The sequence below is a fragment of the Zea mays genome, chromosome 2 (assembly GCF_902167145.1).
Source record: "Zea mays cultivar B73 chromosome 2, Zm-B73-REFERENCE-NAM-5.0, whole genome shotgun sequence".
Lineage (NCBI taxonomy): Eukaryota > Viridiplantae > Streptophyta > Magnoliopsida > Poales > Poaceae > Zea > Zea mays.
In genome coordinates, this window is record NC_050097.1 from 12,689,344 (window position 1) to 12,760,887 (window position 71,544).

Genomic DNA, 71,544 nt, shown 5'->3' on the forward strand with positions numbered 1-71,544 from the left:
TTGTTTGTGTGCCAAATTTATGTCGATGACATAATATTTGGTTCGACTAACCAAAAGTCTTGTGAAGAGTTTAGCAGGGTGATGACGCAGAAATTCGAAATGTCGATGATGGGCGAGTTGAACTATTTCCTTGGGTTCCAAGTGAAGCAACTCAAGGATGGCACCTTCATCTCCCAAACGAAGTACACGCAAGACTTGCTGAAGCGGTTTGGGATGAAGGACGCCAAGCCCGCAAAGACTCCAATGGGGACCGACGGACACACCGACCTCAACAAAGGAGGTAAGTCCGTTGATCAAAAAGCATACCGGTCCATGATAGGTTCTTTGCTTTACTTATGTGCTAGTAGACCGGATATTATGCTTAGTGTATGCATGTGTGCTAGATTTCAATCCGATCCTAAGGAGTGTCACTTAGTGGCGGTGAAGCGAATTCTGAGATATTTAGTTGCTACGCCTTGCTTCGGGCTCTGGTATCCAAAGGGGTCTACCTTTGACTTGGTTGGATACTCAGACTCCGACTATGCTGGATGTAAGGTTGATAGGAAGAGTACATCAGGGACGTGCCAATTCTTAGGAAGGTCCCTAGTGTCGTGGAACTCTAAGAAACAAACCTCTGTTGCCCTATCCACCGCTGAGGCCGAGTATGTTGCCGCAGGACAGTGTTGCGCGCAACTACTTTGGATGAGGCAAACCCTCCGGGACTTTGGCTACAATCTGAGCAAAGTCCCACTCCTATGTGATAATGAGAGTGCTATCCGCATGGCGGAGAATCCTGTTGAGCACAGCCGCACAAAGCACATAGACATCCGGCATCACTTTTTGAGAGACCACCAGCAAAAGGGAGATATCGAAGTGTTTCATGTTAGCACCGAGAACCAGCTAGCCGATATCTTTACCAAGCCTCTAGATGAGAAGACCTTTTGCAGGCTGCGGAGTGAGCTAAATGTCTTAGATTCGCGAAACTTGGATTGAATTATAGCATACATGTGTTTATGCCCTTGATCAGGTTCATTCTGCATTTTGTTGCTTATTGTGGTGCTCAAGTTGTACAAACACTCCCTGGACCTCACAAGTCCGTTGCAAAGTGCTGCACATGTTTAGGGGGAGATGTGTTACAACTTGACCCTTTCGAGACTAACCATGTGCTTGAGTTTGATGATTTAGTCTCGAAGGAGAATTGAAAGGGAAAAGGTGGACTTGGATCATGAAAGACTTCCACTGCACTCCGATGAGAGGGTAACTTATTCCAAGTTCATCTTTAGACTCTTATTGCCTTTGTATTCTTATTGAAGATTTTGGTGAGGCAATGGGGTTAATGAGCCAAGATTGATCCTGTTTTGGTGCTTGATGCCAAAGGGGGAGAAAATAAAGGCCAAAGCGATAAATGGATCAGCTACCGCTTGAGAAATTTTGAAAATAATAGAATAGAGTTTTTGTTTTGTTAAACTCGTTTGTTGTCTCTTATTGTCAAAGTTGGCTTCTTGTGGGGAGAAGTGTTAATTATGGGAAATAGGGGGAGTTTTTGAAATCTTTGATCAATCTCTTTTGGAATGACTCTCTTTATGCTTCAACATGTGTGTTTGACTTAGAGATAGAGATTTGAGTTTGATTTGCAAAAACAAACCAAGTGGTGGCAAAGGATGATCCATATATGCCAAAATTGAATCAAAATCAATTTAAGTTTTATTTGAAGTGATTTTGCACTTGTTCTATTTGCTTTATGTTGTGTTGGCATAAATCACCAAAAAGGGGGAGATTGAAAGGGAAATGTGCCTTTGGGCCATTTCTAAGTATTTTGGTGATTGAGTGTCAACACAAGTGCTTAAATGTGAATCTATGCCCATGGATGAACAAAGTGCAAATCACAAGCAAAGGTATGTTTCTATGTCTTAGTACATTGTTTTTGTGTACTAATATACTTGTCTAAGTATTGGAAACAGGAAGAAAAAGAAAAGGAATGAGGTGGCTGTGTACAGCCAAGGGGCTGTTTCGGTCTGGGGCACCGGACTGTCCGGTGGTGCACCGGACAGTGTCCGGTGCGCCAGGCTGCCTCGGCCGAAGAGGCCGCTCTCGGGAATTCGCCGACGGCGTACGGCTAAAATTCACCGGACTGTCCGGTGTGCACCGGACTGTCCGGTGAGCCAACGGTCGACTAGGGCCAACGGTCGGCCGCAGAATCTGCGCGCGACACGTGGTCTGGCCAACGGTCGGAAGGAGGCACCGGACTGTCCGGTGTGCACCGGACTGTCCGGTGCGCCAGATCTGCAACGGTCGGCAACGGTCGACTGCGCTGTTTATGGAAATAAATCGGGCACCGGACAGTGTCCGGTGTGCACCGGACTGTCCGGTGCGCCCGACGACAGAAGGCAAAGATGGCCTTCCAGATTTGTTCTCAACGGCTCCTAGCTGCCTTGGGGCTATAAAAGGGACCCCTAGGCGCATGGAGGAGTACACACAAAGCAACTCTTGAGCATTCTTGATCATCCACACTCAGTCTTTGCGCATCCGATTGTCATTCTAAGTGATTCGAGCTCCGTTCTTGTGAGACCCTTGAGATAGTCTTTTGAGCTCGACTCTTGGCCGTGTGTGTGAGCGTTTTGTTGTGGATTTGTGTGTGTTGCTTCCCTCCCTTACTCCGTATTTCTTTGTGAATCTCAAGTGTAAGGGCGAGAGACTCCAAGTTGTGGAGATTCCTCGCAAACGGGATATTGAAAGAAAAGCATAACACTGTGGTATTCAAGTTGATCATTGGATCACTTGAGAGGAGTTGAGTGCAACTCTCGTCCGTTGGGACGCCACAACGTGGAGTAGGCAAGTTTTGTGCTTGGCCGAACCACGGGATAAATCACTGTGTCTTCTCTGTGTTGAACTCCTTGTGATTATCATCTTCTCTCTAGCCACTTGGCATTAACTGTGCTAACCCTTAATCAAAGTTTTGTGGCTTAAGTTTTTGAAATTGACAGGATCACCTATTCACCCCCTCCCTCTAGGTGCTCTCACTCCCACCGGTCTTGTAGTTCACCTACATTCACAGACAATTCAAGCTTGAGTTTTGAGGGCCCTATATTGCATAGGACCAGTGACTCTCTCAATTAAGGACTTTGCCACCCAGATTTGTCTAGGTCTACTCTTGTTTGGTGGACCTAGGAATGTAACCTTAACCTTTCCATTTGCAACCTTTCTTAGAACATAGTGAGTATTGAAAGCAAATGGTCTTGAGTGCTTAGGCAAGGGAGTTGGTGGTTTGGCTTTGCAGTTGTGGGCAAAGTGACCCTCATTTCCACACTCAAAGCATTTGATAGGCTTGTGAGTCTGCTTTGGCTTGTATTGAGTGGTAGCTTTCTTTTGCACAAAAGCATTGTATCCAATACCACTCTTGTTATTTTTCATAACAGTGTTCATAAGCAGCTCATTTTGGAGGTATTGACCCTTGTTGAACTTTTGCACACTTGTTGCAAGATGTTCATTTTCACTTTTTAGTTTCTTGACCTCATTTTAAGCCTTTGATTATCCACTGCCAACTCATTGTTGAAATCATTGTTCTCAATAGCAACCTTTCCTCTAGTAGTTGCATCAGTCAAGTAATTCTTCAGTTTTTGGTTGTCTAAAGTCAGGACTTCAACTTTTTCAGTCAATTCAGCATGTAGACTAGTTTGCTCTTCTTGAATCAAATCATCACATGAGGTTGCTACATGAAACTTAACAACAGGGTTAATAGCCTCATGTGTTTTGCAAGATAAAAGTTCATTTTCAACAAGAAGATTGTCATGATCAAATTTAATTTGAGTATAATCTTCCTTGATCTTTACTAATCTCTTTTGCATCTCCCTATTAGCTTCATTTAATCTGTCATATTTTTCCTTAGCATCTTTTAGGGAGTTTGTGAGCTCATTTATAGTTGATGACATAGTTTTATTCTCTTCTTTTATTTCATCACTAGCCTTTATAACTATGTCATATTTGGCATTTAAAGATTCATTTTCATTTTTCAACCTATCACATTTAGCTTTTGACTTTCTAATGATTTGAGTATATTCTTTAAGTAAGTCAGCTAACTCATCATATGAAGGTGAAGTGAATTCCTCATCACTATCACTATCACTATCATCAGCAATATCATTTTGTACCTTCCGTTCACCCCTAGCCATGAGGCATAGGTGAGAAGTAGATGATGGCGATGGTGGTGGTGAAGAGAAGTCCCCGGCGATGGCGGCAATTTTTTCATCATCTTCTTCACTTGAGGAAGACCCACTTGATGATTCGATGTCGGTGAGCCAGTCGCCAACAATATATGCCTTTCCATTCTTCTTCTTGTGGAACCTCTTTTGCTTCCCATCCTTTCTTTTGAAGAATTTCTTTTCCTTCTTTTCATCATCACTGTCATTTTCTTTCTTGCCCTTGAACTTGTTCTTCTTGGGCTTGTTGCATTGATGAGCAAGATGACCAAGCTCACCACAGTTGTAGCAGTCCATCTCAGAAATGGGCTTTCTTTTGTTGGAAAAGAACTTCTTCTTCCTTGAATCAAATTTGATGCCTTCTCTATTTAGCTTCTTCAGCATCTTGGTGGTCTTCCTTACCATCAAGGCAATGTTTGCATCAAGGTCATCATCACTTGAGGATTCTTCCTCAACTTGTATTTTTGCTTTTCCTTTTCTTTCATGATTTGCTTTGAGAGCCAAATCCTTTCTTTTGGAAGATGATTCTTCTTTGTCGTTGATGTGCATGTACATTTCATGGGCATTGATCTTTCCCAAGATTTGTGTAGGTGTGGTAACTGAAAGATCCATTTGATGTAGCACAGTGACAATGTGTCCATATTTGTCTATTGGGAGGACACTGAGAATCTTCCTCACAACATCCGGTTGTGAGATTTGAGTAAGCCCCAATCCATTAACTTCCTCTACAAGAATATTAAGTCGTGAGTACATAGCATTTGCATTTTCATTAGCAAGCATTTCAAAAGAATTTAACTTTCGCATGGCTATGTGATATCTTTCCTCACGTTCACTTCTAATTGAAAGGGAATTAGGCTTACACCTAGTTCCTAAATAATTTTGGTGGTTGAATTGCCCAACACAAATCTTTGGACTAACTAGTTTGCTCTAGTGTATAAGTTATACAGGTGCAAAAGGTTCACACTTAGCCAATAAAATGACCAGGTGTTGGGTTCAACAAAAGGGCAAAGGAGCAACCAAAGGCTCCTCTGGTCTGGCGCACCGGACTGTCCGGTGTGCCACAGGACAGTGTCCGGTGCACCAGAGGACTTCAGCTCAAACTCGTCGCCCTCGGGAAATTTCCAGAGCCAGCGCGCTATAATTCACCGGACTGTCCGGTGTACACCGGACAGTGTCCGGTGCTCATTTGAGTCGCGGCTCAGGAACTCTCCAGTCTCGGGAATTCGCGAAGGCTGCTCCGCTATAATTCATCGGACATGTCCGGTGTGCACCGGACTGTCCGGTGCAACATCAGGGCAACAGCTACTTCGCGCCAACGGTCACCTGCGACGCATTTAATGCGCGCCAGAAGCGCGCAGTCGTCAGGCACGCGGGAGCAGGCGCACCGGACATTGAACAGTACATGTCCGGTGTGCACCGGACATCAAGGCGGGCCCAGAAGACTGAACCCCAACGGTCGATCCAACAGCTATTTGGTGACGTGGCTGTCGCACCGGACATGTCCGGTGTGCACCGGACTGTCCGGTGCACCATACGACAGACAACTCCACCAACGGTCAAGTTTGGTGGTTGGGGCTATAAATACCCCAACCACCCCACCATTCATTGCATCCAAGTTTTCCAGCTTCCAACCACTTTACAAGAGCTAGCATTCATTGCAAAGCACACCAAAAGAGATCAAATCCTCTCACAACTCCAATCAAAGCTCTAGTGACTAGAGAGAGTGATTTGTAGTGTTCATTTGAGCTCTTGCGCTTGGATCGCTTCTTTTTCTTTGGCATTCTTTCTTGTGATCAAACACTCACCTGTATTTGAGGCAAGAGACACCAATTGTGTGGTGGTCCTTGCGGGAAGTTTGATTCCCAAGTGATTTGAGAAAGAGAAGCTCACTCGGTCCGTGGGACCGTTTGAGAGAGGGAAGGGTTGAAAGAGACCCGGCCTTTGTGGCCTCCTCAACGGGGAGTAGGTTTGAGAGAACCGAACCTCGGTAAAACAAATCCGCATGTCTCACTTCATTATTCGCTTGCGTTTTGTTTTGCGCCCTCTCTCGCGGACTCTATTGTATTTTTAACGCTAACCCGGCTTGTAGCTGTGATTATTTTTGAGATTTTCAGTTTCGCCCTATTCACCCCCCCTCTGGGCGACTTTCACTAGTTCCTTCGTGTAGAGCACAAATGTCCATCCACAAATCATGAGCATTTTTATGACTTCTTACTCTATTGAACACATCTTTGCAAAGGCCTCTAAAAAGGGTGTTTTTGGCCTTAGCATTCCATTTCTCATAATTGAACTCATCACCTACAAGATTTGTGGGATCTCTAGGTTCGGGGAACCCTTGTGTGGCGGCTTTATAGACACCAATGTCTATAGCCTCTAAGTATGCTTTCATACGAATTTTCCAATAAGGAAAATCGTCACCATCAAAAACGGGAGGAGGTCCATCCCCACCGGACATCGTAACTCTAGCGGTTAAGCTAATCTATGAGCAACAAGGCTCTGATACCAATTGAAAGGATCACGATGCCCAAGAGGGGGGTGAATTGGGCTTTTCTAAAAATCAACACTAATTAAAACCTAAGCAAGAGCTAAGCAAGAGCCCAACATCACCCCAACAACTAGCACTAAGAATATAATACTAGAAATGCAACAAAGCTAAGATAATACTTCAAATACTTGCTAAACAAATACACAATGTAAAGTGCTTGAATTAAGTGCGGAATGTAAAGCAAAGTTTAGAAGACTCCTCCAATTTTTCCCGAGGTATCGAAGAGTCGGCACTCTCCACTAGTCCTCGTTGGAGCACCCGCGCAAGGGTATCGCTCCCCCTTGGTCCTCGCAAGAACCAAGTGCTCACTACGAGATGATCCTTTGCCACTCCGGCGCGGTGGATCCCTCGAGACCGCTTACAAACTTGAGTCGGGTCACCAACAAGATCTTCACGGTGATCACCGAGCTCCCAACGCCACCAAGCCGTCTAGGTGATGCCGATCACCAAGAGTAACAAGCCGTAGACTTTCGCTTGACCAAGAGAAGCCTAATGCAAGTGGTGTGTGCTCTAGGTGGCTCTCACTAGCGCTAATGAGGAACAAGCGCGGATTATGATTCTCTAATCTCCTCACTAGGCTCTTGGTGCTTGCAATGCTCTAGCAATGCTGGAATAAATGTGGAGTGCAAGACATTGAATATGGTGGGTGGAGGGGGTATAAATAGCCCTCACCCACCAACTAGCCGTTACAGGCATTTTACTGCGCGATGGCGCACCGGACAGTCCGGTGCGCCACCGGTGCGCCAACGGTGCGCCACCGGTGCGCCAACGGTCGTTTCCAACGGCTAGTTCTGACAGAGAGCCGTTGGACTCATGGCGCACCGGACAGTGAACAGTCCACTGTCCGGTGCACACCGGACAGTCCGGTGCGGTGTCCGGTGTGCCACTAAAATTCAACTCCGAACTGTGCGCTCTCGGGTTTCTGCGAAGGGAAAACACTCTGCCGTGGACCAGCTTGGCCCCACCTGCAGAGGGTACACCGGACAGTCCGGTGCACACCGGACAGTCCGGTGCCCCAAAGCCAGAAACACTAACTCTTGTTTTTCAGCTGATTTTCAAATCGGTTTTCGCTCTAACTTGTGTGTGAGTTCTAGAGTGACACCTAGCACTGTATGTGAGTGTGATTGTGCACCAACACTACACTAGAACTCTCTTGGTCAAACTACTCATCGACAACCCCTCTTTATAGTACGACTAAGAGAGAATAAAAGACCTAACTAAATTGCGAGTGTCCACATCTCCTTGACACTCGGACTCCGTAGACCTTCACCTTTTGTTCCGTCGTTTTAGCCGTCGCTTCGAGTTCTTATCTCCGGGATTGTTTTCACGTTGTAGTGCTTTTACCTGTCATGCGACCTAACTTACCATTTGTCTCTGCAAAACACACGTTAGTCACATATAATATTACGTTGTCATTAATCACTAAAACCAACCAGGGGCCTAGATGCTTTCACGCCAGGTCACGGACCGTCCGCGCCTGGCCAGAGAGCACCGCCGTCGGTTCTTGTTGAGTGTTCGGCGCTCCGAAAAGGCGTCAACAGTACCCGACATTGATATTGGAGCGTATGGAATTAAATTGTATTCAATACCAAAACCATCCATGGTACTAAAATGAGATGTAATTCTAATTTTATTGTTTGGTGTCACTGAATTGGAGTTTGGTATTGTGCGGTTTAATTCCACACGATGTAGAGGGGTGATGCATGGTATTAGGGAGATAGGGTTTTTAGTTATAATCCAGCTCTAAATCTTAATTTTATGTGTAACCAGACAATATAATTTTGTAAAGCTGATTGCAATTTTTAATTTTATGCTCCAATATCTAGGTACAAACGGGATATGACTGTATTCGTATTGCCCGGCGAGATTTTACTAACATCCTCTAGTACAAGACGATGTGAAAAAATAACCTACCGTGGTCCGTGGCAAACCTTTTTACTTCGATAAGACTGACCCCCAAGGGTGACACGCAAAAACAGCAAGAAAGTGTCCCGGTTGTCTCGTGCTACCACCGTGTTTGAATATGGGCACGTAAAACAACTAGGTGCCGTTTGGTTCACAAATTTGTAACGTAATGGGTAACGAATAACGTTAAATCATGTTTGTTTTAGTCCAACCGTAATCAGATACTACACTAAAAATTGATACCAGCCTATTCAAATTTGTTACCGCCAGTAATCGAACGTAAACCATTACCATTACCATTTGCGTTACATTTCTTGAACCAAACAGCACCTTAACGGAGACATGTATATGTATTTAGGCAATAAGACGTCATATTTAATGATTCTGACGTGCGACTTTGGCTCCCATAGACGGTCGTGCACGATGCATCAAAGAAAGATGTGTATTTTTTGTCGTCCGGGCCATGCGAAAACGTTTGCATTGCGCGGCTACAACGAGGTAAAACGACTGTGCATCTCCTTTTGCATATTCCGTTGGATTAGGGCATGTACAGTGATGTTTAATGTGAAAGCTCTTAAGGTGCTTAAGGGGTGTATTTGCAAAAAAATCTTATAGCCGTCTTTCCGTGAAGAAATATCCCTGTCTCATAAACCAAGTAGTAACAGATGACTCACTTCCTACTGTATGAATTTATTGTCTGTTCTATCGATCTGCTACTGTACAAATGCATTTAATTTTGTATTTATTAATAGACTACATTTATAGACACACCATTGTATAATAGAGTCTCTTAGTTGTCTTTTGTGCTTGAAGAATCGTTTTATTGTCTCTCCACTATACATGCCCTTAGTCTCAGGGTTTCTTTGGATTCCACCTAGTCACTTTAATCCCTAAATATTAAACAAGGCGACTAAAGTATGTTTTCTAAACTTTAATTCTTTAGTAACTAAGTGACTAAACTTGAGCTTTTAATAGATGTGGCTTTCACGGGAAGCGAACCAAAACTGGACCACCTGCATTAATTAAGTGTAGTCTTGTCTTTCTACATAATATTTAATATTCTTTAGCTATTTTTAGTCTCTACAACCAAATATGTTATTCAATTTAATAAGTTTAATTTCTACATATTAGGAGGGTGGCTAAATAAATCGACATGCTCTAGGCTTATCACAACAAGTTTTTTATCATATTCCTTATTTTAAATTTTACAATGTAAATAGTACAGTCTAGATTGTAAAACAATGTTTTGCATGACTATATATACGACCTACTAAGCAAGGTCTAAATGCACAACGGAAAAAAGTAATCCTTTTTATACCGAGTTTTATAGAATTACACTAAAAAATAGCTCTAAGCCATCTCGAGCACTTCACTTTGGAAATAGTGTAAAATAGTGTTGTCTACGGTTCTGCCTCCTCTATTTTACACGATATAGCGGAGAGGCATTTTTCATTTCATTATTTCATATACAAGATGTAGCAATTAATATATACGTAATGCTACGATCCTCTATGTTCCATGTAAACTATTTATCCGTTTAAAATATGTCTAAACTAAATATAATTCCTTCTGTAGTACAACATCTTAGCCAACAAATAATCACGCTCAAGTAAACTATATTAATTATTCCAATATTAAGTAATACAATGTATCAAATAATCCCCATCACACTGCATACAAAAGCGTCGATAGGTGGAGCGAGAAATAAGGGTCTGTTTGGTTGGGCTGTGGCTGTGAAAAAAGCTGTTGTGGGCTGTGAGCTGTGAAAAAAGCTGCTGTGGGCTGTGAACTGCTAAAAAGCTAAAAACCGTTTGGTGGAAACCACTAAAAGTCGCTAAAAATTCTTCCATATATATTTTCACAGTTCCACCTAAAAGCTGCTAAAAGCAGGTCCAGAGGTGCTTTTAGTTTTGCACTACAAGAAAGTCAGCTTTTAGAAAAAGCTGCTTTCCAAATTTAGCCCTTTGGTTTAACTTTTGGCTTTTAGGGGGCAAAAGCCAAAGCCAAAAGCCAAACCAAACACACCGTAAGACGGAGACTCAGGGAGGAAAACAAATACTTATCGTTAATAAACATGACATATGATCTGATGCATAAATTTGTATTTTTATTTTTAACATTGATTTTTTAAAGATTCCCAAAAGATAAACATCAAATTTATCATATAATTCCTCAAATGATACATATAAAATTTGAATACGAATATATTTTTACTTTGTTTATTACTGGGAGTAAATATTGTATAAAAAATATGCAAAATTTATTCTTATTTATAGTAATATGCAAATAATGTATAAATAGTCCATGCTCATAAATTTTTTAGTAGCCCGCAACCCAAGGCGACCGCGAACAGTGCCAAGCCGAGCGGGGGTGTGCATGTTGGAGATGGAGAGAGAGAGAGAGAGCCCGAAAAATATCGCTGATGACTCGACGAGATAGAGGAGGGAGGGAGGGAGGGAGGCGCAGTAGGACAGGGCTGCAGGCAGGTGCTTGTCCTTAGCTGGAACCCTCCCGTGTCGGCCTCATCCCACCGCCCCGCCCTGCCGTCCTGCCCTGCGCGGCTGCGGTCGCCTATAAGGCTAGCCCAGGCCATTTGCCCTTTGCCCCCGTCCGTCCGTCCCTCACCTCACCTCACCTCACCTCGGCCCGCCTCCCTCATCAGGTAGCCGTAGCGAGCAGTATAGCACGCACAGCCGCCGCCCTGCCCTGCCCTGCCCTGCTCGGCGTAGGCACAGGCACAGCCCAGAGCGAGCGAGACAGAGGGAAAGAGACAGAGCCAGCCAGGTAAAAGGCAAAAGCACAGCACATTAAAAGAGAGGCCGGAAGCAGCGGCAGAGCGGAGAGAGAGAGAGAACTAGAAGCATATATGGCGATGCCCTTTGCCTCCCTGTCTCCGGCAGCCGACCACCGCCCCTCCTCCCTCCTCCCCTACTGCCGCGCCGCCCCTCTCTCCGCGTAAGCCACCTCCCTTTCGCCCGTCCGGGAAAAAACCCTCTTCTTCGCTCGGTTTATGCCACCCGGAGCCGTGCTGCAGCCTGCAGGTATCTGATGCCGCGAGCTTTGCCTTGCAGGGTGGGAGAGGACGCCGCCGCGCAGGCGCAACAGCAGCAGCAGCACGCTATGAGCGGCAGGTGGGCAGCGAGGCCGCCGGCGCTCTTCACCGCGGCGCAGTACGAGGAGCTGGAGCACCAGGCGCTTATATACAAGTACCTCGTCGCCGGCGTGCCCGTCCCGCCGGACCTCCTCCTCCCCCTACGCCGAGGCTTCGTCTACCACCAACCCGCCCGTAAGCAAGCACGGCCCCCGCGCCGCCTCCGCACCCCTTCACACTCACACGCACGTTTAACCGCTTTTGCACTGCACAACCCCGGCCGCCCGGCGGCGGCGTCCGTGCCTTGATCTGGTTGTTTACTCGGATCGAGGGATTCAGATGTCCTCTCCGTCCGTTTGTTAATCGGCTCCGGTCATTTCTTAATCTCGTCCTGGATTCGGTCACGAAAAGCTAGAGGTCAAGATTTTGCTCTCGATTACTATATCCTTGCCTCATGTTCTAATGGAGTTTATTTTATTGGTCTGATGTGATTAGATAGGATGCTAGCCAGGCTTGTCTCCGGCCAAAAGCGGCGGTTTAGTTTATTGATGATTGCTTCTTTCCTTGGGGGATTTATTCCTGTCTGGTTGTTGGGAGCCTAACCACGCTCCTATTGCTGCTGCGGTTTACTAACCATCTGCGCCAGTACACCTACTCCATGGACCCCAAAATACAGTTCTTCCAACCATTCCCCCCCTCCATCTGCTTTCTCGCGGGCAAATAAAAACGTGTAGAACGACGGTGTAGTAGGCAGATCTACTCCTTGTGCCGCTACGCTAGCCCGCTACCGAAGATCGGGCCCGTTTCAACCGGTTCGTTGGTCTGAGCGGAGCTAAGATGGGGCGCATTTCATTTTTTGGTCCTTTCGTCTGATTGGAGAAGTGCCCATTCCGGTATCGCTCCCCGGCCTCCAAATACGCACCGACACAGAACGTGTTCGTACGCACGTACACATGGTATGCGCACCGTGCTGCTGGCCATAGCCGTTGACTCACCGGGATTCACTCCTCTCTCGCGTGTGTGTGTGTGGCTTCCTTGCAGTTGGGTACGGGCCCTACTTCGGCAAGAAGGTGGACCCGGAGCCCGGGCGGTGCCGGCGTACGGACGGCAAGAAGTGGCGGTGCTCCAAGGAGGCCGCCCCGGACTCCAAGTACTGCGAGCGCCACATGCACCGCGGCCGCAACCGTTCAAGAAAGCCTGTGGAAGCGCAGCTCGTGCCCCCGCCGCACGCCCAGCAGCAGCAGCAGCAGCAGGCCCCCGCGCCCACCGCTGGCTTCCAGAGCCACCCCATGTACCCATCCATCCTCGCCGGCAACGGCGGCGGCGGCGGCGGGGTAGGTGGTGGTGCTGGTGGCGGTGGCACGTTCGGCCTGGGGCCCACCTCTCAGCTGCACATGGACAGTGCCGCTGCTTACGCGACTGCTGCTGGTGGAGGGAGCAAAGATCTCAGGTGAGCTTCATTATGTTTTCTCTGCAACCTCTGTCACGTATCCCACTGTTTAGTCCTAGCACATGGCGTAGTTAGCTCCCTGATCGGTGTCAGATGGGTCATGGCACCCGCTCGATGGGGGGGTGAATGCATGCTAATCTGTTGTGTGATGCACTGTTCCATCATTGCGCTAGATTGCCTTTTACGCTTTGCATTCAGAGTACTGCAGACGCTAGACAGCAGTGTGGATCAGATCGACTAGCGAGTAGTGCAGCACCAGAAGCACCTTTTATTATCTGCCCCAGTCGTTATCTGAGATCTGTCATCAGGCAAAGTAGTGGTAGCGAAGAACTGAAACATCTCTCTGCCTCTGCACTCGGTACTCTGCCAAAGAAAGTAGAAACACTCACACCTCTGCTTAGCCCCTCTGTGCTCGCTTCGATCTGGTCAATTCTTTCTGGAACCTGTGATTTCTCATCCTGAGAAGATGACGCTTTCTGGTACGCCAGATCGTGATGATGGAACACATCTGGGCTCTACGTTCAGAACTAGTAGTGCCTGCATCTCTATGTTCCTGCTCTGTCGTGTACTAGACATACAACATTTATTATTATTCTTCGGACGGCTGCTGTTTTTTTCTCCTTGCGCAGAACTGCTCACAGAAAACTGGCGTGTGTTTTTTTTCTTTTTTGGCCAGAAACTTCTCATCCGTGTGCCTGGAAGGAACCTAATAAAAAATCTGAAAGTTCTAGTAGCATGATAAATTGATAGTATCCGTTGGCCGTCTCATTTTGCACGCGAAGCTTTTGTGCAGCCGTCGGCACTTTGCAAATTTACAGTGCTTTACCCAATCTCAGTCATTGTAGGGTTACCTGCAGGGCACATGGTCTACGTGTTTGCTTACATGATTGGTCTTCCCACTGTTGTTTGTTGTTTCTCTACCTTTTGTCATGAATGGCCGCATGCTTTTTCAGAGAATTCCTGCTACACAATAGCACAACCAACAATACTACTGTTTCGGCAAAACATGGTTTGCTTGCATGGTGTGGCCAAGAGTTTGTCCTCTTGTTTGCCTCGTTGGTGGGTCATGCATGTTCATCTCTAGACTGACGTGCTCACTTGCTGACATACCTAGGTACTCTGCCTACGGGGTGAAGTCTCTGTCGGACGAGCACAGCCAGCTCTTGTCCGGCGGCGGCGGCATGGACGCGTCAATGGACAACTCGTGGCGCCTGTTGCCGTCCCAAACCGCCGCCACGTTCCAGGCCACAAGCTACCCTCTGTTCGGCGCGCTGAGCGGTCTGGACGAGAGCACCATCGCCTCGCTGCCCAAGACGCAGAGGGAGCCCCTCTCCTTCTTCGGGAGCGACTTCGTGACCCCGAAGCAGGAGAACCAGACGCTGCGCCCCTTCTTCGACGAGTGGCCCAAGTCGAGGGACTCGTGGCCGGAGCTGAACGAGGACAACAGCCTCGGCTCCTCGGCCACCCAGCTCTCCATCTCCATCCCCATGGCGCCCTCCGACTTCAACACCAGCTCCAGATCGCCGAATGGAATACCGTCAAGGTAAAGCCGTCGATCCGTAGGCACACTTGTTTTTTTTTTCTTCTTTTCTTCAGGTTTGAGCCTTTCGTTCTGCGAACCTTCTTCTAAATTCCCGCACGGCCTTGCAGATGAACCTGAGTAACCATGCGGACCCCAACATCTCAGAGCTGACGACTCTTTGCTGCTGGCCTGGCCTCATCGTACCTTGAGGCGTCAAGGAATACTTCATTACCACTAGTATCATGCTCCTGGATTTTCGAACAATATATATATGCTTATGTACCGCTATTTCTCTCATCTTTTACACTTCTTTACCCGTTTGGAATTGTATGTTCTGCGTGGCACGGTTGTTCATTTGACCTTTTTGGATTTGATTGAAAGCTCCGTTTCTTGCTTACTCCAGCGCATCGTGAGCAATGTCCCTGTCTCCGCTGCATGTGAAAGATCTACCGCTGCATGCATCAGTAGTTCAAAGATGTTCAGTGCTGTACGTCTGTACAACACATTACCGTGAACAGCGTGAGTTTTGGAACGAGCCAACAAATAGCTCAGGAGACGTGAAACAAAACTCACCATTCCTCCCTCGCTAAGGGCAGCGCGTGGAGGTAGCTTAAGTTGCACGAGCAAACGTGACATGGCAACCAACTTTTGATCTGCTGCCAGCCAGCCAGCCTGCCTTTGCTTTGTTGCTTGTGGTTATGGGCAAACTCCACCGCCACGCTTCTTTTATTTTTTCTGATGATCGCTCTGACGTGTTGAGGCGGGAGGGAACATGATCCTGATGGGCACCCGTCAGGTCCAAGTCGTGGCCTCGTGGGTGTTTGGAGAAGATAAAGCGTGGCAACGCTGGATCTGCCGCAAAGCTTCCAGAGTTGGTGGAGGAACAGGCTCTAACCCTGGACGTGGGTCCTTGCACGCACTAGTTCGCTGGTCCAGTCCAGGGACAGGGAGCAGAGACGCAAGGCAGAGCCACTGTACTACGACGGCACTGCGGGTGAAGGCGCTTGCCTGGTGCGATTCGCATCACGTGTTGTATCGGGTTCCCTCCTTGTCGCTGACGCCTTTACCCTTTGGGCTTGCATGGACACATGGTTTTCCATGGATGCTTGGGTTCACGGTACCGACGCATGTGAGCGAGCCGGCCTTTGTGGTCTCGCGTCTCCCGGCACGACCGACGGCCAAAGCTGGGACGCGTAGGCTAGGGCGGGCGTGCCAGGTCAGGATCGCGCGAGGCCAGTGGCATGCCTGGTGTTGGCCGGAGTTAGGTCGTCGTCGGACGACTTTTGGTTGGTGCTGAGTGGTGACTACTGGCTAGAAAGCACGAACGGTCCCCCGGTTTGATGGAGCGTGCGATCTATCCATACCATGACATGAGCCATCCATCCATCCAGATTGCTTCGAGCCGCTGCCTTGTGTTGCCTGGGGTTGCTGACGGCACTGGCCGATCGCGCGCGGGGGTGGTCTGGATCTGGTGAAATGATGTCGTAGCGGCCCGTTGGCGACAAGGGAGAAAAGCCAAGCCTGGTTGCGTATCGCGCCATGGAGCAGTCAGCACTCGGCAGTGGTGGTGGTCTCTCCGGTGTACGGACGAACGGTCCCGGCGTTGGACCATATGCAAGTGTCCACGACAACGAGTCCACGTGAAGATCAACGGGCCCGGGCTCAGCTGGCCCACTGACCCTCGGTGAAGGAACACTGATCACGACCACGGGACGGCAGGACCACAAGACTCGTTAGTCATCATGCACGCTGGTTCCATCTTGTTTGGCCCGATCCACCAAATCTCCAACAGAATAGCCGAGCACGGCCCACGATACCCTGCTGAAGCCCGCCTAGGAAAACGCAGAGAAGGCGTACGCACGCAAAAGGCCTTGCAGTGCCACCGGCCGAGAGATGGCAATGGGTAAAAACCCGCCGAATATTACTTGCCCAAATCCATACCCGCGAAGAAAAAATACGCCCGTTACAAAACCCATACCTATGACGGGTATAAAATTTTGCCCAAACCCATACCCATGCGGGTTTTGGGTACCCAACGGGTTTCCCATACCCACTAACATTAACATAAAAAATAATTCATTATGTAAATGACAATCAATACATTAATAAGCTAGCATAAAAGGAACAAGTGATAACTAATTTTAGCCTAAAATTTGTTACATGAAGTTTATTTCAATTAGAACATATTCAATTAATAATATTATGAGACATATTTATAAGAAATGTTGATTTTAAGGCGGGTTTTAAAAACCCATGGGTTTGCGGGTATGGGTAGTGGAAGAACAAACACATGCCCACGTACCCGTTGGGTTTCCATTTAAACCCATTAACAAACCCATGGGTAGAGAAATTGACCCAAACCCATACCCTAATAGAGCAAAAACCCACCGGATTTCGGGTAGCGGGTACCCATTGCCATCTCTACTAGCCATCAGGCCTAAAATCTAGCCCGGCCCACAAACGGCGCATCACCGCCGCCGCGGGGGTGACAGACTTCCCGGTGGGGCCGTGGGGGAGACGCCACCGGCAGAGTCTCGCAGGCGCCTCCCGCAACTCCCACGAGATCCGAGTATCCGACTCGGACGAAACTCTCCTGGCTGGCCACCGTCGCGGCGTCGCGGCAACCGGCTGCGCACAGGGAGGCCGCACAGTGGTTTACGAGGGCGCGGTTGTCGGCTCGTCGCTGGTGGGGCTGGGCTGTGGTTCTGGTTCCTGAACCGGCGGCTGTACAAGGAGTACGAGGAGCGGCGGTTGCTGGTGCAGGTCCTCTTCGGCCTCGTCTTCGCCTTCTCCTGCAACCTCTTCGAGCTCGTTCTCTTCGAGATCCTCCCCTTCCTGTCCAAGCATGCACGCCTTCCTCACCTGGCACCTCGACTTCTTCTGCCTCCTACTACTCCTCGTCTTCGTACTCCTCTACTATTACTGCTATCTTCTGCTCCGTAACTCAGGTCACGATCGCCAATCAATCTCGCATTGCTTCATTTCTCTCTCCCTCTGTGCGGCTGTCATGCTCGGCTCATCGGTTGTTGACTGCAGGGGTGAGGAGGGAGCGGGCGTGGCTCGGCGATTCACTTCCCCATGCCTTCATCGGAGAAGGGTTTGTTGACGGTGCAAACGTACTAAGTAGGCTTAGGATATTGGTCTCAGTCTCTCAGACTTGTTCCTTTTTGCAGGCAAGCCAATTGTTTGTTGCTCAATCCATACCTAGTTGTGTCATAGTGTTTGACATCATGTGCGTCGTGCAGTTTTTTTTACGATGTCGCAGTTGTTGGTCAGTAGGATTGGGGTGATTGGAGTGAGTGTCATGGCTGTTCTTTCTGGTTTTGGTGCCGTCAATATGCCATACAGTTATCTGTCGCTCTTCATAAGGTTTGGAGCTTATCTCATCAATACTGCATTTTCACTTCTCACGACTAACTTTGATCTACATCTTTACGATGTTATACTGTCATTTTAACTATCATGATTTACAGGGAAACTCGATGCAACAGACATCAAAACCTTGGAACGGCAGTTATTGCAATCCATGGAGACATGTACTGCTAAGAAGAAGAAAATTATTTTGTCCCAGATGGAGATGGGAGAGTATTCAAGTATCAGAGGAGGTACTTGCTTTACTAGTCCCTGCCTTATGTTTCGTAGAAAACAATCCTATCTTCGCATTGGTTTAACATGGAAAAATACTAGGTGAAAAATATTAAAACTCAAAAGATTTAACTACATGATATTGCCATCTTTTGTTATGTGGTCATGTATTGGAATCGAAGGGGTACCTGATTGTTCCATCTAACAAGCAATGTAATACTACCTCCGTTCACAAATATATGACGCTGATTTTTTAAAAAAAACTTTGACCACAAATATAAAATTTTAAGTCACACACAAACTAGCTTAAGTGATAAAATAAATCACAACAAAATAAATGATAACTCATGTTTTAAATAAGATGATTAGTTAAAGTTTTTTTAAAAAATCAACGACGTCATATATTTATGAACAAACGAATTAAGTCACAACAGTGGGGTTGCAACTTGCAAGTGACATTTTTTTATGGTTTGATGCATACCATGCATGAGCGAATAAAGGACATTTACTTGCAGAAGCTAAAGGCCAGATCGTTTCTGAAACGTATAGTGGGAACAGTCGTTCGATCTGTGGCTCTGTGCAGGAAGATCAAACTGAGCAGGGTATACTTGTATCCTTGTTGTTGGAATGTGAACCCCAAACCCTAGAGTAGGGTTGGACAGTGTATTAATAGACCAGATAACTGGGCCAAGCCCATTACAAGAGACGGGTATTTCCCATTACAAGAGACGGGTATTTAACACCCCCCGCAGTCACAACTCTATCCTGTACAGATGTTGAGACTGGATCGAAAGTCTAAAAATACACTCGACGGTAACCCCTTTGTGAAAATGTCGGCGAACTGCAGCGTGGTGGGGACGCTGAGAACCCGAACGTCACCGGCAGCGACACGCTCGCGGACGAAATGCAGGTCGATCTCCACGTGCTTCGTGCGCTGATGCTGCACGGGGTTGGTGGAGAGGTAGACCGCGCTGACGTTGTCGCAGTAGACGAGGGTGGCGCGCTGGAGGGGACTGTGGAGCTCGTGGAGGAGCTGGCGCAGCCAAGAGGCCTCGGCCACGCCGTTGGCCACGGCACGGTACTCGGCCTCAGCGCTGGAGCGAGAGACGACGGGCTGCCTCTTGGCGGCCCAAGAGACGAGGTTGGCGCCCAGGAAGACGGCGTAGCCGGAGGTGGACCGGCGCGTGTCGGGACAGCCAGCCCAGTCAGCGTCGGTGTAGACCACGAGCTCCGACGTCGGGGATGGCCGGAGTAGGAGGCCGTAGTCGAGGGAGCCGCGGAGGTAGCGTAGAATCCGCTTGAGCGCAGTGAGATGGGGCTCCCGCGGAGTGTGCATATGCAGGCACACCTGCTGGACGGCGTAGGCGACGTCGGGCCTGGAGAACGTGAGGTACTGGAGCGCGCCGGTGAGGCTCCGGTATGACGTCGCGTCGGCGACCGGAGGCCCGTCGTCCTCAGAGAGCTTCGCCTGAGTGTCGACGGGCGTGGAGCAGGGCTTGCAGTCAGACATGCCAGCCCGCTCCAGGATGTCGATGGCGTACTGGCGCTGGTGGAGGAAGAGACCCTGAGGCCGACGTTCGGCGGTGATGCCGAGGAAGTGGTGGAGGGGCCCCAGGTCCTTCATCGCGAACTCCCGCTGAAGGGCGACGATCGTTCGGTGAAGGAGGTCGGCGGTGGATGCTGTGAGCACAATGTCGTCGACGTAGAGCAGGAGGTAGACGGTGTCATCGCCGCGCCGGTAGATGAACAGGGACGTGTCCGACTTGGCCTCGACGAAGCCGACGGAGGCCAGGTAGGAGGCGAAGCGGCTGTACCAAGCCCGTGGCGCCTGCTTGAGGCCGTACAGGGATCGGTTCAGCCGGCAAACCAGGTCCGGACGGTCAGCGTCGACGAAGCCGGTGGGCTGGCTGCAGTAGACAGTCTCCGTCAGAGTGCCATGGAGGAAGGCATTCTTGACATCGAGCTGATGGATCGCCCAGTCGCGGGAGAGGGCGAGGGAGAGGACGGCGCGAACAGTGGCGAACTTGACGACAGGGCTGAAGGTCTCGTCGTAGTCCACTCCGGGGCGCTGGGTGAAGCCCCGAAGGACCCAACGGGCCTTGTAAGCGGTCGAGGGAGCCGTCCGAGGTCAGCTTGTGGCGAAATAGCCACTTGCCGGTGATCACGTTGGTGCCTGGTGGACGCGGCACCAGGTCCCAAGTGTGGTTGGCCAGGAGGGCCGCGTACTCCTCCTCCATAGCGCGACGCCAGTGTGGGTCGGCGAGGGCAGTGCGAACGGAGGAGGGTACCGGGGAAGCGTCGGATGGAGTGCTGGTCGTAGTGGCTGCCAGGATGAGCCGGTCGACGGGGCGGAGAACGCCAGCAGCGCGTCGAGTCACCATCGGGTGGACGTGCCCGGGGTCGCGATGGATGGCGACCGGGTGGTATACGGATGACTCGGAGTTAGCCACCGGAACGTCGGGAGCGGCTGGAGGGGCCGGCTCACGGCGGTGATAGACGACGGCGGGGTCGGCGAATCGGGCCGCGCTCGTCGACGGGCCCGCGTCGGGGGGCGCCGAGGTAGTGGCGTGGCCGCGGCGATGGTAGACGAGGGCGGGGTTGGCGAATCGAGCCGGAGTCGACGGGGTCGCGCGTGGCGCAGGCAGGATCGTCGGGGCCGCGCGTGGCGCAGGCGGGGTCGACGGGGCCGCGCGTGGCGCAGGCAGGACCGACGGGGCCGCGCGTGGCGCAGGCATGATCGTCGTGGCCGCGCGTGGCGCAGGCGGGGTCGATGGGGCCACGCGTGGCGCGGAAACGGGCGCGAGCTGTGGCGTCGTGGCTGCACGAGGAGCAGGTAACGGCGCAAGACGGGGCACCGGGTGTGGGGGTGGAACCGGGTCAGACTCGAGGAGGGAGTCAAGATCGGTGGGTGGGGTGGAGCCAGCAAGGGGAAACACATCTTCGTCGAAGACGACGTGACGAGAGATGATGATGCGGTGGGAGGTGAGGTCCAGGCACCGATACCCCTTGTGGTCCGGGGAGTAGCCGAGGAAGAGGCAACGGGTGGAGCGAGGAGAAAGTTTGTTAGGGGCGGTAGCGGAAATGTTAGGGTAGCAGGCACAGCCGAACACGCGCAGGTGGTGGTAGGAAGGGGATGTGCCGTATAGGGCGAAGTGAGGTGTAGGGTGGCTCACCGCCTTCGAGGGAAGACGGTTGAGGAGATGCGTGGCGGTATGAAGGGCCTCTGCCCAGTAGGTGGCAGGGAGAGACGCCTGAAAGAGGAGGCAGCGGATCATGTTGGTGGTGGTGCGAATTGAAAGGGAATTAGGCTTACACCTAGTTCCTAAATAATTTTGGTGGTTGAATTGCCCAACACAAATAATTGGACTAACTAGTTTGCCCAAGTGTATAGATTACACAGGTGTAAAAGGTTCACACTCAGCCAATAAAAAGACCAAGTGTTGGATTCAATAAAGGAGCAAAGGGGCAACCGAGGGCACCCCTGGTCTGGCGCACCGGACTGTCCGGTGTGCCACCGGACAGTGAACAGTACCTGTCCGGTGTACCAGGGGACTCAGACTCAAACTCTTCACTCTCGGGATTTCTCGGAAGCCGGCGCGCTATAATTCACCGGACTGTCCGGTGTGCACCGGACATGTCCGGTGCTCCAAGGAAGCGCGGTCTCCGGAACTCGCCAGCCTCGGGTTCGCGTGGCAGCCGCTCCGCTAAAATTCACCGGACTGTCCGGTGTGCACCGGACTGTCCGGTGTACCAGCGGAGCAACGGCTCCCTGCGGCGCCAACGGCTCCCTGCGGTGCATTTAATGCGCGCGCAGCGCGCGCAGACGTCAGACTTGCCCATGCCGGTGCACCGGACATCAAACAGTACATGTCCGGTGTGCACCGGACACCCAGGCGGGCCCACAAGTCAGAAGCTCCAACGGTCAGAATCCAACGGCAGTGATGACGTGGCAGGGGCACCGGACTGTCCGGTGCGCCATCGAGCAGAAGCCTCCAGCCAACGGTCATGTTTGGTGGTTGGGGCTATAAATACCCCAACCACCCCACCATTCATTGCATCCAAGTTTTCCACTTCTCAACTACTACAAGAGCTCTAGCATTCAATTCTAGACACACTAAAGAGATCAAATCCTCTCCAATTCCACACAAAGCCCTAGTGACTAGTGAGAGTGATTTGCCGTGTTCATTTGAGCTTTTGCGCTTGGATTGCTTCTTTTCTTTCTCACTTGTTCTTGAGATCACAACTCCATTGTAATCAAGGCAAGAGGCACCAATTGTGTGGTGGCCCTTGCGGGGAAGTTTTGTTCCCGGCTTTGATTTGAGAAGAGAAGCTCACTCGGTCCGAGGGACCGTTTGAGAGAGGGAAGGGTTGAAAGAGACCCGGCCTTTGTGGCCTCCTCAACGGGGAGTAGGTTTGCAAGAACCGAACCTCGGTAAAACAAATCTCCGTGTCTCATTTGCTTATTCGCTTAGGATTTGTTTTGCGCCCTCTCTCGCGGACTCGTTTATATTTCTAACGCTAACCCGGCTTGTAGTTGTGTTTATATTTGTAAATTTCAGTTTCGCCCTATTCACCCCCCCTCTAGGCGACTATCAATTGGTATCAGAGCCCGGTGCTTCATTAGAGCCTAACCGCTCGAAGTGATGTCGGGAGATCACGCCAAGAAGGAGATGGAGACCGGCGAAAAGCCCACTACAAGCCACGGGAGCACTTCATCGGAAGAGTCCCGCACCAAAAGGAGGGAGAAGAAGAAGAGCTCCTCCAACAAAGGGAAGGAGAAGAAATCTTCTTCTCATCACAAAGAGAAGAAGGAAAAATCTTCTTCCCACAAGCCGCATCGGAAAGGCGACAAGCACAAGAGGATGAGGAAGGTGGTCTACTACGAGACCGACACTTCATCAACATCGACCTCCGACTCCGATGCGCCCTCCGTCACTTCTAAGCGCCAAGAGCGCAAGAAGTATAGTAAGATCCCCCTACGCTACCCTCGCATTTCCAAACATACACCTTTACTTTCCGTCCCACTAGGCAAACCACCAACTTTTGATGGTGAAGATTACGCTAGGTGGAGCGATTTAATGCGATTTCATCTAATCTCGCTCCACAAAAGCATATGGGATGTTGTTGAGTTTGGTGCGCAGGTACCATCCGTAGGGGATGAGAACTATGATGAGGATGAGTTAGCCCAAATCGAGCACTTCAACTCACAAGCCACAACAATTCTCCTCGCCTCACTAAGTAAAGAGGAATATAACAAAGTACAAGGGTTGAAGAACGCCAAGGAGGTTTGGGATGTACTCAAAACCGCGCACGAGGGAGATGAGCTCACCAAGATCACCAAGCGGGAAACGATCGAGGGGGAGCTCGGTCGGTTCCGGCTTAACAAAGGGGAGGAGCCACAACACATGTACAACCGGCTCAAGACTTTGGTAAACCAAGTGCGCAACCTCGGGAGCAAGAAGTGGGACGACCACGAAGTGGTAAATGTTATTTTAAGATCTCTCATTTTTCTAAATCTCACTCAAGTTCAATTGATTCGTGGTAATCCTAGATATACTAAAATGACCCCCGAGGAAGTTATCGGGCATTTTGTAAGTTTTGAGTGCATGATAGAAGGCTCGAGGAAAATCAACGAGCTTGGCGACCCATCCGAAGCTCAACCCGTTGCATTCAAGGCGACGGAAGAAAAGAAGGAGGAGTCTACACCAATTCGACAACCAATAGACGCCTCCAAGCTTGACAATGAGGAGATGGCGCTCGTCATCAAGAGCTTCCGCCAAATCCTCAAACAAAGGAGGGGGAAAGACTACAAGTCCCGCTCCAAGAAGGTTTGCTACAAATGTGGTAAGCCCGGTCATTTTATTGCTAAATGTCCTATGTCTAGTGACAGTGACCGAGGCGACGACAAGAAGGGGAGAAGAAAGGAGAAGAAGAGGTACTACAGGAAGAAGGGCGGCGATGCCCATGTTTGTCGCGAGTGGGACTCCAACGAGAGCTCAAGCGACTCCTCCGACGACGAGGACGCCGCCAACATCGCCGTCACCAAGGGACTTCTCTTCCCCAACGTCGGCCACAAGTGCCTCATGGCAAAGGACGGCAAAAAGAAGAAGGTTAAATCCAACTCCTCCACTAAATATGAATCGTCTAGTGATGATAATGCCAGTGATGAGGAGGATAATTTGCGTATTCTCTTTGCCAATCTTAACATGGAGCAAAAAGAAAAACTAAATGAATTGATTAGTGCTATTCATGAAAAGGATGACCTTTTGGACTCCCAAGAGGATTGTCTAATTAAAGAAAACAAGAAACATGTTAAGGTTAAAAAGGCTTATGCTCTAGAAGTAGAAAAATGTGAAAAATTGTCTAGTGAGCTAAGCACTTGCCGTGAGATGATTGACAACCTTAGAAATGAAAATGCTATTTTAAATGCTAAGGTTGATTCACATGTTTGTAATGTTTCAATTCCCAATCTTAGAGATGATAACATTGACTTGCTTGCTAAGATTGATGAATTGAATGCATCTCTTGCTAGGCTTAGATTAGAGAATGAAAATTTAATTGCTAAGGCTAAAGATTTTGATGTTTGCAATGCTACTATTTCCGACCTTAGAACTAAGAATGAAATGTTGCATGCTAAGGTTGTAGAACTTAAATCTTGCAAACCCTCTACATCTAATGTTGAGCATGTTTCTATTTGCACTAGATGTAGAGATATTGATGTTAATGCTATTCTTGATCATATGGCTTTAATTAAACAACAAAATGATCATATAGCAAAATTAGATGCTAAAATTGCCGAGCACAACCTAGAAAATGAGAAATTTAAATTTGCTCGTAGCATGCTTTATAATGGGAGACGCCCTGGCATTAAGGATGGCATTGGCTTCCAAAGGGGAGACAATGTCAAACTTAATGCTCCTCCAAAGAACTTATCTAACTTTGTTAAGGGCAAGGCTCCCATGCCTCAGGATAACGAGGGTTACATTTTGTACCCTGCCGGCTATCCTGAGAGCAAAATTAGAAAGATTCATTCTAGGAAGTCTCACTCTGGCCCTAATCATGCTTATATGTATAAGGGTGAGACATCTAGCTCTAGGCAACCAACCCATGCTAAGTTGCCTAAGAAGAAAATTCCTAATGCATCAAATGATCATGCCATTTCATTTAAAACTTTTGATGCATCTTATGTGCTTACTAGCAAATCCGGCAAGGTAGTTGCCAAATTTGTTGGGGGCAAACACAAGGGTTCCAAGACTTGTGTTTGGGTACCCAAAGTTCTTGTGTCTAATGCCAAAGGACCCAAAACCGTTTGGGTACCTAAAGTCAAGAACTAAAATTGTTTTGTAGGTTTATGCATCCGGGGGCTCAAGTTGGATACTCGACAGCGGGTGCACAAACCATATGACTGGGGAGAAAAGAATGTTCTCCTCATATGAGAAAAACCAAGATCCCCAACGAGCTATCACATTCGGGGATGGAAATCAAGGTTTGGTCAAAGGACTTGGTAAAATTGCTATATCTCCTGACCATTCTATTTCCAATGTTTTTCTTGTTGATTCCTTAGATTACAACTTGCTTTCTGTTTCCCAATTATGTCAAATGGGCTACAACTGTCTATTCACTGATGTAGGTGTCACTGTCTTTAGAAGAAGTGATGATTCAATAGCATTTAAGGGAGTGTTAGAGGGTCAGCTATACTTGGTAGATTTTGATAGAGCTGAACTCGACACTTGCTTAATTGCTAAGACTAACATGGGTTGGTTCTGGCATCGCCGACTAGCCCATGTTGGGATGAAGAATCTTCATAAGCTTCTAAAGGGAGAGCACATTTTAGGATTAACAAATGTTCATTTTGAGAAAGACAGGATTTGTAGCGCATGCCAGGCGGGGAAGCAAGTTGGAGTCCATCATCCACACAAGAACATCATGACGACCGACAGGCCGCTTGAGCTACTCCACATGGATCTATTCGGCCCGATTGCCTACATAAGCATCGGCGAGAGTAAGTATTGTCTTGTAATAGTGGATGATTATTCTCGCTTCACTTGGGTATTCTTTTTACAGGAAAAATCTCAAACCCAAGAGACTTTAAAGGGATTCTTGAGACGAGCTCAAAATGAGTTCGGCTTAAGGATCAAGAAAATAAGAAGCGACAATGGGACGAAGTTCAAGAACTCTCAAATTGAAGGCTTCCTTGAGGAAGAGGGCATCAAGCATGAGTTCTCTTCTCCCTACACACCTCAACAAAATGGTGTAGTGGAGAGGAAGAATCGAACTCTATTGGACATGGCAAGAACCATGCTTGATGAGTACAAGACACCGGACCGGTTTTGGGTCGAAGCAGTCAACACCGCCTGCTACGCCATCAACCGGTTATATCTTCACCGAATCCTCAAGAAGACATCCTACGAACTCCTAACCGGTAAAAAGCCCAACATTTCATATTTTAGAGTTTTCGGTAGCAAATGCTTTATTCTTGTTAAAAGAGGTAGAAAATCTAAATTTGCTCCTAAAACTGTAGAAGGTTTTTTACTTGGTTATGACTCAAACACAAGGGCATATAGGGTCTTTAACAAGTCCACTGGACTAGTTGAAGTCTCATGTGACGTTGTGTTTGATGAAACTAACGGCTCTCAAGTAGAGCAAGTTGATCTTGATGAGATAGGTAATGAAGAGGCTCCATGCATCGCGCTAAGGAACATGTCCATTGGGGATGTGTGTCCTAAGGAATCCGAAGAGCCTCCAAATGCACAAGATCAGCCATCCTCCTCCATGCAAGCATCTCCACCAACTCAAAATGAGGAAGAGGCTCAAGTTGATGAAGGGCAAAATCAGGAAGATGAGCCACCTCAAGATGATAGCAATGATCAAGGGGGAGATGCAATTGATCAAGAAAAGGAAGATGAGGACGAACCAAGGCCGCCACACCCAAGAGTCCACCAAGCAATCCAACGAGATCACCCCGTCGACACCATCCTCGGCGATATTCATAAGGGGGTAACTACTCGATCTCGGGTTGCTCATTTTTGTGAACATTACTCTTTTGTTTCCTCTATTGAGCCACACAGGGTAGAGGAAGCTCTCCAAGATTCGGATTGGGTGGTGGCGATGCAAGAGGAGCTCAACAACTTCACTAGAAATGAGGTATGGCATTTAGTTCCACGTCCTAATCAAAATGTTGTAGGAACCAAATGGGTCTTCCGCAACAAGCAAGATGAGCATGGTGTGGTGACAAGGAACAAAGCTCGACTTGTGGCCAAGGGATACTCCCAAGTTGAAGGTTTGGATTTCGGTGAAACCTATGCACCCGTAGCTAGGCTTGAGTCAATTCGCATATTATTAGCCTATGCTACTTACCATGGCTTTAAGCTTTATCAAATGGACGTGAAAAGTGCCTTCCTAAATGGACCGATCAAGGAAGAGGTCTATGTTGAGCAACCTCCCGGCTTTGAAGACAGTAAGTACCCTAACCATGTTTATAGGCTCTCTAAGGCGCTTTATGGGCTCAAGCAAGCCCCAAGAGCATGGTATGAATGCCTAAGAGATTTCCTTATTGCTAATGACTTCAAAGTCGGCAAGGCCGATCCTACACTCTTTACTAAAACTCTTGAAAATGACTTGTTTGTATGCCAAATTTATGTTGATGATATTATATTTGGGTCTACTAACGAGTCTACATGTGAAGAGTTTAGTAGGATCATGACACAGAAATTCGAGATGTCGATGATGGGGGAGTTGAAGTATTTTCTAGGATTCCAAGTCAAGCAACTCCAAGAGGGCACCTTCATTAGCCAAACGAAGTACACTCAAGACATTCTAACCAAGTTTGGGATGAAGGATGCCAAACCCATCAAGACACCCATGGGAACCAATGGGCATCTCGACCTCGACACGGGAGGTAAGTCCGTGGATCAAAAGGTATACCGGTCGATGATTGGTTCATTGCTTTATTTATGTGCATCTCGACCGGACATTATGCTTTCCGTTTGCATGTGTGCAAGATTCCAATCCGACCCTAAGGAATCCCACCTTACGACCGTAAAACGAATCTTGAGATATTTGGCTTACACACCTAAGTTTGGGCTTTGGTACCCTCGGGGATCCACATTTGATTTGATTGGTTATTCGGATGCCGATTGGGCGGGGTGCAAAATTAATAGGAAGAGCACATCGGGGACTTGCCAGTTCTTGGGAAGATCCTTGGTGTCTTGGGCTTCAAAGAAGCAAAATTCGGTCGCTCTTTCCACCGCCGAAGCCGAGTACATTGCCGCAGGTCATTGTTGCGCGCAATTGCTATGGATGAGGCAAACCCTGCGGGACTATGGTTACAAATTAACCAAAGTCCCTTTGCTATGTGATAATGAGAGTGCAATCAAAATGGCCGACAATCCCGTCGAACATAGCCGCACTAAGCACATAGCCATTCGGTATCATTTTCTTAGGGATCACCAACAAAAGGGGGATATCGAGATTTCTTACATTAATACTAAAGATCAATTAGCCGATATTTTTACCAAGCCACTTGATGAACAATCTTTTACCAGACTTAGGCATGAGCTCAATATTCTTGATTCTAGAAATTTCTTTTGCTAGCTTGCACACATAACTCATTTGAATACCTTTGATCATATCTCTGTTATATGCTATGACTAATGTGTTTTCAAGTCTATTTCAAACCAAGTCATAGGTATATTGAAAGGGAATTGGAGTCTTCGGCGAAGAAAAAGGCTTCCACTCCGTAACTCATACTTCGCCATCACTCCAAGCAACTCTCTATCCTTTGGGGGAGAAATGAGCATCAAAGAAAAGGACTTCATCCTTGGGGGAGAGAGTAAACGCTCGAAAGCAAAAGGACCGGACTTCGTCTTTGGTATAATCTTAACTCATTTACTTATGACCAAAGGGGAAGCAATTACTTCGAAAGGCTCTAATGATTCCGTTTTTGGCGATTCATGCCAAAAAGGGGGAGAAATGAGCCCAAAGCAAAAGGACCGCACCACCACCACCAAATTCAAAAACTTAGTGCTTTCCAAAAGTATTTATCATTTGGTGTCCTATTGTGTTCAAAAGGGGGAGAAAGTAGTATTTCAAAAATGGTATATCAAAACCCTCTTGAACACTAAGAGGTGGATCTCTTTTAGGGGGAGTTTTATTAAGTCAAAAGAAGAGCATTTGAAACAGGGGGAGACAATTTCAAATCTTGAAAATGCTTTGCAAACTCTTATTCATCTACCTTTGACTATTTGCAAAAGAACTTTGAAAAGGATTTACAAAAGAATTTGCAAAAACAAAACTCGTGGTGCAAACGTGGTCCAAAATGCTAAATAAAGAAAGAAACATTCCTTGCATATCTTGTAAGTAGTTATATTGGCTTAATTCCAAGCAACCTTTACACTTACATTATGCAAACTAGTTCAATTATGCACTTTTCTATTTGCTTTGGTTTGTGTTGGCATCAATCACCAAAAAGGGGGAGATTGAAAGGGAATTAGGCTTACACCTAGTTCCTAAATAATTTTGGTGGTTGAATTGCCCAACACAAATAATTGGACTAACTAGTTTGCCCAAGTGTATAGATTACACAGGTGTAAAAGGTTCACACTCAGCCAATAAAAAGACCAAGTGTTGGATTCAATAAAGGAGCAAAGGGGCAACCGAGGGCACCCCTGGTCTGGCGCACCGGACTGTCCGGTGTGCCACCGGACAGTGAACAGTACCTGTCCGGTGTACCAGGGGACTCAGACTCAAACTCTTCACTCTCGGGATTTCTCGGAAGCCGGCGCGCTATAATTCACCGGACTGTCCGGTGTGCACCGGACATGTCCGGTGCTCCAAGGAAGCGCGGTCTCCGGAACTCGCCAGCCTCGGGTTCGCGTGGCAGCCGCTCCGCTAAAATTCACCGGACTGTCCGGTGTGCACCGGACTGTCCGGTGTACCAGCGGAGCAACGGCTCCCTGCGGCGCCAACGGCTCCCTGCGGTGCATTTAATGCGCGCGCAGACGTCAGACTTGCCCATGCCGGTGCACCGAACATCAAACAGTACATGTCCGGTGTGCACCGGACACCCAGGCGGGCCCACAAGTCAGAAGCTCCAACGGTCAGAATCCAACGGCAGTGATGACGTGGCAGGGGCACCGGACTGTCCGGTGTGCACCGGACTGTCCGGTGCGCCATCGAGCAGAAGCCTCCAGCCAACGGTCATGTTTGGTGGTTGGGGCTATAAATACCCCAACCACCCCACCATTCATTGCATCCAAGTTTTCCACTTCTCAACTACTACAAGAGCTCTAGCATTCAATTCTAGACACACTAAAGAGATCAAATCCTCTCCAATTCCACACAAAGCCCTAGTGACTAGTGAGAGTGATTTGCCGTGTTCATTTGAGCTTTTGCGCTTGGATTGCTTCTTTTCTTTCTCACTTGTTCTTGAGATCACAACTCCATTGTAATCAAGGCAAGAGGCACCAATTGTGTGGTGGCCCTTGCGGGGAAGTTTTGTTCCCGGCTTTGATTTGAGAAGAGAAGCTCACTCGGTCCGAGGGACCGTTTGAGAGAGGGAAGGGTTGAAAGAGACCCGGCCTTTGTGGCCTCCTCAACGGGGAGTAGGTTTGCAAGAACCGAACCTCGGTAAAACAAATCTCCGTGTCTCATTTGCTTATTAGCTTAGGATTTGTTTTGCGCCCTCTCTCGTGGACTCGTTTATATTTCTAACGCTAACCCGGCTTGTAGTTGTGTTTATATTTGTAAATTTCAGTTTTGCCCTATTCACCCCCCTCTAGGCGACTATCACGAATCATGCGCTCGGCCCGGCCGTTCTGAGCAGAGGTGTAGGGACACGAGAGACGCAACTGGACACCGCGAGTGAGGAAGAAAGAGCGGGAGGCGTTGTTGTCGAACTCGCGGCCATTGTCGCACTGCAGGGCACGGACCGGGCGCCGGAACTGGGTGGATACCCGGGCGAAGAAGTGAGTGAGGGTGGTAAACGTGTCGGACTTCAGCCGAAGGGGGAAAGTCCAAAGGAAATGGGAGTAGTCATCCAGAATGACCAGGTAGTACTTGTAGCCGGAGAGGCTAAGGACAGGAGATGTCCAGAGATCACAATGGACAAGATCAAAGGCCTGAACAGCCCTGGACGTGGAAGTGGAAAAAGGAAGACGGGAGTGACGGCCGAGCTGACAGGCATGACAGAGGCGCTCAGAAGAGGCCCGAGTATATGATATGTCGGAGTGGCCAGAAAGCTGGGACATGACGTCAGGTCCAGGGTGCCCGAGGCGACGGTGCCAAATGGCGGAGGAGGTGGTGGTAGTAGCAAGGGCATGTGATGGGGTGGTAGTAGTAAGTACAGGAGAGGAGGCTACTCTGGTGTGGGGAGTGGAGGGCAAGTGAAGAGAGTAGAGGGTGCCGGAGCTGTCACAGCGAGCGAGCACAGCATGTGTGGGAAGGTGGCGTATGGTGAGGCCCCGGGGGTCGAACTCCATAGAGCACTGGTTGTCACTAGTGAAGCGACGAACCGAGAGGAGGGGATGAGTCAGTCCGGGAGCAACAAGGACGTCGTTAAGGCAGAATGGTCCTGGAAGAACCGATGTACCTACTGAGGTGACCGGGAGGGTGGAACCGTTGCCGACGACGATGGAGGTAGGATGTGAGGGGTGGGGTGGATGGGAGTGGAGTAACGAACTAGTGGTGGGGGTAGTGTGAAAGGAGGCCCCGGAGTCAACCACCCAATCGGTGGTGGTTCGGGGAGGTGGTGGTGGCGAAGGTACGGTGTGAGCGGAGAGGGCCAAAGGAGGTGCCCCGATAGAGGCACAAGGAAGGGAGGAAGATGACACGGGCTCAACCGCTAGGGAGGCGATCGCAGCACGTGGGAAGACAAGCGGGCCAGGCACGTGACGGCCCCCCTGAGGGTGGACCTCGACGCAGTCCCGAAGGATAGGGTTCCAGACTGGATCGAAGGACACGAACATGCCCCGGATGAGTTGGCCGTCGTGGAGGAGAACACGCACAGTCACGAGAGCGGCGGGTGGGGTGAGGCTCATGTATGGTGGGGAAGCGGCATGGAGCGGCCCGAGGCCGGCGAGGTAGGGGGGCCCTCCGTGGGCGAGGCCGCCGCGGATCGCAGCAAGGGCGATGGGGAGGTGCATGCCAGGGCTGGTGGTGGCAGCGGTGGTGTCCATGGCAGCCAACATAGCCGCAGTGGTGGCGGCGGTGGACGTGTCCATCGGGGCGACGACTGGAGGGCGCCGCAGCAGGGGCTCCGCTGGACGGGGTGGGACGCGGTTCTGCTGGCTTCCAGGGGGCGACGATGGCCGGAGACGTACAGGTGACGGGTGCAGCAGGGCCGGGCGCGGTCGGCCTGGCGGCTGCGGCCTGGTCCGGTCGGAGAGGCGAGGGGCGGCGTCGGGGCGCCGGGTCGGCAGGCGGCGCGGCGGCCTGGGCCGGTCGCGGGCGCCTGGGCAGGAGCGGTGGCGCTGCTCGGTCGCGGGCCGCTGGGCGTCGGGGAGGCGAGGCGGGCGCGACCCTGGGCGCGGGGCTGCGCGGCCCTGAACGGGCGGCTCGGCAGGGCGCCGGGGCGTGCGGCCGGACGGGGTGCAGAGCACGGCGCGCGGGCGTCGGGTCCTCGGCGGCAGGTGGCGACGAGGCGGTGCGGCGGCCTGGGCGGGTCGCGTCCTGCTCGGCTGGGCGCTCGGTGCAGGAGGGCGGGGCAGGTCCTGGTCGCGGGGAGGCCGGGGCTCGGCGCGCCTGGCCGGGTCCTCGGCGGCAGTCGGCGACGAGCGGCGGCTACGGGAGCGCGGCTCCGGAGGCAGCGGGCGGCCTGGAGCAGGCGGGCGCGCGAGCGCAGGCGGCGGGCGGCCTGGCGCAGGCGCGGCCTAGCGCACGGCGTCGCGGGAGTGCGACGGATGCGCGGGTACGGGAAACAGGGGAGGGCGGCGCGCCGGGGAGGGAGGCTGGCGGCCGGAGGTGGGAGGGAGAGGAGACGGCAGCGCGCCGGGGACAGGGAGGAGGTCGGTCGTTTGGGACCGACGGCTGAAAAAAAAACCTAAACCTAAACCTAGCTCTGTGATACCATGTTGGAATGTGAACCCCAAACCCTAGAGTAGGGTTGGACAGTGTATTAATAGACCAGATAACTGGGCCAAGCCCATTACAAGAGACGGGTATTTCCCATTACAAGAGACGGGTATTTAACACTTGTTTCCTGCTTTTGTATGCTTTACATGGTTCTTTGCTGGTGATAAGCATTGATTCCCAGTTATATCTTGAAGACATAAAAAACCTAGAAGCAGAAGTCCAGGCACTGGAAGAGCTTTCCAAACAGCTGTTCCTTGATATATATATTTGAATCCGTCAATGTCAGGGCCTAAGGAGGCCCACGCAGGGGCTGCGGCAGCAGCAGCCATGGGCCCTCCAAGGGGGATTAGATAATGATAGTTATAGATAAGATTAGAAGATTAGTTGAGATTATCTAGGAGATTAGTTGAGATTATCTAGGAAGGTTATCAGATAGTAGTTGTTGAGAGTTTTTAGGAGAGTTTTAAGGAGATAAGGATCTCTAGTTAGATAGGGACGGCTAGCTAGCCTATTTATGTAATCAATGGATGAGAAATAAAGTAGGCAAGAATTAGAAGGGAGAAACCCTCCTCTTGCTCGGCCGTGGGCAGAGGCCCCCGGCCGACGTTCCTGCCCATCGATACCCCTCTCCAATCCCTCACCGATCTAGCGACCATAACATCTGGTATCGGAGCCTTAGTGACGGTTGACCTCGGCACACGTCGACGCGACCTCACCCTGTCGGACGGCCATCAACAGTGGCACCAGGCCACTATCTCGAAGTGCGAGCATGATACGTGTCTCGCGGGCGACGAACTTCAACTCTACGGCAGCGGCGGTAGGGAAGGCACTCACCTCGTCATCAACAAGGGCGCACTATTTAGCGCCACCACATTCCGCTACCGGCCGCCACGAGGGCGCCTCCGCTGGTTATTGTTGCGACCTATTCCAGGTGCCCATCCATGTGCTCCCCTTTCGTGCAGATGGCGTCCATGGGATCCAGGTGGCTGCACACGTGCGTGTCCGCCTTATCTTATGGGGTAAAAAGAAATCAGATTCGGAATAATAAGATAAGCCGAGATGTAAAAGGCTTGTCTTCTAGGTGTTTGGTTTTGGGTCAAGTAGACTCGGTCTTTAAGCACCCGTTATGCGGCAGCTCGAGGGCGAGCTGCTTGTCCAGGAGGGGTGTAGTGTCAGGGCCTAAGGAGGCCCACGGAGGGGCTACGATAGCAGCAGCCATGGGCCCTCAAGGGGGATTAGATAAGGATAGTTAGAGATAAGATTAGAAGATTAGTTGAGATTATTTAGGAGATTAGTTGAGATTATCTAGGAAGGTTATCAGTTAGTAGTTTGTTGAGAGTTTTTAGGAGATAAGGATCTCTAGCTAGATAGGGGCAGCCAACCGGCCTATTTATGTAATCAATGGATGAGAAATAAAGCAAGCAAGAATTAGAAGGGAAACCCCCCCTCTTGCTCGGCCGTGGGCAGAGACCCCCGGCCGGCGTCCTGTGAACAGTAACCGCGAGTACTGTTCACGCATGAACAGTACCGCACCACCTCCACCAGCATCCCCAACCATCGAATTCCCTCTCCAATCCCTCACCGATGTAGCGACCATAACATCTGGTATCGGCTAGCTTGGGTTTCGATCTGATCCCATGACTTCTGCTGCCAATTCCGCGACGTCATCCTGGCAACTGGCGTCCCCATCTCCATGGATTGCGCCGCATGTCACCTTCGTCACGCCGTCCTGGCAACCGACGTCCCCATCTCCATGGGCTGCGACGTATGCCACCTTCGTCACGCCATCCTGGCAACCGACGTCCCCATCTCCATGGGCAGCATCGCCTGCCAATTTTGTCACCACATCCTGGACGTCGGCGTGCCCATCTCTAGGGACAACGCCAAATTTCGTCACATCATCTTCGTTGACGGCGTCTCCGTCCCCATGTGCGACGCCACTAGGGGCAGCCACGACTCAACAATCACCAACTCCATCGATGGGGGACTTGTGGACCAACATAAGGGTTGATCTCGCAAAGATGCAAGCCACGCTCCAGAAGGTTGAGCAAGGGGTGCTGCAAATCAAGGCAGCAGTGCAGCATGAGCAGCACCAGCTGGCGTTGTCCGCACAGCTCCAGACGTCGGCGGCTGTGGGCATACAAGCTGCTGCTCGTGGCTTCCTTGCACGACGTAGAGTGCGGGAGATGCGCCGGCATATGCTCGAGGCTGCCTTGATGACGGTTGACCTCGGCACACGGGTGCGCGACCTCGCCCTGTCAGACGGCCATCAACAGCGGCACCGGGTCGCTATCTCCAAGTGCGAGCATGGTACGTGTCCCACGGGCGACGAACTTCAACTCTACGGCAGCGGCGGTAGGGAAGGCACTCACCTCGTCATCGGCAACGGCGCACTATTTAGCGCCACCACATTCCGCTACCGGCCGCCACGAGGGCGCCTCCGCTGGTTATTGTTGCGACCTATTCTAGGTGCCCATCCATGTGCTCCCCTTTCGTCCAGATGGCATCCATGGGATCCAGGTGGCTGCACACGTGCAAGTCCAATGCGCGGAGGGTGTCCGCCTTATCTTATAGGGTCAAAAAAAATCGGATTCGGAATAATAAGATAAGACGAGATGTAAAAGGCTTGTCTTCTAGGTGTCTGGTTTTGGGTCAAGTAGACCCGGTCTTTGAGCATCCGTCATGCTGCAGCTCGAGGACGAGCTGCTTGTCCAGGAGGGGTGTAGTGTCAGGGCCTAAGGAGGCCCACGCAGGGGCTGCGGCAGCAGCAGCCATGGGCCCTCCAAGGGGGATTAGATAATGATAGTTAGAGATAAGATTAGAAGATTAGTTGAGATTATCTAGGAGATTAGTTGAGATTATCTAGGAAGGTTATCAGATAGTAGTTGTTGAGAGTTTTTAGGAGAGTTTTAAGGAGATAAGGATCTCTAGTTAGATAGGGACGGCTAGCTAGCCTATTTATGTAATCAATGGATGAGAAATAAAGTAGGCAAGAATTAGAAGGGAGAAACCCTCCTCTTGCTCGGCCGTGGGCAGAGGCCCCCGGCCGACGTTCCTGCCCATCGATACCCCTCTCCAATCCCTCACCGATCTAGCGACCATAACAGTCAAGCTATGGTATTTTTTTGTGTGTGCCAAGCAAGCTTGGAAAATTGAAGGGTTGCGGCCAAAAATGCGCTCGCGCTCCCGTGCGGCGCTCCGCCGCCGCTCGCTCGCCTTGGGCCGCCGATCTTCCTCTGCCGCCACCCGCCAGCCATCCCGCCCCGCAGTTCTGCCCACCGCTCCAGCTCCAGCCCCATCCTCCGGCGGCATCGCCGCTGCAGCCACCCCCGTCCTCACAATCGCCTCAACATCTGGTTTGGAAGCTGGGGAGGGGAACTACCATAGTTTCCCCCTCACGGTAAGCCCTACAAAGGGGGATTTTTGCTTGCAGGAGCAGATCAAGGATGCTTTGCCCCATGTTTTTCATTCCCGCAGAGACAAAGTTCCGTCAGATTTGGATCTGCAGAAGCACGCCGCAACTGCTAATGGCACGTCTCTGCTTGCTGCGTCAGCTTCAGCGCCAAAATCAACAAGGAAGTTTTATTCAGAGACATCTTCAATCGGAGATCCTGTAGATCTATTGGCACCGGCCCGAATCCCGGTCTTAGAGAAGAGGAAATGGGCAGTGGGCAGCTCGCCGGTTTTTCCGCCTGACTGCAATGAAGTTGATTTCAATTTCAATGCGAGCAATGCTACTTCACATCAGCTGGCTGTGGACGGCGGACATGACTTGAGAAGTTATGGCCGACTTCATTTCGGTCAGCACAAGGCTGACGCCCCGGTACTGGAAGAAGGTGGATGGAGTGTGGTGAGGCCTAAATTCTGGTGGCGCAAGACTGTTGAAAATCTTAAGAGATCTCCGACTCAGCAGCAACATGACACGAAAGGTACCAGCACCTTCAAGACAAAGCTTCAGGGTAAATGCTACAACTGCCTCTCGCCAGATCACTTCGCTTTTCGTTGCTCGGCGCTTACTCGTTGCTGGCAGTGCCTACATTTTGGCCATAGGGCTAGGGCATGCCCAGGGATTTACTACAGAAGCAGGCACAATTCAACTCCTCCCCAACCTGAACCAGTGCAGCATTCAATGCAGTACACCAGCAATGTCAACTCCAGGCACCAACAACACCAGCGACAGCTCAACTCTCTTCTTAAGGAACAGAAACAGGCCCCTGAACCTGTGCTCAACTTTTCTCCAGTTCAACACAACAAATCCTACCTCCGTGCAGCTCAGGAGGGCCAGAACATGGAGGCTCGCTACCCAGGTGACCCAAGGGCAAGACCGTCGCGCGCCTTCTGTGCAGTTTCGGCGACTGGCTCAATCCGTCGTCGCAGGGATGATCTCATCAGCAAGGCGGTGGTGTGCTCATTCGATGGAAATAGCCATGAGGTTGACACCATTGTGGCAGGAGACATGTTGAGAGAGAAGTTCAATCTCTGCCATGGTCAGTATCAACTTGTCAAACATTTCCCAGAACAGTTTTTTATTATCTTTCCTGATGCAAGAACCAAGCAATGGGCTATTGATAGAAGATCAGTTTCTTATCGTGGGCGTGAGTTTCATTTCGGTGACTGGTCAGAAGAGAGCTATGCTAGAAAGACCAGCTGGGAGTTTAGAGTTAAGGTCCGGGTGGAAGGGATTCCTGTTCACTGCTGGGGTGAGGAGGTGGCATCAAGGGCCTTAGGCAGGAGCTGCACTATTCATTATGTTCAGGAGCGCTCTAGGCGTAGAGAGCGTACCCGTTCTTTTGACCTTTGGGCATGGTGCTCTGACCCCTGTGAAATCCCTAAGGAGGTGTGGCTAACGGTGTCTGAACCCGACCCTGAATTACCACCTATAAGTACCCCTCTGCCTCTTGTGGGTGCTCACCATGCTGAACCGACAGATCTGAAAAAAGGCCATGTGTACACGCTTCGCAACCATATTGAAGTGGTTGAGGATCTCTGCTTCATTCATGGGAGGAACACTAGGGGTGGGCCTATGAATCGGAAGCCTCGCAGAGAGTTCGTGTGGAGCTATGGTGTTTCTGACTCTGCTGGTGAAAAGCGGGAGCGTTCAGAGGAGTTCAGAGGCAGGGAGACCATGCGTCGGGACTGGGACCATGATGATGATGAAGATTTTCACCAGCATAGGCATCAGGGCACTCGTCGGCAGCGTAGCCTCTCTGGGTGGGCGCGTTCCTCGCGATGCCGTGGTGGTGTGGAGGACTGCTACAGCTCGAGTGGAAGATACAGGCCATCCACTCCTTTCCGGCGTAGGGGGATGGGGATGGGGCAGCCAGGGCGCTGGACTCCCAAGATAAAGAACAAAAAGGTCTCTTTTGCAGATCCTGTCATCACTGCTATCTGGCCTACAGATGTTTCTAAAGGGCACATCTCTGCTGAAAATTCCATTTCACTGGGAGGTATGGATCTTGGCACTCAAGCTATGGAGGAATACCAATGTTCTGCACATCCCAAGGTATCTGTCCCAATTGCATCATATTCTGTTAATGCTCTAATCCATTCATGGTCGACTAGGGGGACAGATTCTGCTCCAGTCCCTATTATTAGTGGTAGTCATCTTGCAAATGAAACAATACAAGGAGATTTATGTATCCAGAATGTGCAAGTCGAGTCCAATTTTTCCAATTCTGAACCAAACAGTCAAAGGAATGTCGTTGCTAATGAAGATCGACAATGCATTTTACCTACTAATGAGGTTCCACCTATTGGACACGAATCATCAACACATTCCACCCCTCGGCCACTAGAAAATCAGCTGAACTCAAATGATAGGTTGCAGATTTTCATTGAATCAATCACAAACACACCAGAACCGCCCCTCATCCTGTCCCCTCCGAACAGCAACACACTTGCCACATCACCAGTACTAGGGGGGTCAGATAATCTAGATGCTAATGTAACTATAAATGCTGGCACACCTGGTAAACGCTCGAGTAGCAGACTCGCAGCAAAACAAAGATTAAACGTGGGGGGTAGCCGTGACGCCATTTCCAAAGCACAGGAAATTCTCATTGCTAAGTTAAATAATTCTGCAGCCATACAATATCAAGGTTCAAGTGCGTCGATCTCCAATAACCATGTAAATTCTTTTGAACAGATTGAAGGCCTTTTCTCAAGACCTCTCAACAAGGATCAGATGGAGGTAATTATGGAGCTGGCAAATCAAGGGAAGGGGAAGAAAGGGAGCAAGCTCAGGGGCTGCAAAGTGGCGCCACTTAAGGCTCCCATAATCAAGGCTGCTTCGGGAATATGAGATGCTCATCGTGTTGGAGTTATCAGTGGTTTCCAGTTTTTATATTATGTGTCTGAAGTTGTTCCTACCTTCCTCTTGTCTAGGGGTAGAGCATGGTGTGTTGCAGCCTCTTTTGCCAGACTTTTGGCTGCTGCTTGATATTTGGTGGTCCTGTTGGTGGTTTTCGAACCATTCGATCTCGACCCCCACTCATCTGTATCGTACTATTTTATGGCTGGAACTAATTTGTGTGTTGTGGGTCATGTGTTTCTGTTCTTCAATATTGGTGGTGATCATGGCTGCTAGTCGGCATCAGATGTTAATTATGTTATCGCCTTTATGTGGCAATGTCTGTTCAAGTGGAGAAATGGTTACTATCCAATGAATACAAATTGCTGTATTTTTTCTTGGAATGTGAGAGGTCTGAATGATCCCGCTAAGCGAGAAAGTGTGAGGCAAACAATTCTTTCTACGCACGCAACTTTAGTTTGTCTTCAAGAGACAAAAATTATGAACTGGACTAACGATTTATTAAAGGACACTGTGGGTTACAAGCTTGCAAAGCAGACTGCGCACTTGCCCTCTATTGGAGCATCGGGTGGAATTCTTATTGCTTGTGATGAGGACTTTTTTGATATTACTCCAGTTACTTACGCTTCAACCTACTCATTATCAGTTCGAGTGAGCTCTAGATTGGAGGATGTGGTTTGGGACCTCACGGCTGTTTATGGCCCCCAGTAGGAGAACGAAAAAATGTGTTTTCTATCTGAGTTGTGTTCCATCTCTAACTTGATGAAACCTGAATGGTTGATTTTAGGAGACTTCAACATGATAAGGAGAGTGAGGGAAAAAAATAAGGGAGCAATCAACAAAAGAGTAATGAGGAAGTTCAACCAAACTATTGACGCTCTACAGCTCCTAGAACTGGACCTTATCGGTAAAAAGTTCACTTGGTCAAATGAACAGGATGATCCTACGATGTCTAGGATTGATAGATTGATGGCAACTACTGAGTGGCATGGGCTCTATCCAGCGGCTAATTTGCAGGCATTGTGTTCCATGACTTCGGACCACTCTCCGTTATTAATGCAGGGCCACTCTCCTTGTAATTTCTATAAGGGGTTCCGTTTTGAATCCTACTGGGTACACATTGACGGGTTCAAAGATGTAGTCCAACAAGCTTGGACGACCACAGTTAACTCCTCTGATGCCATTCTTCGGTTACATGTTAAAATGGTCCGCACGGCCAAAGCTCTTAAAGCTTGGAGACGACGCACGGTCGGTAACATCAAAGTGCAATTGGCTATCATTAAGATTGTCCTTACCATGCTGGAAAAGGCACAGGAAAATAGAACACTTTCTAGTGAGGAACTTGACTTCAGGAGAAGGCTAAAAATCAAAATTCTTGGCCTTGCAGGCATCCAATTATCTATTGCTAGACAACATTCCAGACAGACCTGGGTGCGGTTGGGTGATGCGAACACAAATTTTTTTCATTTGATGGCCAATCACAGAAAAAGAAAAAACTTTATCAGATCCTTGAATTGTGGAGACTGCCTGTTAACTAGTCAGGAAGATAAGCTACGAGAGGCTCATAGACATTTCCTAGAGATCCTTGGCACTAGAGGCGGGAGGACTAGTGTTGTTCGTTGGGAAAATCTAGGCTACTCGCCTTTTGAGTTATCCGAGTTGGACACCATGATCAATGATGATGAGATTAGGAATGCGGTTATGGGCATGCATTCAGAGAAAGCGCCTGGACCTGATGGTTTTATAGGGCTTTTCTACAAGGAATGTTTTGAGGTGATTAGAGAAGACCTTTCCAAAGCGATCAATGATTTTTATCATCATAAATGCAAAAGTTTGCATTTGGTCAATGAGGCAAACATTGTTCTTCTACCAAAAAGGGAGAACCCTGACAGGATAGATCTATTTAGACCAATCAGCCTTATCAATAGTTGCATGAAGATTATAACCAAAATAATGGCAACAAGGCTGGCGCCGCGTATGAATGAAATTGTCTCCACTACCCAAAATGCCTTCATTCAAAAGCGATCAATTCATGATAACTTCCTCTACGTCCAGAAAGTGATTAAAAAACTTCACAAGAGCAAACAAGCAGCCCTATTTGTCAAGCTAGACATATCAAAGGCTTTTGACTCTCTTAATTGGGCATATCTTCTAGACGTCTTAAAAGCCCTAGGCTTCACCCAAAAATGGAGAGATTGGATTGCTACCATCCTTGGATCATCTTCATCCAAAATCATCATTAATGGTCAGCAAACCAAAGAAATCAAGCACATGAGAGGGGTGCGTCAGGGTGACCCACTATCGCCTTTTCTCTTCATCCTCGCAATGGATCCCCTACAACGAATGATTGAAAGGGCAGCTCATGAGGGGCTACTGGGCCAGGTATTACCCAATGGGGCAAAGTTTCGTTGTTCTCTTTATGCAGACGATGCGGGGGTGTTTGTTAGAGCAGACAAACTAGATCTCAAAGTTCTAAAAAGAATTCTAGAAGCTTTCGAATGGTGTTCAGGTCTGAAGATCAATTTTGAGAAAACAGAGATTTTCCCAATACGTTACCCTGAATCTTTATGGTCAAATTTAATGGAAGTTTTTCCAGGCAAGTACTCTAACTTCCCTGGCAAGTATCTCGGGCTACCGCTTCACTTCAGGAATATTAAAAGAATAGAGTTTCAACCTCTAATTGAGAAAATAAATAAAAGGCTTGCTGGGTGGAAAGGTAGGCTTCTTTCAAAGGCAGGAAGGGAAACCTTGGTTAAATCTGTGTTGACAGCGCAACCGATTTATCTTCTAACTGTTTTCCCAGCTCAGAAATGGTTACTTAAAAGGATTGACAAGATAAGAAGGAACTTCCTTTTGGAAAGGAGAAAATTTGGATTCATGTAGTGGGGGTCATTGCCTGATAAATTGGGCTACAACTTGTTTGCCAAAGAATAAGGGAGGTCTTGGCATACTCGATCTAGAGCGCTTTGCAAGAGCGTTAAGGCTTAGATGGCTATGGCTACGATGGACGAATAGAGACAAAGCATGGATTGGGTTGCAATTACCTTGTGATAAAGCAGATGTCGATCTATTTAATGCATCTACGATTGTAACAATTGGTGATGGCAAAATGGCTGATTTCTGGAGATCAAGCTGGATTCAGGGTCAGGCCCCAAAGAACATTGCGCCAACCTTATTCATGAAAGCAAAGAGGAAAAATATCTCAGTGTGCCAAGCCCTTACAAACAATCGCTGGATGCACTTTTGTTCTCCTTACACACATGAGGATGAGATAAAAGAATTCATTTCCCTCTGGCAAGGTATCAACAGCACTCATGAACTCAATGATCTCGACGATACTATTTTATGGAGGTGGACGACGGATGGGAGTTATAGTTCAAGTAGTGCATACAAAATTCAGTTCGCAACGAATTTTTGTAAAATCAAAATTTCTCCTATCTGGAAAGCGAGAATTGAGCCAAAATGTCGTTTTTTTCGCGTGGACCATGTTGCATAACAGAATTCTGACTGCGGACAACCTACAAAAGCGGGGATGGCCTTGCAATCCAATTTGTTGTCTTTGCAACTTATCACAAGAAAGTATGTCTCATTTAGGCAAAGACTGTCCGTTTTCTGTAGAGGTTTGGAACATGATCCTATCTTGGGCCAATCTGTCATTTCTAAGTGGCGTTTCTAACCTCGGCTCGTTGTATGATTGGTGGAAGAGATTAAGGAACCGTTGCTGCAAGGAGTCAAAGAAGATTTTCGATGGACTCATCATCTCTTTTTGGTGGAATATATGGTTGGAAAGAAATAACAGAATCTTTCAGAGACTTCAACGATCTGCTATCCAGGTTACGCAATTGGTGAAAGATCAAATTGGAAGTTGCAGTGTATGTTAGATTGAGTTAGTGTATGTTTTTTCTTCTTTTCGTTTTTTTCTTTTGCTCCGTCTTCTGAAGTCTGTTATCTATTTCTCTTCTAATATATTGAAGAGGCAAGTCTTTTGCCGCTTCCTTTCAAAAAAAAGATATCTAATTATGAATTATAACATTCTGTACTAGTAAGTTGGATACACCCCACTACTTTCTCAACCTTGTCGTTCATCCTGTCATCTTACGGAATCATCTGATAGTGGCCTTGACGCCTTCAATAAGTATTCAGTGATAGTGATATAGCTGCTAGTCGATACTCTATGCCATAAAATCTTAGAAAAATGACATAAATATTCTTACACGACTTCACTGTCTCAGTTTTTTCTTTGTTTTTTTGCCCTATATAGTCGTGTAGATGAGTGTGCACAACTTGCTCTTGATCTTTCAGACTCCCACAGATTTCACAGGACTTAACTTTTGAATTAATTTCACAAAACGACAACTATGTGCACATAAGTATCAAGGAACTACAATTTCATGTATCATTTTTAGAAACTTGAACTAACTGAGGCATATGTTTCAAGCAACTCTAACATTTTGCATGTGGAGACCTATATTAGACACACAAGTTATGCGTGAAACCTATGTCAACTTGGGTGTGAATGCCATGTGGACCAATGTCAAATGTTGTAGGATTGTGAAATTGATGGCGCAAGAAGCTGTAGTTCTCTGAAGTAATCCTAGAAGTTGTTGCTTTGTAGTTAGCAACAAATGTGAAAGGGCCTCCAGGCTCCAGATGAGTTGGTTGGTTAGATGGTCTGAGTAGCACTCCTTAAGTTCTGGGTTCGACTTAGGTGGAAACGAATTTCAGGTTCTCGTGTCCCATGCCAAAGCACAGGTCTAAGGCCCGACCTTAATCGTGGTGAAAACGGTCGGAAACAACCGGTACACACAAACCATTTCCATTATCGTATTTTCTCTCGGAAACGAAATCGAAAACGATAACTTCGAAAACAGAAAATACATCGGTGATTCAGAAACTACGGAAACGAAATTTCGGTACGGAAAACACACCAGTTACGATCAGAATATATAGTACACTAGTAAAAATCGTAACATGTAAAAATTCACACAAGCCATACATCCACATAATTATTAGTAATATATAAATATTCACAAAATCATTAAGATTAAAGCATATCTCACAAAAAATTAAAGCAATATCTCATAAATACAAGTGACAAGCATTGTACACACATACATATAGTTAGGAAGTCAACATATTTGGTATCATCCTGGAGGCCCTCGCGTAAATTATGAATATATGTATCAAGAGCAATAATTGAAAATAAACTATAAATAAGACCCATAAAAGTTTTAAAAAACTCTACTATATACCATTAGATAGATCTTGATTTTAGGAAAATAATAAAATTAGTTCCATATTTTTCTAAGTTAATACGAATTTATTACGAATTTACAAAGATTAGTGCAATTTTATTTTTTTCTAAAAAATAATCGAATTTGTTACTGACGGTAAAATATCGAATAAATACGGCAATTTTGAAAAACGATCGAAAGAGACCTAAACCGTTTCAGAACGTTTCTATCGATTTCGTTTCCATATTTTCGGCAATAATTTTTGTTTCCGTTTAGCCCCGAATTTCGGCAAAATTTCGAAAATGATTCCCGGTAACCGAAAATTAATGTTTTCGTTTTCACCCCTAGTCGTCTCACACAGGCTACAGGGCCGCTGTGTATGAGTGAGACATGGGTTGTGGGTTTTTTCGACCTGCGTGAGAAGGTCTTTTTAATATAATGTCGTGGGGACGGTCTTACCATATAGGTGTGTTTTTTTAAGTTAGAAGCAAATAGTTATGTTTTATGATACTAATTACCTTTTTTGTCTCCAACATCTATACTCTAAACTACATCACTTGTGTGCAATAGAATCTTTTACTTTAGTGTACTGGCAGGCCAGCTTCATAGTCCTTTGCAATTTTGCATCTTGCATGTCGTTTACTCGTTTAACATTCGTGACTGTTGGGCATGTTTGTTTCAGTGGATCTTTGTTAGGCTAAGTAATCTAGCTTTTAAATTGTAGGAGAGCATATGAATTTCTATGCTCTCCTACAATTTCATTGTAGAAAGCTGCTGTGTATTTTCGAACTTGGAGAGGCCATCTTCAGAATCTACTTGGATATGCTTTGTCTGTATATTGTGTTTATAAGATGCTCAAGGTATTACTCCAAATTGTATCAGTATACATATTGCATATATTGTTTATTTGGACATTTCGATATCATCTCATTTCATGTACCAATAACTCCATGAGTCACGCAGAAAACACTGAACTTGACGGGCATAAATATATGTTTAATCACTCCATTTTGCAACAGTTTTATCTAGCTTAACCATGTTGCTGCAAAGATTATTTTATGGACCTTTGTTTTCATTCTTAGATTCACGCTTCACATTTGTGATTTAACCTTAAGTATATTAATTTTTATTTTGCAGTCCTTGCAGAGCGCAGTCTTTAAGAAGGTACATACTTCTCTGCCTTTATGGATCAAAATGCACTTGCTTGATATTTTTAAATCTGCAAGCATTTTAATTATTTTCCATACATTTTATTTTTCCCAGTCAGGTTCTGTTGATCCTGTAACAATAACGATAACGATTTTCTTGAGACATTTTGACATTGGCATTGATGTTGCGCTGTTATCTCAGGTAAGTAGACCATAACTGAAATAACTGCAAAATAAATCTGGAAATTGCCTGTATGTAGTGTACTCTACATAAATAGAATGTGGATGACTCGCTGCTTACTTAAATGTAATATTGGGTTTGGCTTGTTTTTTATCATTTCTGTCCTCTTCTAGTTGTATATTTGTTGAGGTTCCGACCGTTGTCCTGCTTTTGCCTTGTACTTGAAGTACATATCTTTGATGTTCATTGGGATGTTAGTTGTCATATCTGTTCGAGGTTTCTTGGCAAATGTTATGAAAGTGAGTATCATTCATGGATGCTATATTTATTTTGTATGTGAGTTTGGTGCCCTCGGCCCTCCATTGGTTTGTGGTCTTAATTTCTTCTGTATTACTATGAAGAATCTAACTCTAAACTTGAGCTGTCGTGTCTCATTTTCTGTGCAGTTCTTCTTCGCTAGTTCTAGAGTTGGGAGTCGGTCTACAACCAATGTTGTCCTTGTCCTATCAGAGATCATGGCCAGGTACTTCATATCTTCCATTCTCCTCATAAGAAAAAGCCTGGCAAATGAATATAGGTATTCCGTAAGACCATAACTGAACATGTTTCATTAGTTTAACTTGATTTTCTCTCTGTATTTACTCTAATGATCCTGTTGTTATGGTCGCTACATCGACGAGGGATTCGAGAGGGATATCGATGTGCAGGAACGTCGACCGGGGGCCTCTGCCCACGACCGAGCAAGAGGAAAGTTTCTCCCTTCTAATTTTTGACTCATTTATTTCTCATCTATTAATTACATAAATAGGCCAGCTGGCCGTCCATGTCTAGCTAGAGATCCTTATCTCCTTAAAACTCTTCTAAAAACTGTCAACAAACTACTAACTGATAACCTTCCTAGATAATATCAACTAATCTTTTAGATAATCTGAACTAATCTTCTAATTTTATCTCTAACTATCATTATATAATCCCTCTTGTAGTGTCCATGGCTGGAGCTATAGCGCAGCCCTTCCGTAAGTCTCCCTAGGCCCTGAGACCTACACTACTTTTTGAAATCAAGTAAAAGAAGGAAACAATATTTAAAATGTGACAGTTTATATCAAGACTTAAGAAAGAGCAGTGAATATGTCAATCTAACAATTGATGTCACAAAAAAAGGTGTTCTGACTTTTTTGGGCCCGTTGTGAACAACCTTGTTGAGTGAAATGATGCTATGCTTCTTTTGATGTCTTCTATGTTTCATAAGGTTTGAATTTTTCAATCATGATCAAGTTCCGTCAATATAATATATGGTTGTTAATGCATTTGTGCGCAGGGTGATCATTACTGCGGTGTTTTGGGTGGTGATATCCAATTTGACTTCTACCACCGCTGGTTTGATGCTATATTTTTGGCTAGTGCATTCCTGTCATTGGTTCTGATATCTGCCCAATACACCACCAGGCAGACAGACAAGCGTCCGATTGATTGATGCATCTTGCACACATTTGTGCATGTTGTCTTTTAACCACTATTCATCCAAGGTATGTGCTTATCTTCTAAACTGCACCAATTGATTGTTCTAACTTCTCTTAATATTATCCCACTTGTTTTGTCAGGTTGACCCATTTTTTGCACCACAGATTCCAAGGGCACTGTTTGTTCATACACTTGCATACACATGCAGTTATACATAACCTAACATGTCAGTTAACTTGATCAAAAGTCTTTATTTTGTACATAGTTTTGTGCCCGTGCGTTGCCACGAAAGTAAAAAAAACTGTATAAAACAAAGATACGGAACGACAAACATCACATAATTTTTTTTCAACAATCAATCTCTTCTCTATCTATATTTGTACTAATATTTTGAATTATAGATGAGTAAAATGAGATTAACCCTGGACAGCAACTGTATCAGTTAGAGCATCTCTAAAAGACTCTTTATATCCTTCATAATATATATAAATAGAGATTTACCGTTGGAGATTAAAAATATATAGAAAGTGGTTTTAATGTAAACGACTCTCCAAATAATAATTTAGAGAGTGAAATTTAGAAAGGCTCGTGGACATGCTCTTACAGGCTCATTTGTTCCACTATTACTGTAACTTTTATATTTTTAGTATCTGTATTAGTAACCTATTAATTCCTCATTATTTTCTATGTTAAGTTAGAGGATCATTCGTGTTTTTCACCTTCGGATTAGCGTATGGACGTGTGTTTGTATATATCCGTGTCTATGTGTTTCAGTTGATTTTCCTAAGGATGAAAAGGCTAAAAAAGTTGAGATAGTGAGCATATTTGAAGATGAGTTTTGAAGTGAGCATAAGACTGTCTCCAGCAACGTCCTATATATCCATCCTCTATATCGGTTCTTTACAGTCTCCTCTAGAAGATTTCATCCTCTATATCTCCTTCCTCTCCAACAACGTCCTCTAAATCACGTCCCCTATACTCAAATACCTATATTAGAGACATTTTTATTTTTATTTTTTATACATATGTATTTGTCATACTCTCAAATGTATTGTATATATTTTAGTTTTGCTAAACTGGTTATTTAAAGTATTTAAATGAATAGATGACTGTTTAGAGAAACTCTATATATAGAGAATCTAGCAGCGTTCTCTAAATTTAGAGTATCGTCTAGAGGACACTGCTGGAGAGCTGTTGACGCCTTTTTGGAGGCGCCAATTACTCAAGAGAACCATCGGCGGTGCTCTCTGCACAGGGGCGGACGGTCCGCGCGCGGGGGCCGGACGGTCCGCGGCCTGGTGCGAGGCGGCGGTGCTTTCTGGTCAGGCGCGGACGGTCCGCGGCACAGGGCCGGACGGTCCGCGGCCTGGTGCAGGAGCCCGAGTTCCCTGCCTGACGGCCGGACGGTCCGCGCCCTAGGGCCGGACGGTCCGCGCGTGCGCAGGGGCGGCGGAAGACCGCCGACGACGCCTGGATCTCGCTCCCGGGAGGGACCCCGTCGGGGAGGAGAGATCCTAGGTGGTGTCTAGGCTCGGGCCGGCCGACCTAGACTCCTCTAATCGACGTAGAGTCGAAGAGAGACGAAGAATTGGGGATTGGAAGGCTAAAACCTAAACTAGACTAGAACTACTCCTAGGATAAAATGCGAAATAGAAGTTGTATTGATTCGATTGTTGATTGTTGCAAATCGGCCGTATACCTCTCTATTTATAGAGGAGGGGGGCTGGACCCTTTACAAACTAATTTCCGAGCTTATCCCATGATTTTAGCTAACAACCGTAGCATAAAACTCGGAACCCTAATCTGTTCTGCGCACGCGCGGACCGTCCGGCCCACAGGCGCGGACCGTCCGGACCGCGGACCGTCCGGCCTCAGGGCCGGACCGTCCGCGCTCAATTTGGTGCTCAACATATGCCCCCCTGCCTTTTGGTGGAGCTGAGCGAACCAAAAGCAACTAACTCGATGTTATCACATCGGTTTTCTTAGGCATCTTGCCACTTACTAGGATGGTACGCAGTGGCCTTGGTCTCGATGATTGACTCAACGGACGTGATCCCTTTAGATTTGATCGAACTGTCAGTCCCAACATCGCCGAGTGTCATACTGGTCCTGACCATTTCGTCACCTTGCCTTCCTAATTCTCTAAGTGTTCTGGCGTAGCTCCGTAGTCGACCAGGTCTTCTCCTTGCAGGTCGTCTTCCTCCATGGGCGTCGGTACGTCGTCGGAGGTGTCTTGGTGTAGTGCGGATGGTTCGGCCTCAGGGGTCGGATGGTCCGCGTCATGTGCAGATGATCCGGCCTTTATAGCCGGACAGTCTACCATACCTGCAGAGAGATGCACATTTGTCGTTTTATTTACTATCTTTGTGTCCGTTTGACTTTTCTCAACGGCCTTTGGTCTCCATCTCTTTTGCGGTGGCGGATACTGCGGATGCGTGTCATTGAATATTCTTTCTGCCTCTTTTTCCTGATTCTCCTTTGCTCTGAGGCGCTGTAATTTTCGCTTTTGCGATCGTGTCAGTCCCGATGGGCACCATCGAGGCATGGAGTATTTTGGATCAGCTATTTTATTGACAGTCGTACTTTCTTTTTTGTTTGTGTTGGCCGATTCCCCAAAAATCATCGGCCCTTCGTTACTTTGTACGACGACATCTGTCGTTCCTATTTTAATGACATCTCCCTTTTTCGTACTGTTGGAGGTTGTAGCTGTATGCCCCCCTGCCGGATTAGTCAGCCTTTGGGGCCGAGTTGTTCGGCAATCTTGCTGGGCCTGTGCTCATGGACCAGATTGAGGGGTTCTCAATCGGTCTTGTACTGGAGGTGTCAACCTATTGAATACAGATGTTTGGGGTGCCCCCCAAGCGGGGTACTGTGGCATCCCAAATGGGTATGGTGGCATGCCCCACATCTGATTTGGGGCATATGGTGGAGGTATGTATGTATATGGATATGGCATAGTTGTATATGGTGGTGGAGGTGTCCATGCAGGTACGTTAGGTCTTAATTGAACATTATGACCTTCCGTCCTTTCCGATTGGTGTGGTGGTCCAATCGGCCTAACCTGCCGTCGCACCTGGGTGGGTAAGCGAGGTCCCTTTGGTGGCCGGTCGCTTGGGCCAGCCTTCCTTTTCACATATTTAGACAATAATTGATCAAAGGTCGGGCTAGATTTTACCAACCGACCAGTTGCTTTGAACGTGTTAGTTTTCCACGTACCTATTTCTGGTCGTCGTGGTTTGAAGGTACGTGGTCGTCGTGGCTCTTCGGCGTTGCCGGACCGTCCGCTGGAATGCTCCGGACCGTCCGGTAATGTTACGGACCGTCCGCGCCTGGGCACCGGACCGTCCGCGATGCGTAGTATGGGTTCTCGCTCATGTCCCTTTATCTGCGCTTGCCCCCCAGCGCTGGAGTTTGTGATGGTTATCTTCAGTGTCTCCCCTCCATCAGGAGTCTTCTCGGCCATCACTTTCCTGCAAGAAATTTTGTTGTTTCCATCGACCTCCCGTGCGTTGCCGATGATGACTTCTTTGTCTTTGCCCTTATCGGCTGTGTTGGGCCGAATTAGGACCTTTTTGCCATTAAAGTCGATCACATTCATTGGGAAGGGCTCCGTGTCCTCCTGAAATTTCAATCGTCCCTCATTAATGGCCGATTGAATTTGTCGTCGGAACACATTACAATCATTAGTGGCATGGGAAAATGAGTTGTGCCACTTGCAGTATGCACGACGCTTTAGTTCGTCGGCAGGTGGAACGATATAATCGATTTTAATGTTACCATTTTTTAGTAATTCATCGAATATCTTATCACATTTGCCGACATTAAATGTAAATTTAACCTCCTCCTGTCGTTCCTTTTGAACTGACTGCAAGGAGTAGCAAGCCGAAGATTTGGCCTGCTCGGGCCAAACTATTTCGGCAGTGTAAACTTTCTTTGGTTCATCGTCCGAACTACTTTGATTGTGTTCTACTATAGGGACATTATGATGAACCGTTCTGACTAGTTCTTTGCTTCGGCTTTCACAAGCCGAAGCTCTCTGATGTAATTGTGCTAGAGTAAAGAACTGGATGCCTTCTAATCTCTCTTTTAAATAATAGCGCAATCCATCAAAGGCTATTCCCGCCAGTTGTTTATCTGTTAAATGAATTTGAAAGCATCGGTTTCTCGTATCCTGGAATCTCCGGATATAATCACTAACCGATTCATCCTTTTCTTGTCGTAGGGTCACTAAGTCTACTAAATCTAGCTCATAATCACCAGAGAAGAAATGTTCATGAAATTTTTGCTCTAAGTCTCCCCATGACAAAATGGAATTAGGAGGGAGCGCGGCATACCATGTGAATGCAGTCCCTGTTAAGGATAATGAAAATAAACGCACACGGAATGCTTCGGTGTCGGCCAATTCTCCTAATTGTGCTAGGAACTGGCCTATGTGCTCACGCGTGCTCTTCCCTTGGTCACCCGAAAACTTTGCAAACTCGGGTATCCTGGTTCCCTGTGGGTATGGGTGATGATCAAATCGGCTGTCATAAGGCTTCCGATATGATTGCCCCCCAGGGATCATGCTTACTCCGAGCTTATCTCGGAACGCCCCGGCTATTTCTTCCCTCACTATACCAATGGCAGCCGGTGCAAGACCACCGACTCTCCGGTCAAACATAGGTGGGGTTGGTTGCATGTTAGTATGTTGTCGTTCCCCCCATTGATTTGAGCTACGTGGTGCATTTCCATTTGCCCTATATGGCTCATATGTTTGATCGTTTCTTTCCGGCCTTCTAGGTGGGGCCGGAAAGCTTTCCTGGGCTCTGGATCCTGAATTAATGGGCTGGTGCATTGCATAATGTGATGGGAAGTATTGTTGGGACGGGCGAGGATTCAAGTAATAATCCCCATCAAAAGACTCATGCGCGGACTGTCCGGATACGTACCCGGACCGTCCGTGATTATATGCGGACCGTCCGTCGTTGTATGCGGACCGTCCGACTGGATAGTTTAAATTCGGTGCCCTATGTGGTGGCTCGGGTGCGTGTCTAGGTAACTCATTAAAAATGGGCCCGACTGTGGCTGACCCGGACGGTCCGCGCTCGCGAGCGGACGGTCCGGACATGTGTAGATCGGCTGGTTTACTGCCGATTTGCGTTTGCTCAGGGTACGTGTCCATCGGCATCCCATAAGGGGGTTGTGACTGGTCGTGACAACCTTTAACCGATGTATTACGTGTATTATCTCCTAATTCAACCTCGTGTGAAGGAAAATTTGCTATACTAGATTTATCAAATGCACGTACTAGTCTCCTACAATCGTTTTGCATAACCCCTATGATATTTTGCATCTGTTCTCGCTGTTCGTCTATGTAAGCTTTAAGAGATTGGAGTTCGTTGGTGCTACTTACATTTGGGGTAATCGTAGTAGGTCGGAGCGAAGCCAGATCTGTCGCCCGTTGCCGAACGACTTTGTTGTTCCTGTCCACTTTGAAGTCAGCCAGAAACTTCGCCTTTGCTTCTTGGATCAGCTGCTCCTGGCGCTCCTCGAACAGAAGCTGTTCTTCAGCCGTCAAGGCTTCCCATGTCGGTGTGATGATATTGCTGGTGGAAACCTCAGAGCTATCTTTTGAACCGGCCATTGAGGGCCGATTTGATAGGTCTATATGTGTTGTCCCCAGCAGAGTCGCCAAAAAGTATGTTGACGCCTTTTTGGAGGCGCCAATTACTCAAGAGAACCAGCGGCGGTGCTCTCTGCACAGGGGCGGACGGTCCGCGCGCGGGGGCCGGACGGTCTGCGGCCTGGTGCGAGGCGGCGGTGCTTTCTGGTCAAGCGCGGACGGTCCGCGGCACAGGGCCGGACGGTCCGCGGCCTGGTGCAGGAGCCCGAGTTCCCTGCCTGACGGCCGGACGGTCCGCGCCCTAGGGCCGGACGGTCCGCGCGTGCGCAGGGGCGGCGGAAGACCGCCGACGACGCCTGGATCTCGCTCCCGGGAGGGACCCCGTCGGGGAGGAGAGATCCTAGGTGGTGTCTAGGCTCGGGCCGGCCGACCTAGACTCCTCTAATCGACGTAGAGTCGAAGAGAGACGAAGAATTGGGGATTGGAAGGCTAAAACCTAAACTAGACTAGAACTACTCCTAGGATAAAATGCGAAATAGAAGTTGTATTGATTCGATTGTTGATTGTTGCAAATCGGCCGTATACCTCTCTATTTATAGAGGAGGGGGGCTGGGCCCTTTACAAACTAATTTCCGAGCTTATCCCATGATTTTAGCTAACAACCGTAGCATAAAACTCGGAACCCTAATCTGTTCTGCGCACGCGCGGACCGTCCGGCCCACAGGCGCGGACCGTCCGGACCGCGGACCGTCCGGCCTCAGGGCCGGACCGTCCGCGCTCAATTTGGTGCTCAACAAGAGCGTAGAGGACTATTTGATCCTCTATATTTAGAGTAGAGGACCCCTTAGAGGTCTTTCCTGGAGTTTGCCTAATATTTTTAATATTAGAGAGCAATTTTTTAACCTTCCCTAAAATCAAGATTGGAAGTGAGTTTTGGAACCTTTTGAAGGTGCTCTTATGTACCTTGAGATGTGTTGCTGATGAAAAGCAAGCATATTCTTGCATGCAGTCTAGTTTCTAGAGCACCCTTGGCACGCAGTATAATTTCTGGAGCACCCTTGATTCATTTCGATTGGTTGAACCTACGATCTCCCTTGACCCTTGGTGTCCACACGGGCCTACCCCGTGTCTGTCCGACCAATGGCCATGCAGATCCACTCTAACCATGCAGCGATAAGCCCGATCATCGGTTCTAGAAAGACAGAGACAGAGGAGGAGGAGCTAGCTTGCCGGCCACCGCCAGCGCCGTGGCTCCATCGCTTGTCGCGTTCGTTCATCTCCTCGATGGAGAAGGTGGGAGTCCCTCGGCGCCAGCATTTTCGTCGGCTTCATCGGCGACCCGTCCCCCACGGACCAAGCGACCAGCTCGTGGTGGCCCTGCCTTCATAGAGAGGCAAAGTCTGGCTTGCCCGCTGGAAAGCGTGAGGACGCAGGATAGGTCAGGTGGAGCCCTCCCCCCCGCGCCGCACGCGGGGACTGATGAGTTGGGGGAGGCTCCGCTGCTTGCGAAATATATCTAGCGAGAAGTTGTCTGGGAGACAGCGAGATGCGTGGCGGCGGGTTGCGGCTGCGTAGGCATGTCCTTATCTACGGCGATGCGAGAAGCGAACGGGCGGAACACATCACACGCTGGAGTCTGTTTGATCTATTATGCATTGCGGGGGAGATCACACGCTGGAGTCTGTTTGATCTATTTTGCATTGCGGGGGAAGACGCCGCGAGTCTGTTGCCGCGGGGAGATCGCACGATGCATGAAATCCATCGGAAGGGGAGATGGGGCGGTTGGCTGGACGAGGGGCGCGTGTGCTGGCGAGAGGGAGGCTCGAGTCATGTTAGTGTCGTGATCTATAATATTGACTTAATAGATAGGGGAGATGTTTTTCGGTGTCATTGTTCATGGTAAACAGTTACTCCGTACGGAAGTTTTTTTGTCTGCTTAGGGGGTGTTTGGTTTGTAGGGACTAATGTTTAGTCCCTTAATTATATTCTTTTTTAGTATATAAATTGTTAAATATAGAAACTAAAATAAAGTTTTAGTTTCTATATTTAGCAATTTTGAAACTAAAATGGAATAAAATGTAGGGACTAAACATTAGTCCCTAGAAACCAAACACCCCCTTACTCACCGCCAGAGCGACCATGAGTCGAGTGGTGATGCTGTAATGGGATTTATTGTAATGCAGTCCGCACTACTTTTTGACAAGGACAATTGAGGGAGCCCATGTTAGGGATTGATTATGACTTTGTAAAATAGCTTGAAAATAGTGTCCTAGCACTACTGCACTAGCAAGGTACTACCTCCTTCATTTTATATTCTGAAAGGTAGATCCGTTATTCATGTGACTACTGTTCAGGATGACAACTAAGAGTACCCTCTATATTGATTATGTTTTTTTTTTGCTGACCTATCCCGTGCTTACATGGTCATGCTTCAACATTGAAACAGCACACAGAAATCAACCCCCTTTTTTCACTACGAAATCCTCGTGCTGTTGTGGAAGTGGTTAGCGTGGTGTTCGTGTCGTTATTGATCTCTGAATGAGACCGGCCTGTTTGTAATGTAGCCGTTGGTTCTGTTTGCTGGGGAAGCTTTTGTTTTTCTTTTGCATTTTTTTGTACGTTTCGCCCCCATGCTTTAATTTGGTCACCTTTTATGCTGAAGTCGTTTGCATTCGTTGGATGCATGGTACAGTGATGGATCGGCAAACTGATCGAGTTCGTACCGATAGCCTGCCGGTTTCTCCATTTCCCCGCTTGTTTGATCAATCATTCAATCCACATGTGTTGGGTTGAGTTTGTTTGAATACCATGAATCCACGTGTTGTGTTGGATTACACCAACATGTGAAAAAAGATAACACAAAGGTGTCCAAATAATGAAGCCCTTGCATTATTGTGCTTATACACTGGGAGTTCGAACCAAATGTCTGACCAAGCAGTTGCATACTTGTACAGGCCAGCAGCAGGTACATGCCGAATTAAGCATCCATCGCTGAGCAAGAACTGTCGGCAAGAGAGTACATGGTCCCAGAGCCTTTGCCGGTCAGTGGAGAGTGGAGACCGCCGTAGCATGCATGGGAGAGAGCTCGACACTGGCGCGCGCCATGACACCAAGCAACGCGCCAAACGCCACTGCACAGTGCACACACTGCCTGCTGCCGCCCCCCCTCGCTACGCTCTGCCTGTGCCGCGCAAGTGCCGACCGGTGTGTCCAGCTTTGTCACATGAGAAAGAAGCTGCGAGTGGCGCGAAGGCAGGCCTCTGCTGCCACTCCCTGGACGCCATACGTACGGCGCCACTGATGCACGTCTCGATGAAAAAGAAAAGAAGCTGCGCGTCGCTTGCGTAGTGGTATAGTACTATAGTAGGTCGACCGCGAGTGCACATGCACACACGGGCCGGCCAGTCGGTCGCATCGCATCGCATTCGAATGCATGTACGCACGCACGCACGCTCGCATCGACGGTCCCGGTGGTACTAATGTTTGCAGCGTCAGCGAGACGACCGGGCCGGATCGGAGCTGGCCTCTTTTGAAGCACGCGTGTACGTGGGCTGCCGCGGTGCTTCTTTTGGTTGGCATGCCAGAATGACAGGGGAAAGGGAAAGATGGAAGCGTAATTAAGTAAGCCTTTGTTCGTTTACACCAATCCCGCTCTGGATTAGCATGGATTGGAATTAAATCCATGCCTCAATCCATGCCCCAAAATATTCCATGACTACTTAATTTTTTTTATTCGGTTAAACCCATTATGGAATATAACCCAAAGGTTTGGGAATTTTTTAAACTATGGAAGACATGGATTCTATCCATAGCCCATTAGGTATGGAACAAATCCATGAGATATTGCACAAGTTTACATTAGAATCCATGGATCAAAAGAATAACTAGCTTTGAAAGTCACATGGATTTGTTGATGGATTTAATCCCACCATGGGATTGGGTGTGAGATATGGATTCACCCAATCCATATCCGGATTAAATCCATGGTGGGATTATATCCCATGTAACCGAACAAGGCCTAAGCGGGGGGCGTTGATGCGAAAGGCGAGGGAGACGGGCGGCGGTGCGCACTGGGCAGCATACTTTGGCTGCCTCAGCTCAGGGCCGTACGTGCGGTTCGCCTGACACGGTCAATGCTGCTGCTGGTGCTGCTGCACCATCGACCGCTCCGCGCGCTCGTCACGTAGGAAACCCACCCCCTCAAAATGGCGCGACCGATTTGACGTCCGAGGCAGAGGAGCACACAAAGCAAAAGCCATTAAGGAAAAAAAAGGGGACCATCAGTACTTGAAGCGTGCGTGCATGCACGTCAGGTGTCATGCTGGACCGGGGAGCTGCCTGCTGCTGTGTATGCTCATTCATTAACAAAAAAAAAATGCTGCAGCGCGATCTAAGGAGCACGGCCGGAGGACTGCAAATTATGCAGGAAAAGATGCACAGAGCGCGCGTGCTCGCGGACCCGATCGAGCCGGCTCTGTTGACGCGACCTGGGCTGCTGTCCCGTGCTCGTGTATGTGTGAGTGTCATCACGGCGGCGGGGGCGCCGGTGTGGGCGCCGCAACGTGGCCGCTCGATCTTGACCGGGCCGAGCAGCCGCGCGCTAGCTGTGTGCTCGACGGAAGAGCTCCAATCAGTCGTGCTCGATCGTGTCAGCAGTCCGCTCCGCTCGGAGCACGAGTCGCCTGAACTGGACTCGAGTGGCCTTTTCCCCAAAGGCGGTTCTCGGCGACGTGATACCCGTCCAGCAGGCGACCATCACCACCACCACCACCACCACCAGACGGAGCTAGCTAGCTTTGTTTAGCTCGCCACGCATCCGCCTCGCTTTTGCCAAAGATTTGTGCGCATGCGTATGTCTATAGATCGCGTACGCATGTGCACGTGTAATAGAACGTGTGCGTACACACGTGTGCACGGCAAGGGATAGACATGTTTGTCTAAACAAACATCGTCTATATCACATGTTTCTTTCGCTTAATGTCCTATCGGACATGAAGCTCCATCAACCTGCCTTAAAACGCCGGAAAAGCACGTTTCCGGCCGTTTTCAAGCTCGATAATAGCAAGTATATGAGACCAAAACTACACTGAACATGCCACTTCCATCGTTCTAGTCTACCGTCCAACTTCACAGTCTGCTAATACAATCTCTAGCAATGTCATTTATATCCATTCTCTATATTCATCCTTTACGATCTCCTATAAAATATTTCCTCTTGTATATCTAATCTTTCTCCTGCAGCGTCCTCTATAAATAAATACCTATATTAGACATATTTTACTTTAATTTTCTGTACATATGTATTTGTCATACTCTCAAATGTATTGTACATATTTTGGTTTTGCTAATTTTGTTGTTTAAAGTATTAAAATAAATAGAGGAGAGAAACTACATATATCAAGGATCCAACAGTGTCCCCTAAATTTAGAAGACACTCTTGACGTGCAGAGGACGAGAATCTCCCTTAAAATTTAGGATATAAAACGTCATACCATACCATACCAAGCCGCTGGAGGAGGTCAAAGCCAGCCGGCACAGTGGGCTACGTTTCACATAGGATCTAGGCCGGCGAGCAGGCTAGCCAGCCGGCCAGCCCGGTACGGCGCATCAAAAGTTGCGACCGCGGCATGCACGCAGGCAGCATAGCGTACGTATTTCAGTTCAGCTGCACTGGATCACTGGACCGACCCTCCCTCCTCATCACGCTTGCTGCTTGCGTTGCATGCATGCAGCATGCAGCGATAGCACGGCACGATACACACCTGCCGCTCTGGCAGCCGCACACGCGGCCCGCTTGGCAGCGCCCGACACGATCCAAGCCGCCGTGGTGGAACCCGACGGCGCGCCAAGCTTCGACGCGCCTGATTTGCCAATTGGACTTGTACCGCACCCAGCGACGCGGGGGCGCGCGCCGAGCCGGCCGGGAGCCCGGAGCCCGGAGGCGCCCGCCCGTGTGCTCTGGGGATTGGACGGTGACGGCATCAAAATGCGGGAGGGATGCGCGATCGAGGTGATCTGGCGGGGAGAGGAATCTGCTTTCGCCTGCTCGCGATGCGATGCTCGTCGTCGGGATCAGAAAAAAAAAAAATCCCTGTTGGGCCGGGGTTTGTGACCGGATCGAGCATCTGTTGTTGTTTCACTTCTCTCATGAGAAGACCCGGGATGGGAGTACTGTGCATGGGTGTGTGGGGTGATCGCAAAACCTGATGATGGAAGTGATACGACGGCCGGGGGCACGGCAAATGCTCTCTCTTTTTGCCTTCTCAAGAAAGAGAGCGACGATGGATCACTCAGTGTCACGTTGCCCGCTTTCCTCTTTAGCTTTTGTTCTGTCGTCCTAACGTTGGCGCAAGTGTGCGCGCTTCGCTTTCTCAGGAAACCACGCACGTCAGGATCAGGACTGGACAGCCGCGATGCATTTGCCAGATCCACCGGTTCATGCACACCACACCACACCACGGTCTGTTTGAATACATGTATGTGCAGAGAGAAAGAGGTAAGTGTCCCAAGTATCTGTGATCTTTTGCGCACATGCACACCCCCAAAAAACAAGTCTTCAAAAAAAATTTAGGAACGGATGGATGGATATATGATATAGCGCACGAGGCTTGCGGGAATCTATATAAGTACTCCCTCCGTTTCTTTTTATTTGTCGCTGGATAGTGTAAAATTGCACTAACCAGCGACAAATAAAAAGAAACGGAGGGAGTAACTGTTTTGGTCGCATGTGTGCGACGCCTCTTGGAGCAAGATTAGACTAGTCAGTCGGCTGTGCCTGTGCGTGCTGCAGAGACTGAGACTCCCCCTCCCCCCATGCGTGCTCAGTACTGCATGATGCTGCACCACTCACTACGTACGTACTCAGTAGAGTAGACTGTCAGTACTGCCGATGTCGTACTTATACCTCTCTCTCTCTCTATCTCTTCAAATGTACCTGTACCATTATTATTTTTTCAAGTGTTAACTCGACATGTGAACGTTAATTGAAAGTTTTTTTTTGCATGCTGCTATACTACTCTGTATATGTATATTTGCCTTCAGTAGAGGTCGTCAATATATATGTCAAAAGATTTAATTTGTTTTCTCGAAATAATATAATGCTCTATCTATCTATCTATATATTTTTTTATAAAAAAATTGCCTTCTTAATTACACTGCAACATTAGGACGAGCTGCACTTCTTACGCTGCAAATGTGCTAGTACGTGCGAACAAAATTGTCCGGTTCCACTGCACTGCACACACGGCAACTACGAGATTTCCCAAACTTTCCAGTTCGCACGTAGGTCTCGGGCGGCGTTAGCAGCTTCCAGCTCGCCGTCACGGTGCCCGTGTGAAGTTGTTTGTGACGACGACCGAGGACCGAGGACGACGGCCAGCGTTCACCAGGCCACAGCCGCCAGGACCAGGATGACGCCACATCGTATCGTATCGTTGCTACCTGCTTGCTACTCCGTATGCTATAGGCTCAGCGGCTCAGGTGAGGTGGGCACCACAAGACGACAAAGCCCACAGGTCTACCAGGCCCACACCGAATCCTCGGGTGGGTTCCCGCGCCCAGGGAGTCAGGGGGGGAGTGACCACACGCCCCCAGCCCACACCCGACCCGAACCCGACGCTGGGGGTCCGTTGTATGTTATGTACATGTACCCACGTCAACTCGGGCCCACGTATCATCCAAGGCGGGTTTTGCTGTAACCATGGTCGTATCGTACCATCTCCACGGTCGAGAGCATGCGTACAATTACAAACCGGGATTGAACTATCAACCAAACAATTTAATAACCAAATGAAAAAGAGGATGCGTACAAGACACCGGTTTCTTTTTCTTTTTTCTTTTCTTTTGGTGAATGGACACGATGCACGTCATTCTCTACTTTTACCAGATAATGCTGCTGAACATGTTGTACGCTGATGACAGATTTTTAGCTGCTTGTCATGTGTTGAACACAATTTTTGGTTACTAGTACTAGGAGCATATATGGCTGGCTCATCGTCGAAACGGAAGCAGAGAGATATATACAGTTGATGATGATGTGGTCTTCGATGTTTGTTTGTTTAATTCCCTCTGGTCTAAAAAGCACGGCAACCGAGTCACACCACCCTCTAAAAGAAAACTGGAAAGTGACAGAACCTCCAACAAAAAAACCACTACGTACGTGGCAGACTAGCAGTCCGTGTCTACTGGTACTCCTCTGACAAATCCATTGTAGTTAAGGTTTATTTCGTTTAATAAAATGGTACTCGACAATATATACAGCTCTGAACAACCTCTAAGTTTCTATTAGATGTTTATTATTACACTGCCAAAGATACGATATTTATGATGACAAATATGGTTGTGTTGACTTGAGGGGACAATTTACTCACTACGTGGCAAATTATATCTGCTTGGATTGCACAAACAGATCTCATTCAAATTGTGCAGTTTTTTAATTACTAGTGGCGAATGTACATTTGTATATACTAATGACGAATATAAGGTATGTATACTTTGACTGTGTGAACAAAAGATTGAACTCGTAAGCCTACAACCACAAACTTCACTATCACACCAAAGGCCATTTTCATCACTTCTAAAAAAGGGCATCTTAACAAAACCACATATGTTCAGTAGGCTATAAATTGATTCTACACAACATCTCTTCTATGAAAGAAAATATTGTCTAAGCTTTACAACCAGGACAATTTTTTATATATATAGTCAATGTGTGATTGTTGCGTAATAACATGTTCTATTGCCGCACTTACGATAAAATCCATTTAATAGACAGGTGATTGATTGTGTAGTGTAGCGTGGCACTGGTTGGCTAAGTTCTATAACGCGGCAGCAACAATAACCAATGCCAAAATCGATACATAGGTTATGCTATCATCTAAGCTTTTTAATTATCATATTTTTTTTAAATAAAAAACAATATATGTACAGATACTTCTATAGATGGTCCTTAAGAAAGATAAAAGTTACATTTTGTGTTGTCCAGTAAGTTATTCTAAACTTTAGCTACAAGATAGCTTTTGTAAATCAGGTTTGAATGCTTGGAAGTACTGCTCATAGATTTATCTTAAAATATAACTTATAGATATGTATTTTCTATACTTCATAGATATACTATGATAAAAATAATACCATTTTGGAATAGTTCACTTTTAGACAATCTTAAGACCTCAATTATTTGTGATTCGAGGAAGTAGATCCATCACCATCATGGAAACCAATCCATTGGATTACATCAAGATTTTGTTATAGTCTTTATGACACATCAATCTTACTTTATCAATGCAAGACTTTTAATTAAGTTACAACATTATTATTTTTAATACTAATTTTCACTATTGGGTACAATACAACTTTGATGAACTATATCAACAGGTAGTGGCATGTGCCCCTAAGAGTTAAATTGCCTAACAATGGACCCTAAACATACGGTGAAGGTTCTATGCAAGCAAGACAAAGTTATTAGCTAGCACAATAAGAAAATGGCATGGTAACGACAAAAATGCTATGTAATCGATGTAAAATGGTCGTGGGACCACATGTTCTAGTGTTGCAGCTTACAACAAAAAGTCATTTGCCAAACATGTGAGTGATTGTGTAGCGGAGTGTGGCGTTGATTGGCTAAGATATATAACAACAACAGTTATAGGTACCAAATTGATACATAGACCATGGTATTGTATAAGCTTGATAATCATCATGATTTTATTAAAATAAACAATATATATGCTTTTCTAAATGGTCCTGAAAAAGAAAGATTATGTTGCATTTTGTTTTGACAAGTCAATGATACCAAATTTGGATACAAGAATTAAATGCTCGGTAGTGATATAGATTTGTCTAAAAGATAGCTTAGAAATATACATTTTCTATACTTTATAGATATATTATAATTAAAATTAGTACCAATTTAAAATATTTAGATTTTAGAAATCCTTAATAATTTAGTTATTTATGATTGGAGGAACTAGATTTGTCACAATCATGGAGACCAATCCACTATACTATATGAAGATTTAGTTCTAGATTTTTTACTCACCAACCTTAAAGTTATTAGTGGAAACCTTTTAGGTCCCGTTTGTTTCCTTTCATTTCGAGGAATTGGAATCTTACTGATGGACTAAGTTATTTTTTTAGAATGTGACATTCCACCACTTTCCAAAGTTATCATATAAGCCTATCTCAAATTCATGGGGTGAGAGATGGAAATTGATTCTATAGATTTACATGCTATTTTTCCGATGTACAACTTATATCACAATCTTCTACTTGCTTCGCTATAACATAAATGTAGTATATAACTATCTCCCTCATATGATTTAGGATAATATACAAATATATTACATATATAAATATATGAACTTAATTAGTTTTGTTTAAATTATAATTATTAAAATGGAATTAAATTCCAACAAAACAAACAGGGCCTTAATGAAGTTGTAGCATTGTCATTGTTAACACTAACCTTTCGCTCTCGTCTATTGATAACTATTCGAGAAGAATACTAACAAACAGGACCTTAATGAAGTTGTGGGTCTAATATACTAGAAAATGACAATATAATCGAGAAGAATACTAACAAATACATTGTATAGTGTAGGATGGTTGCATAAACATGTGTTCTAGTAATGCGTTTATGGCAAGAAATATTTGTTGGACTAGGCGAGTCATTGTGTAGTGTAGCGTGGCATAGTCGACTAAACTTTATAACGATAACGACAAAAGGTCAATAGCTAGTGCTGAAATAATACATAGATCATGGTATCATCATGATTGTCGGGTACTCAGGAACCGAGTACCTGAAATAGTCCCATGGCCTCTTTAAAAAATGGCCTACCTGCCGACCAAGTTTTTGCTGAGCAACCATATGAGGCGGAGCGACCGACCAGGACCCTACCAAGTAACCCTGCGAGACAGAGCGATCGACTAGGTCCCCGCCGAGCAACCTTGCAAGGTATAGCGACCAACCAGGCCCCCGCGAGGCGGAGCGATCAACCAGGTCCTCGATGAGCAACCCTACGAAGCGGAGCAGCCAAAGCGATCGACCAACTCATGACCGAGCTACTCGGCAAGGTGGAGGTCCCAATCCTGTACTACTAACCCTATTAGCTACGACAAGACGCGGCATTCGCAGACCACGTTTGTACATACGTTCGACATACCGAAGGCGCGCCGAGAGGTTGCTGTCGACATGACTGTACGCCCTGCGAACGGTCCCACGTCAGGATAAACAACATATTTTAAGCACTTCTACAAATGGCCCTAAAAAGAAAAAAATTAGTAACATTTTGTCTTGTCGTATCTATTGTTCTATTACTTGGGGACCAAATAACTTTTGGACATCGGATTCAAATGCTTGGTGTGTGTGTGTAAACCTATATTAAAATATATATTATATACTTTGTAGATATATTACAACAAAAACATGTATCAATTTAGAATAGTTGACTTTAGACATCCTCCATAGTACATTTACTTATGATTAGATGAGGTAGATCTGCCACCATCATGCAGACCAATCCACTAGGCTATAAGAAGATTTAACTCTAGTATTTTTCACATATCAATCTTAAAGTTGTTAGTAGAAGCCTTTTAATCAAGTTATAGTATTGTCATCGGTAACACTAATCTTTCATTGTCATAGTAGATGATCGTACAGACATGGGATGGGGGAGACGATCGTACGGTCAGGGGGTACGGGGTGTAGCCATGGTATCACCAGGTGCCCCTGTTAGGTTCTTAATAGAGTAGTATAGATTATAATAAAAATAGTATCAATTTTGAATAATTGACTTCAGACATCCTTAATACTTCATTTTATTGGAAGAAGTAGTTCTCTCAACATTTATTTAGTTTTTTTCATACATCAATCTTAAAGTTATTAGTCCAAGACTTTTGATGATATTGTAATAGTATCATCATTGACACAAACATTTCACAAACGTCTATTGACAATTATTTACATTGGCCCCACATGTTCTAACTCATTAGGAACTGACAATAGTATCGAGAAGCATGTTACATGAGCTGGAATACAACTTAATGAAGTATGTTGATGGATAGGTGACATGTACACTAAGAGTTACAATTCATGGCAATGGACCCAACAACTTGGTGTTGGCCAAGCATATGATAAATGTTCTACATATCCTAAACAGAGTCTAGCAAAATATGTCAATGTCATGATAATGACACATAAACTATGTAGACTATGTGAGATGGTTACCTAAATAGGTATTACAACATTTTTAACAAGAAACATTTGTTGAATTGGCGAGTTATCATGACCGAACGGTTGTTCCAAACAAAAAAAATCAAGGAAACCTCTTAATGACCTTCCATAGTCCCTCATAGCTAGGAACCATCTCATCACTCTCTCTAGAAGGCTCCTAGTCCTCTATGCTAGGACAAGAACTCACAAATTCACAAATCATATTCATTTCCTCCAATCAACCTTTATGTACTTGGAGTTTACCACAGTCAGCCCTCCATGTTGACATAGAAATATCTTCCAAGTTCTCACTCGATAAGTGTTACCCTAGCCTTTTACAACTTATCCAAGCCTTATGAGCATAGGTGAAGACTCCAAGATCCATCCCTTCTCCCTAATCGAAAACCTAAAATTCATCGTTCTCGTAGACTGTACGTGAACCTATCAGACCACCTGCTAGATCCATGACTCAGCAAAATTTGTTAAGTGGTCTATCCTCTTACCTTTGTCCCACTTGTCCACATGAGATGGAGATCTTTCTCAACTGAACCAACTCACTCCCACCTGCTCTCTCAACCACTAACTCATTCCCCCATCCTCTCCCTATCTCTTAACATAAATAAAGGATGAGCTAGAGAGAAAAAAGGAACAAGAAGAAAATGAATAGAAAGAAAAGAAGAAAAGGAAGGTCAAGTCTCACAATCACAAATGCACATCGTCATCTTTATCCATCTCCATCTTTGGTCAGCACAAGAGCTCTAACCTCATTTTATTGAAATCATCTCTTAACCTTAACTCTTTAATCTATCTATGCATGAACACAAGATGAAGGCCTACAGTTGATTCATTATCTCAAGTATAAGCTCAATGTTATCTCTATCTCAAACTTCTCATGAATCTATTAGATTCCTCTATAATGACACTTATATGATTTTTAAAAGAACAATCATGAAAAGGCTAAATCCATCTCTTTGCTTAGAAACAAGGAAGAACAAGGTTTAATTAATGGTTTCAGAATCATCCACCCCTAATATAAGTTTTCTTCCTGAGTCATGGATTACATCCCCTTTTTCATGATTTATTTGATTTATGAATCATAGGTTGCACTTGACATATAGTGCTCAAATAGGAATCACCACAATACCAACACACCACCTAAATAGTTCTATAAACCTTTACACATGCATGGTAAACATCATACATAATCTAGAGTATACCACATAGAAACACCATGAACATCTCAAGAACATAGGTTCTATCGATGTTCATGCGAATTATCTGCCATGACACTATATTATCTATGAGAAAACCCAGTTCATTAAAATAGCCTAATTCCCATGGTTAATGTTCTCATGGACCATCCAGAAGAACATCTAATTGATCAAATATTCTTTCTTGAGAACCCTTTCAAATTCATGCACCCATGGACTCTCCACTAGATTCTTGGATCGTCCACGAGAACACTAAAGACAAAAATGACTAAGTATTATGTGCTCGAACCATTTCGAGAAAAACTTTGACACACTAATGGACCATCCAACAAATCATTAGAATGTATGCTAGATCACCTACATACCAAACCAAAAACACGAGCTTTGGGTTTGATCCCTTGGAGGGTCCAGTGGCTCCATGGGCCATTCGGAATATTACATGAATATTTATTCGTGTTGAACTTAACCCTAGGATCTAACCACACTACCATACATCTACATAAATATTAGTACACCACTAATCCACACTTTGATCTCCTCCAAAAACTCTCAATCTCAATTCGCTTCCATACGGTCTTTCTCTTTCAATTCTATCGATCAAGCTCAACTCCAACTCTTTCGATGCCTTCTTATATGTTAACAAGGATGTTTGGAACATATTTGCATTGTCAAAACCAACCTTAGTCAATTGGGCTTCATGACAGACGACCGCCTCTACTATTACTTCTATTTTGAATACTTACTGATTTATTCACTATGAGCCATGCATACAATTTTAAGACGACTAATTATTTAATCCAACTTCACTAATTTAGACCCACTCGCCTAATTTAAACATACCTTCTACGTAAGCACCGGAATTGGGCATGCTTAATATGCTTTGTTGGGTTGCATGGTTAGAATTCGATCATGAGGGGGATCCGGACTCACTCTCGTCGCGTGTGTAGGAGCTTCACTGTGATTGATCAATCATATAAAAATTTCATGAGTTTATCTTGATTCTTCTAGACTCAATGTAGTTGAGATGAATGAACTTATTTATGAGGTGAACTACAATTAATATCAGTAAGACATTAAGTGTTGACTTCAATCATTGCTTTGATAGAATTGATATGTTAGTTTCATGAGGACACCATTCTTAACAAACGTGATGCTTGCTTTTATGCAAGTTTTGCAAAAAGCCTAGTTATCCCTTGCATCTATGAAATATTTATGTTGGAATAATAAGCCCTGTGAGTATGTAATATACTGAAGGTGTTTTTGTTAAGGAAGAGAGATAGAATGATCAAGTTGGGGGTGGGGGTATTTCTACAGCTGTCTTGTACGCTGATTGTTTGGCATGAAGACGTATCGTGTGATCCACTACCGCCGCCGCTCCCCTCTGGGCACCATCCTGTTCGTTTCCCTTCCCGTCCGTGGTGCCGCGCTGCTCTCATTTGGTTTCGAGAATACCATCGGCCGCCACGAAATCACACATTCACACTGCACGGCCCACAGTCAGAAGCATCATCGACGGACGGCCGGCCGTACGTCGCAGTTGGGGGGCTCCGTTGCCATCCAATCGCAAGGCAACCAGGAGGAGGCGACCGGAGTTAGCGACGAAAGAGCCCAAGTCGTCGCCGCTACTGACGACGATTTGCGTTCTGGCGTTCGCTAGTCTGTGTATGTTCGTTGTCGACTTTGTCGTAAGGGGCGCCTTCTCTCTTGCCTCCACGTCAGCCGCGGTCTTTCCTAGTCATCGCTAGCTAGTCTGTGTGTGCTGTGTTGTCGTAAGGGGTCGTCGTAGGCCTTTAAAAAGGAGGAGAGTACGTCCAGCGCACGAGGCCGTCTTCTCTTCCCAAACCCATCCCGCCGTTCTCTTCCTGCTTCGTTCTTCTCTCCACCCGTCGCTCCTCCCTCCTCTCGGCGAGGGAGACCCCCCTCTCTTCACAGCGTGGATTATTCCATTCTTCGTCTGCCGGTAAGTCACCCGCACTACTACCGCGTGCTCGGATGGCCGGATTCCCATGTCGGGCCTGTTGGCCCTTGCTTCCAGGCATTGCATTGGTTTTGTTCTTCTCATCTGAACCAAATTCCTGACCCCTTCCACTGTTTCTATATACCAAGTTTGCCGTGGCGCGTCATCGATGGCTTGACTCTGATCGTCGTCGGCGGTGTTGCTGTTTTCCAGAGCTCCAAGATCGACACCGACAGCATAGCACCTCCTGGTACAATACAAGTCGTCTCCTCCCTCTCTCTCTCTCTCTCTCTCTCTCTCTCTCTCTCTCTCTCTCTCTCTCTCTCTCTCTCTCTCTCTCTCTCTCTCTGCTTTGTTTGCTCGATTTTCTTCTGTTCTATTTCCTGCGTGCGCGCGGTTGAAGTTATACACACACAAAAAAAAAACAGTATTTCCTAGTAGTTTTTAGTTGGGCCGGTGACTGCGTAATCCTCTAACGGGTTGGGCGACTCCGACCCCCAAAGGCCAAACCGTCTCGGTCGACGGGGGGTGCTGGGCTCGTCGACGTCGACGCGGCCGGCGGCGCGCGGCCAGCCGGTGAACGAAGAAACCCGTACGCGGGCCGGCGGGGCAATGCAAACAGCTAGATGCGCTGACGCGGCGGCTGTGCGGGCGCGCACCCTGTTTTCACGGCGGGAACCTTCGCGGACGCTGCCTGCCAGTGCCAGCCAACACGGCCACACACACTCTCTCTAGCTATTGTGTCTATCAGTTACGGAGCAGTACCTGCAAGCACCGGCGCATCGCCGTTTCTAGCTCCATCCCCTAGTTATTCATTATTCAATTACCACCTGGCAAGGTTTAAGGTTGGTTGGCAAGGCATGGCATGGCATGCAGCGCCGCCGCAGGCCTGCATGCAGCAGCAGCAGCGTTTCGTCGGCGTCTCGGCGCGATAGCATCTGCAGCGCGTCTTTAAAGTTTCGAGGGATTGGAAGGATATTTTTTTTTGAAAAAAAAACGCTACATTCAGATTTCAGAATCCGGAAAGGGGAAAGGGCCTGGTGGTGGTGCTGGTAAAATCTTACGCGGGTCCGGCGGCCCGTTGCCGCCTGCTGCTGGCTGCTGGGCGGTTAACGGGGCCCGGACGGCGCCTGAGGACACCACATAAAGTCCAGGCAGGCAGCTATACGCTGATCTCGGCGAGAGAGAAGGGGGGAGGGGAACACGGCAGCACCATAGACTGTTGCTACTCACATCTGCGACTGCGACTGCGACTGCGAGTGGGTCGGGGACGTACGCCTCGTGCGCCGAGCTGCTGGCAGCTGCTTCGTTTGGAGTCTTCCCCATACGCGCCTGTCCAGCGTGGGGGGCTGCTGGGCCACGCACAGGGGCCAGTAGCAGCAGAGCAAGGGCAAGGGCAAGGGCGGCCCTGCTACGGTATAGATTTACATGCACGCGCCGCATAAACAAAGACATGAGAAGCTTCGCTGCCCGCGCTCTACGCCGTATTTACCTGCCTGTGCTGTGTGCCGCGCTGCATCGTATATAGTCTGCTCTCTACCAGTGAGCAGCAGATGCTATACCACGACAACAGCGGCAGCAGCAGCAGCTAGCTGTTGCATTACATCCGCCCATTGCCTGCCAGCATGCCTTTACTGTTCAGGAGCAACAGCATATGTGTGGAGCGCGGATAAATACACTGCCATTGCTTGCTCGCTCGCTTTGCTCCGCCCTGTGCCTGTGCCTGCTGCGGCCTCGTTTACGTCTAGCGTCGGTGGAGCTGCACGCAAGCTCTACTACTGCTCTCAGCTCTCTATCTGGTCCTCCGCCCCTAGCAGCTATATATACAGTGTGCCTCTCGCATCTGCAGCGTGCATGGAGTTGCCCCCTGGACGGGACAAGGCTTCCTTTGCCGGCGTGCGGTGTGGTGGAGGCCTAGCTTGTTGACGGCAGAGCACAGGTACGTACGGCCGTTCGTCGTCGATCGTGCGTGCGTGGTCACTGGCCCTGGCCTGGCGCTGTTTACTGTTTGTGCTCTAGCGACTCAACGTAAGTGATATATAGCGCGCACGTACAGTGGTCCTTGTCGTTGTACTTTATTTATCCAGTGTATTTATTTACGGGTATGATGTCAGCAGGACGACCAAAAGCACCAGCTATATATCCTGCCTGCAGATACATATAGATAGATATACATGCATTTCATCTCTATATATCTTCATTTCACTTCTCGGAGATTAAAAAAAAACTGTACATGGAACTTTAGTTCAATCTAACCCCCTTTTGCAGCACATTTGCAGGCTGTAGCGCGCGCCACATAGATAGTAGACAGGCGAGGGGCGATAGAGCAGTGTGCGCGACTAGCTAGCTAGCTAGCTTGGGGCAGCCGAAGATGCTGGCATGCATTGCGTGCTCCTCCAAGGAAGGCGCAGAGGACGGCTCCCGTGCCGCGGCCACTACGACGACGCCTCACGGCAAAGAAGCCGTCAAGTCTCTCACCTCACAGGTACCATCGTCTATCGTCGTCCCTCTCAATCTCATCTGAGATCTACACCCACGTACGTACAGTTTTTTATTTATTGAGCATGCAGATATCTCCATCTACATGCATGCTACTGTCACTACTGCTACGTTGTACGTATTGTTAATATTTTGAAAGGCTCGCTAGTCGCTACATACCAGAGCTAGTAGTAGTACTGTGTACGAGAGGGGGCGGGAGAGAGAGAGAGAGAGAGAGAGAGAGAGAGGCCAGGATCGATAGGAATTGCCCCAGCAAAGGCGGCCAGTAGTGAGTGGACTCCCTGCTGTGCGAGCGAGCGAGCTGCGGCGCCGGGCCCTGTCGCACCCGAATTGAATTCATAGCCTAACCGTGATTCCGTGAAAGGAGATCGAGGAGGAAGACGCCAACTAC

At 47.5% G+C, this 71,544-nt stretch overlaps 3 protein-coding genes across 15 annotated transcripts in view; all 3 read left to right on the plus strand.

Annotated features, from left to right (window-relative positions):
* The first annotated feature begins 11,245 nt into the window (after positions 1–11,245).
* LOC100101539 (growth-regulating factor 6-like) lies at positions 11,246–15,073 on the plus strand. The gene is given in 5 exon segments (NM_001112555.2): positions 11,246–11,580; positions 11,697–11,911; positions 12,758–13,166; positions 14,281–14,709; positions 14,817–15,073. Coding segments are annotated over 5 exon segments (1,146 nt in total). The 5' UTR covers positions 11,246–11,491; the 3' UTR covers positions 14,821–15,073.
* Positions 15,074–17,174: 2,101 nt separating this feature from the next.
* LOC103645985 (GPCR-type G protein COLD1) lies at positions 17,175–48,780 on the plus strand. Of its 9 annotated transcripts, XM_020548156.3 has the most exons (11): positions 17,175–17,636; positions 17,725–17,785; positions 17,862–18,057; positions 18,162–18,293; positions 46,024–46,050; positions 46,150–46,236; positions 46,662–46,738; positions 46,896–46,962; positions 47,534–47,592; positions 47,662–47,741; positions 47,817–48,780. In XM_020548156.3, exons 4-10 carry the CDS (start codon positions 18,171–18,173, stop codon positions 47,687–47,689), a joined length of 468 nt encoding a protein of 155 aa, XP_020403745.1. In that variant the 5' UTR covers positions 17,175–17,636; positions 17,725–17,785; positions 17,862–18,057; positions 18,162–18,170; the 3' UTR covers positions 47,690–47,741; positions 47,817–48,780. The 9 variants fall into 9 exon arrangements, 8 of the variants coding, with proteins under 8 accessions (XP_020403745.1, XP_035821079.1, XP_020403744.1 ...); XM_035965186.1 differs by adding an exon at positions 39,488–45,746 and having other exon boundaries at positions 46,662–47,231; positions 47,534–47,741; XM_020548155.3 differs by having other exon boundaries at positions 47,534–47,741.
* Positions 48,781–68,508: 19,728 nt separating this feature from the next.
* LOC103645987 (protein Brevis radix-like 2) overlaps positions 68,509–71,544 on the plus strand; it is a 7,765-nt gene continuing 4,729 nt past the window's right edge. Inside the window, exons 1-4 of one of the 5 annotated variants that reach the window (XM_008670722.4) lie at positions 68,526–68,657; positions 68,804–68,904; positions 70,504–70,593; positions 70,923–71,139. In XM_008670722.4, the coding sequence (XP_008668944.1) occupies positions 71,026–71,139 (114 nt within the window). In that variant the 5' untranslated portion in view covers positions 68,526–68,657; positions 68,804–68,904; positions 70,504–70,593; positions 70,923–71,025. Of the gene's footprint in view, positions 68,658–68,803; positions 68,905–68,982; positions 70,594–70,922; positions 71,140–71,544 lie in introns of those variants that run through there. The other 4 variants (XM_008670724.4, XM_008670723.4, XM_008670721.4 and 1 more) reach the window with 4 other exon arrangements.

Bases quoted from the DNA above. Each gene is read 5' to 3' on its own strand.
- LOC103645985 (XM_020548153.3), top strand. From the start codon at position 36,515: ATGCGCTCGCGCTCCCGTGCGGCGCTCCGCCGCCGCTCGCTCGCCTTG. The intron at 38,846-39,487 runs GTATCTGTCCCA...TCTTTTGAACAG, and splicing joins AATGTTCTGCACATCCCAAG to ATTGAAGGCCTTTTCTCAAG.